General features: G+C 40.7%; 1 protein-coding gene across 1 annotated transcript; it reads left to right on the forward strand.

Moving 5' to 3' along the window:
• Positions 1-36111: 36111 nt before the first annotated feature.
• LOC307032826 (zinc finger BED domain-containing protein 4-like) lies at positions 36112-39608 on the forward strand (the record flags this gene model as incomplete). The annotated part of the gene is made up of 7 exons (XM_079671103.1): positions 36112-36222; positions 36528-36654; positions 36865-37013; positions 37097-38162; positions 38261-38420; positions 38959-39026; positions 39577-39608. Exons 1-7 carry the CDS (start codon positions 36118-36120, stop codon positions 39606-39608), a joined length of 1707 nt encoding a protein of 568 aa, XP_079527229.1. The 5' UTR covers positions 36112-36117.
• Between the last annotated feature and the right edge of the window lie 32481 nt (positions 39609-72089).

A 72089-nucleotide genomic window follows, 5' to 3' on the forward strand; every position in this document is an offset into this window, starting at 1 on the left:
GGGAAGAAAGTAGGGATTTAGGGAAATATAATGGGTTAGTAGATGAGTTGGGGACAAGAGAGAAAGAGAAATTCATGGGGGCTATAGTGAGGAGTAGGGCAAAATATTTAGTCGAGGGAGAGAAGTGTACAGGTTTTTTTTTAGGGTTAGAAAGGAGGAAGCAAGGGAATAGTTATATTAGAGAAATAGAGGGGAAGGAAGGGGAGTTGATAAAGGATTTAGTGGGGGTAGTGGTGAGAGTAGAAGGGTTTTATAGGGAGTTGTTTAAACAGGAGAAGGGGGATAGGGAAAGTGTAGAGGAGGTAGTGGGGGGTTTAGAAAATAGATTGGGTGAGGAAGGTAGGGAATTATGTGAAGGGGAGATTGGAAGTGGGGAGGTGGGTTTAGCAATAGAAGGGATGGGGGTGAACAAAAGTCCTGGGTTAGATGGGTTGACTACAGAATTTTATGTTGTGTTTAAAGATATATTGGTGCCAATTTTAACCGCACTGTATTGCAAGCTTGAGGAGAGGGAGGAACTGCCGGCTGGCCCCTCCACGGGGGTGATTAGTATCTTGTTTAAGAAAGGGAAGAGGGAGAAGCTGGGGAATTATAGGCCACTAACAATGTTGAACACAGATTACAAAATGTTAGCACGGGTGTTAGCTAACAGAATAAAGAGGGTGATAGGAACGGTGGTGGGGAGCACACAGGCATATAGCATACCGGGGAGGGATATAGGTGATACCATAAGTAGTGTGAGGGAGTTGATCAATTATATGAAGGGGGGTGAAGGGGGGGTAGTGGTGAGTTTAGATTTAGAGAAAGCGTTTGACAGGGTGGATCACGGGTATCTATTTAATGTGTTAGAGAAGGTGGGATTTGAGGGTAGGTTAGTGGGGTGGATAAAAAGGATTTATAGGAGTGCGTGGAGTTGTGTTAAGGTGAACGGGGTTGTTTCGAATGTATTTAAGCTTGAGAGGTCAGTCCGGCAGGGGTGCCCTCTCTCAGCGATGTTATATGCACTCTCAGCAGAGCCAATTGCGGCTCTGCTGAGGAACAATGTGAGTGTTAAGGGTGTGGGGTTACCAGGGGGGAGGCAGAGTCTGATATATCAGTATGCGGATGACACTACAGTAACGGTGAGGGACATTGGGAGTGTAAAAGGGGTTTTAGAGAGTGTAGGGTTATATGGTAGGGCTTCAGGGGCAAAGGTAAATATAGGGAAGTCAGAGTATATGGTGTTAGGTAAGGTGAGGGTAGGGGGTGTAGAGATAGGGTTAAAAGAAAATAAAAGGTTTTTTAGGGTACTAGGGGTGAACTTGGGTATAAGTGATATAGAGGGGAGGGATGTACAATATGAGGGGATTATTAATAATAGGAAAAAGGTGTTGGGGTTCTGGAGGGTGAGGAAATTAAAGTTGAGGGGGAAAGTGGTGGTGGTGAATAGTTTGATTATGAGTAAGGTGGTTTATGTAATGAAAGTTTTAGATGTTCCAGACAGAGTAGTTAAGGAAATAAATATTATAGTGAGCGAGTTTTTGTGGGATGGGAAAGGGGTTAGGATAGCGAGGGAGGTATTAGAAAATGAGTATAGGGATGGGGGATTCAAATTAATTAATTTAGAGAAGAAGATAAGGGTGTGCAGGATTAGGACAATGTTAAAATATTTGGGTAATAGGGAAGATCATGTTTGGAAGGTATTTTTGAGGGAGGGTATTAGCAGGTGTGGTGGGTGTGGGGATAGTGGAGTATTTATGAGTTTTACAAAAGGGAGGATGATTGGTTTGAGTGAGTTTCAGAAGGAGGTGATGAATGCATGGGGAGAGTTTGCAGAAAAGGTATGGTATGAATGTGTGAATGTGAAGCAGGTGTGGATGCAACCAATTTTTATGAATAAAATGATTGTGAATGAGGGGAAGGTTTTGTTTAATCTGCCAATGTGGAGGGCGGGGTTTAGGGTGTTGAAAGATTTAGTGTATGAATATGTACCGGGGTTTATGAGGGCACAGGTGATAGTTGATGAGGTTAGAGGGAGAGATTTGGTGATGGGGGTGGTGACAGCGGGGAATATTTTAGATAGTGTAAAGGAGGGTATGCCGAGTGAATGGAGAAGGATGATTGAGAGTGAGAATGTGGAGAGTCGGGAGTGTGATGTAATGATGTATGTGGGTGAGGGGATGTATAGGAAAAATGTACAGGAAATGAGTAATAAAATGATCTTAAAAACGCTACTTAAAGAAAAGGCGTGGGAAAAGGTGGTGGTGGGTATGGATGAGAAAAAGATGTGGATGAATCTGAGAGTGAAAGGGAATAGTGTGGAGTGTGAGAATTTTGATTTCTTTTTTAGGCATAATAGGGTGTTCAATAATTTGGTAATAAGTAAGTTTGATTTAGGGGTGACGAGAGAGTGTGGTGTGTGTGAAACTGAGGTAGAAAGTTGTATGCATGAGTTTTTTGAGTGTGACAAATTAAAAGTGTTTTTAGTGAGGTTGAAAGAGTTAATATACAGATGTTGGAATGAAAGGTTGGTGAGGTGTATGGTGTGGAAGGAGCTGTGTGTCATGTCTCGCAAATTATGTTAGTTAGTTTTTGTCTGGGTCTAGTGATTTTCCCCTTTATTTTTGAATAGTAACCTTCCCTCTCGTTTCAGATACTCTGACCTCCCTTCCTTGTGTGTCTCCCACTCCTGTGATTGTCGACCCCGCCCCTGATTGTTTCCACCTGTTCTCCATTACCTGGTGTATTTATTGTCCTCGTCTCCCTTTGTCCTGTGCCAGTTCGTTTCGTTCCTTGTGACTACCAACAGCATTAGCAATCCAGGATTAACCCCAAGCAGAGCTTTGAGCCACGTCTTGTTTAAGTATTTTTGTCGTTCATGCTCCTAGTGTTTTTCCTCTTTAAGAGTGATTTTGTTTTTGTACCACTATCGTTGAGCTTTGGTTTGAATAAAACCTTTTTTTTGTTAAATTCTGTGAGTTGTGCATTTGAGTTCATACCCGTTTAATCAGTCGTAACAGTACGAACTGGCCCACTGGTGAGCCGTCTTTCCACGGCAGACTTTCCTCCCCGCAAGTTGACCAACATAAAGGTAATCTGCCATGAAAGAAGTAACTCTCAAAAAGTGTTAATTGACTCTGGGGCTGACGAAAGCCTGATGGATTGGGGATTAGCTCATGAACTGAGACTTAATACTGAACTTTTGTCGTCCCCTTTGAAAGCCAGTGCTCTGGATGGCAAACTTCTATTTCATGTCACACACAAGACCGAACCCGTCACTATCATGATTGATGATCATTGTGAACTCATGTCGTTTCACCTGTTTAATTCTGCTCAACATCCTCTCATCCTAGGTTTTCCCTGGCTAACCAAGCATAACCCCTATGTTGATTGGCGGTCAGGTAAAATTAAGGGGTGGGGGCAGGAGTGTTCACAGGATTGTTTTAAGTGTGTGGGAAACATGGCAGTAGGAGGGGTTTCTGGGGAATGTAGTACCGATCGGGTTACTAATACTCAACATAGCCTGGACCGCAAGAATCAAACCCCAGATTTAACTTCTGTTCCCCCCTGTTACGATGACCTGGCCAAGGTATTTTGTAAATTGAGCGCCACCTCCCTTCCTCCTCATAGGCCGTATGATTGTGCCATCAATCTGTTACCTGGGGCTCCAATTCCGAAGGGTAGGTTATACTCCATCTCGGGTCCGGAGAAGGAGGCTATGAAGGAGTACATTGACACCTCTCTTCGTGCAGGTCTGATCCGCCCGTCTTCCTCCCCGGCTGGGGCGGGTTTTTTCTTTGTGGGAAAAAAGGACGGGTCCCTTAGGCCATGCATTGATTATTCTCCTTTAAATGACATTACGGTAAAGAACAGGTATCCTCTCCCCCTCATGGCTACTGCTTTTGAACAACTTCAAGACTCTAACATTTTTACCAAGTTAGACTTGCGTAATGCCTACCATCTGGTGAGAATTCGTGAGGGGGATGAGTGGAAGACTGGTTTTAACACACCCACAGGGCACTATGAGTATCTCGTCATGCCATTTGGTCTCACCAATGCTCCAGGAGTTTTTCAAGCACTCATTAACGATGTTTTAAGGGAGTTTTTAAACCGTTTTGTGTTTGTATATCTTGACGATATTTTAATATACTCACCTGACAAAGACTCTCATGTTCACCATGTACGTCAGGTCCTCCAAAAACTCCTGGAGAACAAACTGTATGTGAAGGCAGAGAAATGTGAGTTTCATGCTAAGACTGTATCCTTCCTAGGCTTTATCATAGCTCCTGGTCTGATCCAGATGGACCCGGCCAAAATCAGTGCGGTGGCTAAGTGGCCTACACCAGACAACCGCAAGGGGGTGCAACGTTTTCTAGGCTTTGCTAACTTTTACAGGCGCTTCATCAGAAGTTTCAGCGCCATTGCTTCTCCCCTTCATGTTCTCACGTCCCCTCAGTTGCCTTTTGTATGGTCTCCTCAGGCCGAGGAGGCTTTCCGCCGTCTCAAGGAGAGGTTCACCTCAGCCCCCATCCTCATCATCCCCGACCCAACTCGTCATTTCGTTGTAGAGGTTGACGCCTCAAATGAAGGGGTGGGGGCTGTCCTGTCGCAGCGGTCCAAGGAAGACAACAAACTTCATCCCTGTGCCTTTCTCTCCAAGAAACTCTCCTCTGCAGAGCGGAACTACGACGTGGGGAACCGTGAGTTGTTGGCGGTAAAGATTGCTCTGGAGGAATGGAGACATTGGTTGGAGGGGGCTCAGCTCCCTTTTATAGTGTGGACCGACCACAAGAATCTCGAGTACATTAGGAAGGCTAAAAGACCAAATTCTCTCCAATCAAGATGGTCTCTATTTTTTAACCGTTTTAACTTCACTCTGTCTTACAGGCCTGGGTCCCAGAACGCCAAGCCGGATGCCCTGTCCCGTTTGTTTGACCCCGAGCCGGTTGCCAAGAAGCCTGAATCCATCCTGCCACTGAACCGTGTGGTAGGGGCGGTCACTTGGCAAATAGAATCTGTGGTGAAGCAAGCTAACGGTGAGAGCCCAGCACCTAGTGGTTGTCCGCCAAACCGTCTGTTTGTACCTGTTACTGTACGTCCACAGGTCGTCCATTGGGCTCACTCATCGCTGCTCACCTGCCATCCTGGCGTCAAGAGGACCATATTCTTTATCAAGCAACGTTTTTGGTGGAGATCCATGGAGCGTGAGGTCCGGGAGTATGTGGAGGCCTGTCCTGTCTGTGCCCGCAACAAGACATCCTCCAGGGCACAGATGGGGCTGCTCCAGCCGCTTCCGGTTCCCAGCCGGCCCTGGTCTGAGATTTCCGTGGATTTCGTCACTGGGCTCCCAATGTCAGAAGGTAACACCACCGTACTCACGGTGGTGGACCGTTTTTCTAAGATGGTTCATTATATTGCCTTACCCAAGCTGCCATCTGCCAAAGAGACGGCAGAGATCATGATGACTCATGTGTTCCGTATCCATGGTTTCCCCAAAGATATTGTCTCAGACCGGGGTCCGCAGTTCATCTCACGCTTCTGGAGGGAGTTCTGCAACCTCATCGGGGCGTCGGTGAGCCTGTCATCCGGGTACCATCCGGAGTCCAATGGCCAGACCGAACGCCTTAATCGGGAATTAGAAACTGGGCTCCGCTGCCTCAGCTTCCAGAACCCTTCCTCCTGGAGCAGGCATCTCACATGGGTAGAGTACGCCCACAACACGCTCCCCACGGCCCCTACTGGGTTGACTCCCTTCCAGGCTGCCTATGGGTATCAACCTCCTACCTTCCCGGACCTCGAGAAGGAAGTCACAGTCCCGTCCGCCCATGCCCTGGTTCGGCGTTGTCACCGGATCTGGTCCGCCACCCGCAGGGCTCTTCTAAGGAGTGGGGAACGCATGAAGGTGGCGGCAGATCGGAAGCGTCGGCCAGCTCCGGAGTACAGGCCCGGCCAGAGGGTCTGGCTCTCTACCAGGGACCTTCCCCTTCATGTGGTGTCACGAAAATTGGCACCTAGGTTCGTAGGCCCATTCCCAGTGGCCAAAGTAATTAACCCTGTCTCTGTTCGCCTTCGTCTCCCCAGGTCTCTGAGGGTTCATCCCAGCTTCCATGTGGGACGACTGAAGCCGGTAAAGGAAAGCCCCATGGTTCCCGCGGCCAAACCCCCTCCACCCCCCCGAATGCTTGACGGCGGCCTGGTCTATACGGTCAAGCGCCTGTTGGCGGTCCGGAACAGAGGCAAAGGGAGACAGTTCCTGGTTGACTGGGAGGGTTATGGACCAGAGGAACGCTCCTGGATCCCATCAAGATTTGTTGAGGATCAAACTCTCATGAATGACTTTTTTCGCCAGCACCCTCAGGTTCCTGGGCCGTCAGGAGTCGTCCCTAGAGGGGGGAGTACTGTCATGTCTCGCAAATTATGTTAGTTAGTTTTTGTCTGGGTCTAGTGATTTTCCCCTTTATTTTTGAATAGTAACCTTCCCTCTCGTTTCAGATACTCTGACCTCCCTTCCTTGTGTGTCTCCCACTCCTGTGATTGTCGACCCCGCCCCTGATTGTTTCCACCTGTTCTCCATTACCTGGTGTATTTATTGTCCTCGTCTCCCTTTGTCCTGTGCCAGTTCGTTTCGTTCCTTGTGACTACCATCAGCATTAGCAATCCAGGATTAACCCCAAGCAGAGCTTTGAGCCACGTCTTGTTTAAGTATTTTTGTTGTTCATGCTCCTAGTGTCTTTCCTCTTTAAGAGTGATTTTGTTTTTGTACCACTATCGTTGAGCTTTGGTTTGAATAAAACCTTTTTTTTGTTAAATTCTGTGAGTTGTGCATTTGAGTTCATACCCGTTTAATCAGTCGTAACACTGTGGTTGTTTGATATGAATGGGAAGGTGGTGGGATGCAATGTGGGGATGTTAAATTTTGTTTTAAGCCATGCACGATTTGCTGTGAAACAGAGGAGAAATGTTGCACAGTATGAGGGGAGAGTGGTTGGGGTGTGGGATATATGGAAAAAAGATGTGAAAAGGGATGTGGGTTTGTTATTTTTACACATGGGGAGGGATGATTTTGTTGAGTGTTTTGTGGGGGGTTGTTTATTTTTTAGGGTAAAAGAGGGAAAGTTGATGTTCCCGGCTTCTACGAGGCCGGGAGAGAGGCGCAGGAGAGAACCCAGAAATGGGCTAGGGAATGCTCCGGTTTTTGGACAAAATTAACATGGGATCACTCCGGTCAATGTACGTACTTTGTTTCACTGGAATATTAATGGCCAGATTGAATACAACATCGACCCAATTTCTCCGGTCAATGACAGGAGAGTTTTGAAAGTGACAAAACACTGTTCCACACATTTAAAAACACGTAATCAATGTTTACCCAGGATCCACGCATCCTGGCTTGTAAAAATGTGGTGATGCGCCCTGGAGGTATCCTACTATTTAAAACATGTATACACTCATGTACACCATTCATAGGGTTCCCTAACACAATGCACATAGTCTGGAGCTCTCACTGGGGTCCTGCATATGCTTTAATCAGGCTTGTCCATTTGGCTATCAGATTGTTAACGAAATGGACAGATCCACAGTTTTCCCCCTAAAAATGATTTTTAATCAGTATCTTTACATTTAAATGATCGATGCTATCATCCACATGGTTCCTTAACACAATGCACATAGTCTGGAGCTCACTGGGGTCCTGCAAAAGCTTTAATCAGGCTTGTCCATTTGTCTATCAGTTTGTTAACGAAACGGACAGATCCACCGTTTTCCCCCTAAAAATGATTTATAATCGTTGTCTTTGCATTTAAATTATGGATGCTATCATCCATATGGTTCCTTAACACAATGCACATAGTCTGGAGCTCACTAGGGTCCTGCACAAGCTTTAATCAGGCTTGTCCATTTGCCTATCAGTTTGTTAACGAAACGGACAGATCCACCGTTTTCCCCCTTAAAATGATTTGTAATCGTTGTCTTTGAATTTAAATGATGGATGCTATCATCCACATGGTTCCTTAACACAATGCACATAGTCTGGAGCAGCAACTCGGCCGTTTTTACCTGCTCGTCCATTTGCCTATCAGTTTGTTAACGAAACGGGCGGATTTCCGTCCATTTGCCTATCAGTTTGTTAACGAAACGGACAGATCCACCGTTTTCCCCCTAAAAATGATTTTTAATCGTTGTCTTTGCATTTAAATGATGGATGCTATCATCCATATGGTTCCTTAACACAATGCACATATTCTGGACCTCACTGGGGTCCTGCATATGCTTTAATCAGGCTTTTTGATGATTTTTAAACCCTTTTATGGGGCTATATAAATCAAATTCCGGGTAATGCGGAGCACAATTGTACCTTTTACTATTTTAATTTATTTGCATTATATATCTTTGGGCTATAAAAGTGACATTTTTGGATGACTTTGTCAGTTTATGGAGCTTATCCCACAAATCCTGGAGGTTCCAGGCCAAATTTGGGAGCTCATAGACGGCCTGTCATAGGCCCCCACCCGTGGAAAGAAAAAAAAATGAAAGAAAACGGTCAATTATATCTTAAAATAATCAAAAATGAAGTTTTTTGAAAATGTTGAATTTGTGCCAACGGAGAAGGGGCTCCAAAAAGCTCAACCGTTCGGCGCTTCGGGCCGAAGCCCCGGAGACTTTTCCACCCCCCCGTTGCAACTTACAACGGAGAGGGGAATCTGGACTTTTTCTGTGTCTGGAGGAATGCAACGGGAGTTGGCAGGGGACTCTACCCGCATTATGAGGCACTATTTTGGGATACATTTTTTCATTTTCACCCCTTTTTTATGGATGTCACAGATCGAATGGCAAACGCGACCCGCCATCGGAGGGCCTCCGCCGGCCCGGCCTCGTGCCGGTGCTCTGGCGATCGGTTCCTCCGAACTGCGGGTTCGACTCTGATGGCCGGGAGGGACGAGGGAACCGTCTGGGGGGTCTGCTGGAGGCTCCTGCTGGAGTCCTGCGTTTCACCGGGACCTGGCTCGAAAAACTCGAAACCCTGACTCCAGTGCGATGTGGCGGCCGTGCGCCTCCGGGTACCTGACTCCCCTGCCACCTCCGTGTGCTGCGTGGGCTGCGTGGGGGTAACCCTGCGTGTCCGTTACCCTGCGTGTCTCTTACCTCCCGGGCCGGCCGATATGAAGCGTTTCCAAGATGAACCGTCTGACTCAGGGATCCCACCACGGGTTCCGCAGCGGGGTGGAAGTTCCACCTCCCCACTTCGCCGCGGAGTGCAAGACAAACACCTGTTTCTCTAATCCTCCACTGTTGCATAGCGGCGTTAGTCGGCTGCGGCATTCAGCAATTGGCCTTGCTCCGGGCACCGGCTCCCTCGGGGACCACGGCTCGATGGCTTCACACGCTGTTGTTTCTACACGGACCACTATTGCGGTAAGCATGTTGTAACTTCCGGTTGTTGTTGTCATCTCCGGGTATCCCGTGTGCCTGTTCTGTTGCTGATAGCTTGTTATCTTAACTTAATCGATCGTTTTAAAACTCTTGATCACGGCAACTGCCTGACGTTGTAATCACACGTTACTACAGCTTAAGCACTCACAAACTCTCCTTCTCTTAGCGACTGTAACTCCACAGTTGCCTACACTCTTTTCGGGTTTGCTAACGGTAGCTACTTTAGCTTGATAGCTAGCCATGGCTCTTTCCCCACCCTCGGGTGCTATTTCCTGCTCTAACTGTCTCATGTTTGGTTACTCCCCTACCTCCTTTACTGGTACCGATACATGTGTTAAATGTAGTATAGTTGTTAGGTTGGAGGCGGGAATCATAGCCATAGAAGCCCGGCTCCGCATCTTAGAAAATAACTCAGCTACAGTAAAGCCCATGTTAGCCGGTGCGGACCGGCAAAAGGTAGCTCCTCTTAGCCGTCCCCCGGCAACTCCCGAGCAGCAGGGAGAATGGGTGACTGTTCAGAAGGGGCATAACGCGAAACCCGCAGGTCCCCACCAACCCGTTCACGTATCTAACAGATATTCCCCACTCAGCGAGACACCCGCTGAGAAGCCAACTCTGGTTATTGGTAGCTCTATTATGAGACACGTGAATTTAGAGACCGAAGCGTCCACAGTCACATGCATTCCGGGGGCCAGAGCGGGCGACGTTGAGGCGCATCTTAGACTGCTGGCTAAAAATAAACGTAAATACAGTAGGATTGTTATTCACGTCGGTGGTAATGATGTTCGTTTACGCCAATCAGAATGCACCAAACTTAATGTGGCGTCGGTGTGTAGTTATGCTAAAACAATGTCGGACACCGTAATCTTCTCTGGTCCCCTCCCCAATCTGATCAATGATGACATGTATAGCCGCATGTCATCATTTCAGCGCTGGTTGTCTTGGTGGTGCCCAGCAAACAATGTGGGCTTCGTGAATAATTGGACAGCCTTCTGGGGAAAACCTGGTCTGATTAAGAGAGACGGCATTCATCCTACTTTGGAAGGTGCAAATCTCATTTCGGCAAACATTTCAGGGCTCTGTGGACTTAATCCATGACAAACTGGAGTTGAGACCAGGAGGCAGAGTCGCAGTCTTACACGCTTCTCTGCGCTCTCTCCTAGGCAGTCATCCATAGGAATCCCGACCCCAATAAAATACCCAATATTAACGGTGTGTGTGTCTGCCCAAGGACAATTTAAGGTAAAACCTAATAGAGGTGTCATACATAATAACTTAATAAAAGTAAATGTAACAACCACTACAGTGCAACAAAACAGGAAGATTAAATGTGGTCTCTTAAACATAAGATCTCTAGCATCTAAAGCAATACTGGTAAATGATTTAATATCAGATTATAATATTGATATATGCTGTCTCACTGAAACTTGGTTGAGACATGAAGAATATGTCAGCATAAATGAGGCCACTCCACCCAGCCATATCAATACTCATATTGCCCGAGGCACGGGCCGAGGAGGTGGAGTTGCAGCAATCTTTGACTCAAGTTTACTTATCAATACTAAACAAAAATTAAATTATACCTCCTTTGAAAGCCTCATTTTCAGTCTTACGCATCCGACCTGGAAAACTTTGCAGCCAATCTTATTTGTTACAGTGTACCGTGCACCAGGTCCTTATTCAGAATTCTTATCAGAATTCTCTGAGTTTTTATCAACTTTGGTACTTAAAACAGATAAAGTAATTTTCGTAGGTGACTTTAATATTCATGTTGACGATGATAAAAATAGCCTTACTGTTGCATTTAACTCTATATTAGATTCTGTTGGTTTCTGTCAGAGTGTAAATAAACCAACCCACTGCTATAATCACACTCTTGACCTTGTTCTGACTTATGGTATTGAAATTGAGCAACTATTAGTCGAACCGCATAAACCTGCTTTATCCGACCATTTCTTAGTAACTTTTGAAGTACTGTTACTAGACTACAAAGCATTAGCCAAAAGCTCCTGCAGCAGAAACCTATCTGTTAGTGCTATAGCCAAATTTAAGGAAGAGATTCCACCAATACTTAACTCGATAGCATGTCTGCATGTAGGGGAGGAAACTTATACAAAATGTACACCACCCCAAATTGATCATGTTGTTGATAGTGCTACAGATGCGCTGCGAATAAAATTAGACTCTGTTGCTCCTTTGAAAAAGAAGAAAATAAAACAACATAGATTAGCTCCATGGCATAATGCCGAAACCCGCAAAATAAAGCAAAAGTCGAGACAACTTGAAAGGATATGGCGTTCCACTAAACTTGAAGAATCTCGTTTAATTTGGCATATTACTCTCAATGAATATAAGAAAGCACTGCGTAAAGCGAGAGCAGCATACTACTCTTCATTAATAGATGAGAATAAGAATAATGCAAGATTTCTTTTCAGCACTGTAGCCAGGCTGACAGAGAGCCACAGCTCGACTGAGCCTTCTATTCCCATAGCACTCAGTAGTAATGATTTGATGTGCTTTTTTAACGATAAAATTGTTACTCTTAGAAACAAAATCAATGACCTCTTGCCTTTGACCAGTATAGTGTTATCAACAGCTCCCGGAAACATAAGTTCTAATAATACACTAGATTGTAAACTAGAATGCTTTTCAGCCATAAACCTTGAACAATTAAATTCAATGATTCTCTCTTCTAAACCATCAACGTGTATCTTAGACCCGATTCCAACTAAGCTGTTAAAAGAAGTTTTTCCATTAATTAGCACTTCTTTATTAAATATTATGAATATGTCTTTATTATCAGGCTATGTTCCAAAATCATTCAAAGTAGCAGTGATAAAACCGCTTCTTAAAAAGCACAACCTCGATCCAGAGGTTTTAGCCAACTATAGACCTATTTCTAATCTTCCGTTCCTCTCAAAAATTCTTGAGAAAGCAGTCGCAAAACAGCTGTGTGATTACTTAAAAAACTATGATTTATTTGAAGATTTTCAGTCTGGCTTTAGAACACAACATAGCACAGAGACAGCTCTGGTTAAAGTCACAAATGACATTCTAATAGCCTCTGACAAGGGACTTGTCTCTATTCTTGTCTTGCTCGATCTTAGTGCTGCATTTGATACTATCGACCATGATATCCTATTGCAAAGACTAGAGCACTTAGTTGGCATACAGGGAACTGCTTTAGGCTGGTTTAGGTCTTATCTATCTGAACGCTCTCAGTTTGTACGTGTCAACGATGAATCTTCCATGCAAACCAAAGTTAGCCATGGAGTGCCACAGGGCTCAGTGCTTGGACCTATTTTGTTCACCCTATATATGCTTCCGTTAGGCAATATTATAAGGAATCATTCTGTAAACTTTCATTGTTATGCGGATGATACTCAACTATATTTATCAATCAAGCCTGATGAAATTAATCATCTAAATAAAATTCAAGACTGCCTCAAGGACTTAAAAACGTGGATGACCTTAAATTTTTTGATGTTAAACACGACCAAAACTGAAGTTATTGTACTTGGCCCGAAGAATCTACGAAACAAATTATCTAAAGATATATTAACTATGGATGGCATTAATTTGGCCTCCAGTGAGACTGTAAGGAATCTTGGTGTTATATTTGATCAGGATTTATCCTTTAACACCCACATAAAATCCATTTCAAGGACCGCCTACTTCCATCTACGTAACATTGCAAAAATCAGGCATATCTTGCCTCAAAACGATGCAGAGAAACTAGTCCATGCATTTGTTACTTCAAGGCTGGATTATTGTAACTCCTTATTATCAGGGTGTACCAAGAAGTCAGTCAAGTCGCTTCAGCTGATTCAAAATGCTGCAGCTCGTGTACTAACCAGAGTTAGGAAAAGGGACCACATTACTCCTGTTCTGGCTGCCTTACACTGGCTCCCTATAGAACACAGGATAGAATTTAAAATTCTTCTTCTCGCCTACAAAGCCCTTAATGGGCAGGCGCCATCTTACCTTAAAGAACTCATTATACCCTATTGTCCTACTAGGGCATTGCGTTCCAAGAATGCAGGGTTGTTGGTTGTTCCTAGAGTCTCTAAAAGTACAATGGGAGCCAGAGCCTTTTCTTATCAAGCTCCACTTTTGTGGAATCAGCTTCCAGTTTGTGTTCGGACGGCAGACACCCTATCCGTTTTTAAGAGTGCGCTTAAGACCTTCCTTTTTGATAAAGCTTATAGTTAGGGCTGATTAGATTCAGCCCCTAGTTTTGCTGATATAGGCTTAGTTTGTCGGGGGACATCTTACTTCTTCCTTCTCTCTGTCTATACCTGTGTACTCTCATGTTCCGATTAACCCAGCTTCCCCAAATTTCTTTCTTTTTGGTGTCTATATACGCCGGGATCCGGAGTCATGGATGATCCTGCGGTCCTGTGTCATGGATTGCGAGTCCTGGATCTTGAGTCGTGGCTGCGGTCCTGGATCATAAGTCCTGGATGGATATCCTCGTGGATTCATCTTCTTATTATACACACATGCATTTCAAAACATTTGGACTACCTATGTTGCAAATGTATTATCTTTTCAATTTACACACGGCATCTATTGCACGTCTGTCCGTCCTGGGAGAGGGATCCCTCCTCTGTTGCTCTCCCTGAGGTTTCTCCCATTTTTCCCTTTAAACTGTGGGGTTTTCTCTGGAAGTTTTTCCTTGTACGATGTGAGGGTCTAAGGACAGAGGGTGTCGTATTGTCATACTGATATTCTGTACAAACTGTGAAGTCCACTGAGACAAATGTAACATTTGTGATATTGGGCTATATAAATAAACATTGATTGATTGACATGATATAGGGTCGACCCTACTTCATCACAGGCTACCTGTTTGATCCTGCGTAACAACCACAAATATGCTTGTCTGCAAAGAGGGAAATGCCTGGTCCCGCCCGGGTGTTCCTCTACGGCTAGTGTCCAGCCAGCTGCGGTATCAGCAAATTTGACCCGCCATCGGAGGGCCTCCTCCCCGGGTCCAGGTTCCGGTGCTTGGCGGTCGGTTCATCCAAACTGCGGGTTCGACTCTGCTCCTCCCGCCCGGGTGTTCATCTACGGCTAGTGTCCAGCCAGCTGCGGTATCAGCAAATTTGACCCGCCATCGGAGGGCCTCCTCCACGGGTCCAGGTTCCGGTGCTTGGTGGTCGGTTCCTCCAAACTGCGGGTTCGATTGTGCTCCTGGAGCGGACAAAGATATGTGTATTTGCCTGAAGGATGGAAATAAACAAAGAATGATATTTTACAGGACATGACGGATATGTGTTTTTTCCAGGCTTTTTGGAAATAAACCAAATGTGATTTTGCAGGGCATTACGTAGCTCATTTACCCATGTGATGTTGTGCAGTACATTACTGAGCTCATTTAACGATATGGTGTACCAGGAGAAATGGGATGCTGCCATGTACCAACTGGTCTCCGGAGGAATATAAGGAGAGTTGACAGGGGACTCTGCCCAGTGTTTATGGACCGAATGAGGGGTGTGTTAGAGGGGAAGGCTCTGGCTGTTTCTGCAGCCTCTGCTTCTACCTTCTCTCCCCACCCCGATACCAGCGCGTGCCTGCTGTAAAAGGCAGGTGCACGGGCTCTCACTGCCACTAACTCTGAGCCTGGTTCCCGAGCAGCACGTTCTCCCCGGCAGTCCGCCAGCAGATGAAAACACCCGCCTCTTCCGAGGGACGAGGGAACCGCGCGGGGGGTCTGCTGGTGCTCCGTACTGCGTTTCATCGGGACCTGGCTCGAAAAACTTGGAACCCTGACTCCAGTGCGGTGTGGCGGCCTCGACCTGGCCGTCAACCGTGCCCTTCCGGGTACCTGACTCCCCTGCCTCCTCCGGGGGCAGTTGCGAGGGGTTCAATGACTCCTCCCCCCGCCGCGGCGAAGGCCGGAGCGGGATGGAGCGCCCGGAGGTACTGTTATCCCCACGTTTTCGTACCCAAAACTTTCTTGTGAGCTCGTGGCAGAACCATGAAACAAAAAACTATCAATGTATCGGACCCATCACCAGCCCCGCGTTTGTGCGGAGGTGGGACCATTTTAACCAGGTGGTAACCCAAGTCCTCCCCTTGGTCCGTGTTCCCTGCATTGAAGCATCGGACCCATGGTTGCAATCACCGGTTAGCTAACGCATATAAACGGAGAAACAGAAAACCATTTAAATACAATTCATTGTGTGTGTTTTAGGAAGGATGTTGTCCGAATGCCCGGTGTGCAGACTCTGCTATCTGGCTTTGAATAAGCACCTTAAGCACAAACATGCAGTGCGGAACCTCGAGGAAAGAGGCATCATTCGTAAAATGGACAGTGGCAGAATAAATGTTCGGACCAAACCCTGTTCCATCACAGGGTGTTCGTATGCTGGGAAGAGACTACACCGTCATGTAACTCGTGACCACCCTGGAAGCCCAGAGTGCCACTGCTGCTCTGCTTGAGGAAGACGAAGAATGTATACGATTTAAGGGCCTAGCAATCTCAAGTACCCCCGGCATGAACACAGTAGCCTCCGGCAGCAATACCCCTCTCAAGACCCTGGTGAAGACTGTGATGCGGTCCCCAGAAGCCTCCGGTAGTGAGAACCCGGTGAAGACTGTCACGCGGTCCGTAGAAGCCTCCGGTAGTGAGACCCCTCTCAAGTCTGTGATGCGGTCCCCAGAAGCCTGCGGAAGCAAGACCCCGGTGAAGACTGTCATGCGGTCCGTAGAAGCCTCCGGTAGTGAGACCCCTCTCAAGTCTGTGATGCGGTCCCCAGAAGCCTCCGGTAGTGAGACCCCTGTATGCCAGAAGACCCGTGCGTCTGTCTCCAATAAGCTGAAAGCTAATCTGGCTAAGGACTGGCCCTCTCCCCGAAATCACTGGTCCATTGGGAAGGGACGGGGGAATATCATGCGTGAAATCACATTGCCTAAAAGCATGGAGACGTACATTCAGACATCATTGTGAGGGTGTCGCACCGACAGTAAAACGGAAAGAGATTTGTATGTCCAATGTCAGCCGGATAAAGAACTTCCTAGTATTCATGGCCCATGGTGTTGACCGGCTGTCAGACTGGCTGTTTCTAAAAGACACAAAGAGGGTCCGTGGCTGGAGCGAGTATATTTCAAAGTCGGGCCGGGCAGTCACAACATCGCTGTTGTTCCTGAAGACTGTGAACCATTTCCTGAGGTACTTGTCTGCGTCAAAGCTCCGGGGGTGCAGGCTCACCCAGTCTGCTATGACCCACATCATCAGAGAGGTGACAGCCAACATGAACGATTTGAAAAAGTCTGTCACTGTCCACCAGTTTAAGGTGAAGAGGGACAAGCTGGATCGTCTGCCGAGCCAGGCGGAGCTTCTCGCCGCCATGGCGGCCGCTGAGAAGCACATCCCTGATCTCCTTGACCTGATGGCTAGCAATCCGACCTCAATCACCCAGTTCCTGCTATATGGCTATCAAACCCTCCATTGGAGCCTCCTGTATGGCCACCGTCCGGGTGTGTACGCAAACATGACCAACACGGAGGTCTTTGAGGCGGACAGAAGGGGCACTGCTGAGGGCTACATCATCCACGTGCAGGATCACAAGACTGCAAAGACATTTGGCGAAGCACAGCTGGTGCTTACAGTAAAGGAGTTTAGCTGGGTCATGCGGTGGATGGGGATAAAAGAGCCCTTGTCGGGTCCTCAGAGTGAATTCTTCCTTTTCACAACGGGGAAGCACGCCTCCAAGAACCTGAATGCTCACTTGAAGAGGGCTTGGGCTGACGCTGGGCTAGAAACAGCCGTTACCTTCACCATCTTGCGCACTGCCCTGGCTGACAATATCAAGCATCACCAAGATCCAGAAAGCAGGTCGATTCTGGCTAGGTTTATGTGTCACGACGTAAGCACTGCAGACCGGTTCTATTCATCCATTATTATTAAAATGCCATTTCCTTTCGCATTGTTTACGGTCATATCATGTCCTGGTCTGGTTAGCTGAATATACATACTTTTGCCATTGTTATGTGTTATGTCACGTGCTACCAAGAGTTTTGTTTTTAGGCAAGATTTTAGCTCCTTTTGTGCGAAGGAGAAAACTCTCCCTTCAACTTGTTGTAGACGAACCTTCTTATATTGCAATACAGATCCGTTAGCGCATATAAGCTAAGCGCTAACCTTTACAGCCATGCTATTGCTAACAACAAGCATTCACCTATACTGCCTATGCCACGGGCCAGCCCTAAAACGTAAAACTGAAATATCGTGGTTACACATGATTTGTAGAAAAATGACAGGATTACCGTAATTTTCGGACTATAAGGCGCACCTGAATATAAGCCGCAGCAGCTAAATTGAATGATGTGTACATATATAAGCCGCACTGGACTACAAGCCGCAGGTGTTTTAATGTTTAATTACCATATGTAAGGGTTCGTGCACAGAGGGGATTGTCGGGAAAGAGATGGCTGTTTGAGGAAGCTCCCATTTATTAACATTTCAACAAACAAGTTGCATATTTGCATAACGTATTCAAGTGTTAGCATTTAGTGCAATAGTAGCTACAGAACATGTACTGTGCTGTGTAAACTGTACTATATCACGTAGCGTTTCAGACACACAAACTTTTCAACTTTCAAACTTAAACGGTGCGCTCCCAGCGCACGTACCGGCAGTGATCTACAGCAGTGGTTTTCAACCAGTGGTACGGGGACAAACTGTCTTGCTCTCGTTCTGTCTCTCGTACCACTCTCGGTTCCACTTTTACTTTTGTGCGCTACCTGTCTCACTATTTTCCAGCCTCCAGCTTTTCCTGCTGGAGCCCGCCGCTTAAAGGTGGGGGGCACGGACCGGCCATAGAGCCCATAGAGCTAAAGGTGGTGGACTGTAACCTGTAAAATCCATAGATTTAGAAGGTCCCCTAGTAGCCGTTAGCTGTAAAAATCCATAGATTAGCCGCACCGTTATATAAGCCGGAGCGTCGAAAAATGGGAAAAAAGAGGCGGCTTATAGTTAGAAAATTACGGTAATTAAAAGTGTAAACAAATCAAATGAAATACAGAAATCAGATTTACCACTTGTACAGCTCTGACGCTCTTTAACAATTATTCTTCATCTTCTTCTTCATCTTCTTAGCTCGTCGCACTTTTATTGATGCGCAAGGCTAAAGTTCACGGGATTACGATCGTGACAAAACGTGACAAAAGGTCGTAATAAACTGCTGCTAGAAATGAATAGGGAGAAAGCTACGTGGCTATGGGTCGTAATATCGTGATCAACACTGCTTAAACAATCGACCTATTTGGTCGTTTTTTGTAGGAGGACAGGCTGTGTTAAAGAGATGGGTCTGGAGGGCCAGGTGACTGGTCCACAGGCATCAAAGAAATGGGACAACCTGAAAACAAAATACAAGGCAAAGCAAATCACATAGCTGGGCACTGTGGTGGGTTAGTGTTTGTAGATATTATGCTACAGACTTAAATTTGCGACCCCAGCCTCTTATATTAAAATGTGAATTTGCTTAGTTGTTTACACTTTTTAACATTTAAGGCGTAAGCAATTACAAATTTAGAATTAGTAACATTTTTCGTTTGCTGTGCATTTAAATACTATCAAAGCACTCGACGGGGGAGAAGCCTCAGCAGCTACCTGGCCATGGTTTGAGGCTATGCATGAGGCAATTGGGGGAAGGCCATCAATTCAGCCTCCCAGCCTAGTTGCCTCATTCCCGTTGTCAAGCCATGGCCAGACTGCTGCTGAGGCCTCCACCTCTGCTGAAGAAGGGCCTTTCCAAGTGTCCCTCAGCAGTGAGGAGGAGCCCGTGCCCTCCACCAGCTCCCAACCACCTACTAAAAGGCCAAGGCGAAGAAGCAGCGTTTTGGCCTTCCTGAAAAAGCAGGCAGAGAAGGATGAGGCCTGTGATGCAGCGCTGTATGAGCAGAATGAGCGACTTGTGAATTTAATTTCAGAGCATTTAAAAAATAAATAAATATTGAAGTTGTTGAAAACACTAAAGTGGAGTTCTTCAGTTGATGATTTGGATAACACTCAGAAACAGTGCTTCAATAAACAAGCACTTTACATAAAAGGGAAAATTGCCCAAAAACACCACATGTCATAGCAGCTTTTTCAAATAAAATACAACAGTTACTTTAGGCCATATTTTAATTCAACATGTTATAAACTTAAGAATGGTGATATCTACAGCAATACATGTGTAGGTCTAACACGGTTTCCATCAATTGTTTTTGTATGTTGCCAGGAGGGTGAGGTGAGTGTGAGCAACAATGATCAATGTGACAATGATTTCCTTTCACTTGACTTATTTGTTTTAATTTAATAGATAGATATATTGAGTCTGTAGTGAAGGAGCGCGCTCCCGCTCACGGGAGACTGCTCGCGCTGTCTTATTTAATGAACAACATATTGTTCGCTGTTGCACACATTCATAAAGCATAAAACAACACAATAACAGCGCTTATTAATGAAGCGCTTATAGTAGTCCGCTTTCGGGAAGTTGTAGTTCAGCAGACGCACATTTGACGTCCGCTGGCGCATCATAAACACGTCGGATAGTGAAAGTGCAGTCGGATTCTCTAAAACAGGGGTCCCCAACCCCCGGTGTTACTGCCAGGCCGCGAAATAGCTGTGAGTTTATCGTAATATTTGCAGAATTATAAATATATACAAATATTTTATCAAACAAATTCAATTTTTATTTTTTATTTTATTTTATACCAGTCATATTATTTCATCCAAAACATAAAAAATAAATCAAAAATGGTTTAGCATAAGGTCTCAGCCTCTCGTGCGCAGAGAAAGTTACAGGTGGTGCGCCAATAGGAAGTGGAGCTCACAGGAGACAACCGTTTAATTGCAGAGTGTTATGTTTATGTGGAGAAATGGCAGTGCATACATTATTTGAGATATATTTCGAACTCTGACTTCATTTTAAGGACATTGCGGCCAGGGGTGTAGAGCTATATTAGGCTATATTATATATTATATTAATATTTGTAAAGCGGTCCTAATTTTTTGTTTTAATTGTATCCTGGTTTTAAACCGTAATATGTTTTGGATGCATATTGGTATTTCTTCAGGCTGTTAAATACAATTAGCCTCTGTTGCCACCTGCTGGTGAGTAAATATTCAAATCAGTTAAAATTGACAACCGGTCCGCACATTTTTTTTAATGTATCTGCCGGTCCTTGGCACAATAAAGGTTGGGGACCCCTGCTCTAAAGTACTGCAGTCTCTTCTCCTAAGTCCTTTTGAATTCTTCTATCAACTATCCCTTAACCCCGTGACGTTTAACTCAGAGGTCAAGGGATAGATGATAGGGTTAGACGTTAGGAGCTGATTTTTGGACTATCCGACCGCAACCTTCGTGCCATCATTCAATTCATCATTCGATTGTAATGGCCTGGCATGGTGGAAGACATCCGCAAGTGGGTGAGTTATTAAATAATGATGTAAATTACACATTATGGTACAAAAGTGGTGCACAAAAAGTGTATGGTGTGTTTTTTTTTCTTTTCCAGATTGCTCAGTGTCCCCAGTGCCAATCCAAGAGGGCAAACATCAAATAAAAGAGAGAGTACACTCCTATTGAGGTACAAGGAAACAATTCCAGCCTGTTTCAGCTTTCGAACATGTGAACTGTGGTTTACTGAAATGCACATTTGTTGTTTTTCTTCTCAGGTAACAGAGCCTCTGCAGCTTGTTGGCATGGACCTAGTGAGTAAACTCTGTGTAACAGATGGTGGCAACCAGCACATATGTGTCATGGTTGATTATTTCACCAAACGGGCAGAGGCATATCCACTTAAAAACAAAACAGCAGATGAGGTGACCAAGTGTATTCTTGATTTATTTTACAAATGTGGTGCACCAAAAAGACTGCTAACAGATCAAGGCGGGGAATTCTTTAATAAGGTATACCCTTGAAGCATTATGACTCCCCATTATGTTACATTTCTGTGCTAACTTTTTAGTGTGAATGCAAAATTCTTACAGCATTTTCTGCAGGAAATGCATTTGATAGTTTCATGTTTGTCCCAATGTTTCCTTCAAGGTGAACTATAGCCTTTGTGAGAGGCTGGGCATAGAAAGAAGCCTGTGTTCCCCGTATCATCCACAGACGAATGGGCTTGTGGAAAAATTGGAAAAAAATTGGAACAATACAGAGGTATGTCAATTAATAGAAATAACATATTATTGTTCCTACATTAAGAGTAATCAGAAATTATACCTAAATAAAACAACAAGAGTAAATAAATGTGTTGCTTTATCATTTATTAGAAACCATTTTGTCTTCTACCTTCTTATGTCTGTACTTTACCTGAATTTAGGTCCCTGAACAAACTGGTGGCGGGTGAGCCCAAACGTTGGGACCAATTCCTTCAGTCCACCATGTTTAGTCTGAGAACAAAGACTCAGCTGACAACAAAGTTCAGTCCCTACTTTTGGATGGGGAGGGAGGCGAGGTACCCATCAGAGGTGCCCAAGGAGTAAAAAATAAGATCCGCTTATTCTCTCATCCTGTACCAAAAAAAAGGTTGGAACAAAGGAAAGGCGGAAAATTAGAGGCGGACATGCTGGGACCGTACAGGGTTGTGAACATTGAGGGGAAAATTGCTGGAATTCTTTCAGAAAAGGTAAAGAAGAGCATGCAATTCAACATTGACCATCACACTATGTCCAGCCAGAGGAGAGGATTCTTGCTACATTGTAAAAATGGTTTGATCCTTCTCCTCTGGCTGGTCCACTGACATCCACACCCTCGACATCCTCCCAAACCCTGGCTCAATCAAGTCAGTGCAAGGCAGAAGGAGCATCTTCTGATGTGGAGACTTGTACGTAAACTATCACAAAGTACACCTCAAAGTATGCATTTCATTAATACCTAACATGCCTTATCTTTTTTATTTTTTACAGTAATCCGAGACATATGTGCAGGGAGGAGGAAGGAGACGCTGTGGGCCAAGTATGGCCCATACAAAGTGTAAAGCAGGGGTGACCATTACGTCGATCGCGATCGACCGGTCGATCGCAAAGGTAGTGTGGGTAGATCGCATGCCATTGAAAACAAAAAAAAGCCCATAATCCTTCCTTACTATGGCATTTGCCACTTGATTGACGTACAGGTAAGCCAGTCTGAGTTGTATTGTGCCATACAGGTTCATGCAGTTATGAAGGGGCCTCACCTCCTCATCTGAAGCGCAAATGTGGCGCCACAGTTAATCCGCCGTTTACCCCACTAGCACCCCCCCCTCGCGCTCGCGATACAGATTGGGCTGGGGCGGCCCTGTAGGTAGATCTTTTGCGCTTGGTCATTTTAAAAGTAGCTCCCAAGCTGAAAAAGTGTGGGCACCCCTGGTGTACAGTGAGCACCTTATGGCTAACATCCGCATCACGCTGTTCAGACGTCTCCCTGACTATTCCCGCGCCACGTTGACACACCCCCCTCTCCGTCGGTGTCATCCCAGGCCACTGTTTCCACGCCTACCGTCTCGCTCTCTGGCGACACCCAACGACCAGATGCCAGTGCAGCGTCCCATTTGTGTTGTGGCCTGCTTACACAGAAGGTGACTCGGACTGAGAACAGAGGATCCAAGGGCATCCGTCTGAATGTATCACATTTTGCAGTGATTCCACGTGCTCCACGGTCTGTCGTTAACAGTCAGAGTGGTGGTATGTCACACTTAAACTGGCTTTATTAAATGTCAGGTCTTTAGCAGGTAAATCATTTTTAATCAATGATTTTATCACCAAGCACGACCTGGATTTTATGTTTTTAACTAAAACTTGGTTAGACCAAAACAACAGCACAGCTGTTCTTATAGAATCAATCCCTCACAACTTGAATTATATGAGTCAGGCAAGACTACATAAGAAAGGGGGTGGAGTAGCTATTTTGTTTAATTATTTATTTCAATGCAAGCAGACTATGTATCGAAACTTTGCTTCTTTTGAATATGCGGCCCTTCAGTTGAAATGCTCCTTTCGAGCTCTTTTCCTAAACATCTACAGACCACCCAAATACTGTGCAAGCTTTTTCGATGATTTTACCGATTTGTTGTCTATAGCAGGGGTTCCCAAACTTTTCAGCCCGCGACCCCCAGAATAACAGTGCCAGAGACTGGCGACCCCCTGTCGGGGGGGGGGGGGGGTGAAAAAAAAGTTGGAGAAACACTGCGCTAGTGGATTGTCAAAGGGGGAGCCTCGTTGCGGGGAAATTATACAGATGGCTAGTCCGCCCCTGAAAATGTCTATGCAAACGTTATTATTAATAATAATTTAAAAATATTATCAATTTCTTTTAATACATTTTTATTTATTTATTTTGTCATTTTTATTTTGTAATCATCTCGCGACCCCCACTTTGGGAAACCCTGGTCTATACAGTGATGCAAACACAGGTATGGTGAAAAAAGAGAGAACTATTCGAAGCAGAAATAAAACAGTGTAATATACCATCTGACAAAGGCCTGTGCTATAATGCTTCAATGAACTGGCTATTCTTTATGATATACTCAGATCATTAGGAGACAGAGATGTTAAGTTATAAATCAAGGGTTTTTATTATTATTTACAGCAGGGGTGGGGAACCTTTTTCCTTTAAATTTTTACAACAACCTCCGAGGGCCGTACAAATTATTGAACTCAACCTCTGCTTAAAAAAATAAAATCACAGCCCATTCATTTCGCCTTTCTTTCATGTTGTGCAAAGAAAAAGTAACCTCTGAATCCAGATATCTCAACATGACTCGCGCATGCATGCACGAGCACGGTTGTGGCATGACCACCAAAACAGAAAGATATGGACACAAGATGTGTGTAAATGTATTTAGTATCCTATCCATGTGAACATGATTTAAGTGGGGGGTGAAGGATTATTTGAATTATTTGAAATATTAAAGTAACGTGTTATGGCAGGAAAGTTACATCTGGTATATTCATTTCAATGTCACCTTATATATATTCATGTATGTTAAATTTGAAGGGACAAAGTATATTTTCCCTCCCCAATATATTGAGGTGAAGTCTTTGTGTTTAGAGAGGGATGGGAGCAGGGGACATCCTAATTTGGGGATAGCTCCAAGACTCTGGAATGTTTCCCTCATAAAAGAAGAGAGTGCGTTACACATGCTTAGGGCAAATGTGTGTGTTTTCATTGCAGTAAATATATGTGCTGCGTGATTACTGTTCAACTATACCTCTGTTTTTATTCTTTCATGTGCGGGTACTAAATGGCTACAAACATTGTGGAGAAATTAGCTTAAACATGTTTTATTACTCTATATGAAATGGAAGCAGCTTTTATGACAGGGACGAGAGAGCTGGGGGAGGGGACATTCTTCCTAAGATTTTCAGCATGTCAATTATCAGGGAAATCTACTTGTTTTCAATAGATGTGTGTGGTTAATTACTTTGTATTAATAATAACAGTATGTGTAAAGGAAGCTGGAAATATACAATGTGAAACCTTTTATTTGAAGTAAAGATGTGAACAATAGCTCAAACAAATGGAGGGGCTATAGGACAAATGAGTGTGTTCTCTATATTAGGCCTGTGTGAAGTTTGACTATTTGAAAAGCATCTCTAATACTGCTTAAGAGCATAGGTAATGTGTTCCTCATTATTATTGATATGAAAGTAATTTACATGTATTACGTATATTTAGCCAACTATAACAACTATATCTTAAAACATACTTTTAACTTGTGTGTGGTAACCTGAAGGGGGGAAGATGGACTCAGGGACAAAGGGCCATAAAAGGGGATGTGTGTGTGCTGGCTGCAAGATGTGAAATAAGATAAGGAAACTTGTTGTTTAGAGCAGGTTCGTACCAGACACCAAAAGGTGTCTGGTTTTCGTCAAACTGAAAGAGACTTTTGGTTTCCGGGTTTCTTCTGCTGTGTCGCACTGATTGGGTGCGACAGGCCATGTGTTGGTCTCTCCCAATAAGATGACCTCTGGGGGAAAGCACGCACACACCTCCTCCTGTGTTTTAGTATGAAAGCCTGTGTTTTCCTTTGGTTCGCGCTCTTGTTTTTGACCGGCCGTTCCTGAGACCTGTCTCACACGTGGTAGAACCTGAGCCCGGAGTACTCTGCAGAGTTCTTCGTGATTCCTTTGTATTTGTATTGTTACCTTGTATCATTAAAACAAGATTATTGTTTCACTTGCATTCTGGTGTTTCTTAATCCCTTCCTTTTTACGAATTTACCCAGTTTATGAAACGACACGCGGAGACGAGGTTGGTTTTAAACATCCTCCAAATCTCCAACAGGGGGGGGGGCACCTAACCTCCTCTAGGGGGGGTCCGGGGGGCATGCTCCCCCCGGGAATATTTTACAAATCACTCCCCTTTTAAACTGTATTCTTGTTTATTAATAACAACTTTGTTTTACTGTCATATAGTATTTTATACCTGTTTTTCATTTAGTCTCTAATGTCTCATTAATAATGATAATGATCATATCAAGGTGTGCCTTAACCTCACTGAGCTGAGGTTATTTGAGCCTCTCAGGAGAGAGCTCTCTTCCACCTGGTTGTAGAAAAGCTCTTTAAATGTGTTAGCATAGCTAGCTAACCAGATGCTATTAACAACAGATCGCCACTGTGCTTTCAACTAAAGACACAGCCACGCAAACACTGTGGCATGTGTACGGCTTCTTATGGGTACTCCCGGGACTGTAATATTTGAAGAGCTGGAGCGGCGTTCCGGTGCTCTCCGTCAGCACTCCTTTCAGACGAGACATATACCACGTGAAGACATGTTACGCTCGTGTTGTGTTCAAGGAACCTGTCCTCGGCCAGGAAAAACAGTCACTCGCTTGTTTAATTATTTTACGATCTAGATTTCTTCTTCTTTTTTGTAGTGAGAAGTTGTCCGTCCGTCAGTCGGATGGACAACCCCCCCCCCCCCCCCCCCCCCAAAACGAAAACTCTTCGGTTCTCCACGAATTACACAAGTCACCCAAATCAGCGTTAAAAAAGCGGGAGGCGCCGAAAAGCGACTAATTTGCATCACTGCTATAGTGTGTATTAGGGGTTTCACCAACTAGTCGACTAGTCGACTACCTTTACCACTAGTCGGCGCTGTAGGCCCTAGTCGACTAGTCGTGGAAAAAATGGAGGTAAACGAGGTGCTGCAAAATGCTTCAAAACACGTCCGACATTCTTATGTATGGCAGTACTTCAACGAAGATGTAACCAACTCCACAGTGAAGTGTCAGTTGTGTACAGCTGTACTGAAGTACAATACAAATGCATCTGCTATGCGCAACCATCTGAAGATGAAACACCCGCTGCCGACAGCTAGCACTAGCAGTAATGCTACCACCAGTGAGCAACGGACCGGCGTCAGCACTGAACAGAGGCAACAGTGATGCGGATGATGAGCTACGGGATTACTGCCAGCGGACACCGCATATCCCCACAATGGATAATCCACTGGAGTGGTGGGCAGAAAACGTGCACCGCTTCCCCCGCTTTCGAGGAGCTACCTGGCTATTCCAGCCACAAGCACCCCGAATGAGAGGGTTTTTTCCCTGGCAGGCAACACTGTCACCCGAAAGCGATCAAGCCTCCTTCCCTCACATGTCGATGCGTTGGTGTTCAAACCAAAAATATGGAAAGGTGGACGTTATCGTGGAGGACAGCGAATAAAGTGTTGCGCAATGCGCTGTTGCGCACTGGATTTACGTGGCATTTATGTAAACAAGAGTTTTTTGCTGTCGATTTTGGTGAGTCCAGTGTTTGTTATTTACTCAGCCATGTAACACATATTAAAATGCAGTGTTTAATGTTACTGTATGAGTTCCAATAGAAAATACAGTTGTAAACCTCTCTTTGTGTGTCTCTATTATGACGTAACGACTAGTCGACTACTATTTTGAAAAACTAGTCGACTAGTAAATATTGGTAGTTGTGAAACCCCTAGTGTGTATTGACTTTGACCGTCTATAGCAGGGGTCGGCAACCTTTTTGATATGAAGTGCCATTTAAAAAAAAAATGTTATCAGCGTGCCAACGATCGAGAATTATCAACGGGGGGGGAGGGGGTTGAGGAGCTTGATGCCCGGAAGTAAGTTAGCATTTTTAGCACTTCCGGTTCCTTCCTCAAAAAGCAATGCATTTTTTCCATAGGGTTTTGGAAAATAGCTCGAAATAAGGTCTGTGGTTGACACAAATTTAAGAGGTAAATCATGTTTTGTTCTACGACATTAAATACATCAGCAGTGCACTGGGGATTTTTGAAGAGTTTACGTGTCTGAAAAACGATGGTTGTTACCGAATGGCTGAATAGGACTACAGAAATTGTCGAGGCCATTGTACGTCATTACACCGAGCACGTAAACACTCCCGCTAAATTTGTTTTCCCCTGTGTTCTGCTTGAAAGCAAGTACCTGCCTATCTTTAGTATCTGTATATCTATATCTGACCATTAGAATCTGTATTTTTGAAACTGTCGTTTTTAACATCGTAGTTTTACAAATTATAGAATAATTAATTAGCAGTGTTTTCCAATTTTACTCGGCAGTTCGTTTCGTTGGCTAACGTTAGCTAAAGCTAGCGCTACTAGTTAGCTACGCAATGGTTTGTTGCTTTGCTCCGGGTTGCAGCCACAGGTCTTCGCATGAAACGTGCTTGTTCTATCGTTTCCCGGCCAATGTTTTCCAAAGGAGAGTCTGGATTCGTGCCATGAGGTAAGCTGACGTTACATTTTTGTCCATGTCACAGTGAAATGTAAATAATGGGTAGTGACTGTATCGCCGTTATAGAGATGGCGCTGCTGAAAAGACCGCAACATAAGTAAAGATAATGAATACATCCTATTAAAACCTGTGTGGCTTATATGATAAGTCTTATTAGTACAAGCAGCATAACGTTTCACCATGTAACTAAAGATTGTAGTCAGGGAAATCAGTTTGACATATAGTTCTTCTCTTGGACGTAAAATCACATGTACATTTTACATTTATATTCAATTTAATATTCCATCCCTCAAATACTTTTGTATATATAATAACTTATATTTTGTTTTTCTTGTTATGCTGCTGCAACACAAACATTTCCCAAATTGGGATCAATACAGTAATATCTTATCTTAATTAATTAAGAAATATAACTATTATAATTAGTGAAGCAGCTGACACCTATTTTCAATATGGATTCATCAACCATTTATTTCTTTAGTTCAATTTTCATCTATAAAAATGTCAAAATAGTGAAAATGTTCACGAGACTTATCAAAGTGCAAGGTTATATCTTTAGATGTTTTTTTTTAGCCTATGTACTGTATGTCTTAATGCTCTTACAGTATATGTGACGGTGTGACTTCCATGAAACTATATTTTATATCTTCCCAACAGACGAGCTGACAGGAAACCTAACACTCTAACAACCACAACATTGCAAAGGCGAGTAAATGTAAATTAAAAACAATTCACAATTTTTTTCACCTCAGGACAGCTCCAAAGTTGCTGGCAGTCAACCTTCCTTTCCTGAACAAATGCCAGTTTGGGTTGGTTTGCTGACCAGTGGTAGCCACCTGAATTGCCCTCTGTTGCTCTTCAGACAATGCCATGCTTGCCAGAATTGCCTCAGGTCCCTGATGCCCAACAGATTTGATCATTTCAGGAACAGTAAGTGTTTCTAAGCTGTAGTGTTCCTCTTCTGGCTCGGGGGAGAAAAGCCAAGAAATTCCTGAGAACCTGCCCCCGAGTCTGTCCCTCAGCCAGTCACGATCTTCGGAGGTGGGCTCTCTTGTCAGCGGGTTAAATTAGTTATTGGTTTCAACAGTCACATTAAAACAGTTACTAAATCAGCTTACTATCACCTAAAGAACATATCTAGGATTAAAAGAATAATGTCACAGCAGGATTTGGAAAAACGTGTCCATGCTTTTATCTTCAGTAGACTGGACTACTGCAATGGTGTCTTCACAGGTCTCACTAACACATCTATTAGAAAGCTGCAGCTGATTCAGAACACCGCTGCTCGAGTCCTTACCAACACTAAGAAAGTGGATCACATCGCTCCAGTTCTGAAGTCTTTACACTGGCTTCCTGTGTGTCAAAGAATAGATTTCAAAATACTGCTGCTGTTTATAAAGCACTGAATGGTTTAGGACCAAAATGCATTTCTGACCTCCTGCTAAATGATGAACCATCCAGATTTCTCAGGTCTTCAGGGACTGGTCAGCTTTCCTTGGTCTCGTGTCATCCATGTTTCACGGAAAACTCATGGATGACCATGGTCATCCATGGACATCCGTGGATCTGTCCATGGTGGGTGTCCATGGTATGTTTGTCCGTGGTTTGTCCATGGTCATGAAACATGGACAGAACACGTACTACCCGCCTGGCCGTGAACTGACCATGATTGTCCATGGTCATGAAACATGGAAAAACATGTTCACTTGTCTGGCAATGAATTGACCATGATTTTCCATGGTCATGAAACATGCACAAACATGGACAAATCCTATATTATTTCCATCCATGAAATATCCATGATTTTCCATGGTCATGCAACACGGTGAAACATGGACAATCACTGATATTTTTATCCATGAAATATTCATGCTTTTCTGTGGTCATGAAACATGGTAAAACATGGATAAAATTCTGATATTTCTAACCATGAAATGATCATGTTCTTCTGTGGTCTCAATGTTGAATGCAGATCAAAGATATTGGTGCCAATCTTTTTGTCTCAGTTCCGACTCTTTTTGTTTGTCCTGGAGTAGTGAGTTACACAGGGCTGAACTGGGGATTTATGAAAAATTGGAAATATGAAGGCACAACATACAGTATTTATAATAGACACATTTAATTTATTTCAGAATGTACAGATAAATGTAATGTCTGATCAAATAACATTAAATATGTGACCTACATGTTCGTCAGCAGAAATAACAAATTGTTTGCAAATATGACATTAGCAATACCCCTGCCAACATGGCCAATAGGGTTTGGCACGCACTACATATTTTGGATTTTTTTTTGGACATGTGCTCTATTTACCTGGTAGACTGACATTGAAAATGTAAACAACAGTGCCAATTTCATATGAATACAATAAGAATCTCAGAGAACAGACAGTGGTACAAAACTTAATTCACACAATTACATGAAAGGTTACAATTTTGTCAATACATGGAAACATATTACAATATTGGACTCCCAAGTAGAATCCTTGTCTGCTTTACCAAAAACAAGACAGAACCAGTTCCCTTACTTCAATATGAACAAATATAATTAAGTGTGCCAGATATATCTTCACCATAACAACATAAACATACTACATTGTCTTAAAATCAATTAATTCCACAATCATCAATCATAATTCCACTCAGCTATAAATACATCAATTCCAGGGACATCAATACCAATTTTCAAGCTGAATGAATACCAGGCTATGCAAAAACAAAAAAAATAGAAGGATGACATATCTAGTCATTAGTTGCAAACATGTTTCATTTGTGATTGGTTGATCAATGTTTTAGGCCACTTTTTTGCAATTTATGCTAATCTGGGCCGAGTGCCCTCTAATGTGAGATGCTGGTGGTGGTATCATTTGAAGTGCTATATACCAATATATATGCAATGTTGTACATTATTGAAGAGCAGAAATATAATATGATACTATTTATAAATTATTACCTTGGACTTCATAGAATTTGTACTTACATTTTTTTTTTTCTCGGAAATGGGGAATGCTAATTCACATTTTCTGTCAAGTACCGGTATCAATTCCAATGGCATCTACCGGTATTCTATTCAAGAATTTGTGCAAATAACCTACTTAACAATGCTCCTGCCATAAAGGTTTGGTAACCGCACAACATATTTGGGGCAATTTGGGTGGGACATATACACCACCTTCTCTACAAGTTCATCAACCGGCACCACCAACAAATCATTTGTTTCCTCGACTACTCTGAGGTGACAACCACCAAACCTAATTTCCCTGACATTTCTTTCCTCCAGTTTGTAGCCAACTGCAAACACTTTATTAGCTTCCAAAACAAAGGCAAAACTTTCAATGGACAATAAGCTTCCATTGTTCAGTAGAACAACATAGCAAATGCGTCTTTTCATTCGAGGATATGCTTTGGAGTAATACTTCTGAGTGCCTTGCTGAACCCGTGCGACTAGCCGCACTTCCTCCAGACTTTGAATTCCCAATTGTTCACAAAGAAATTGCTCCGCTGCTTCATCGGTGAAAGAAAATGCTTTCAAACCACCTGCAATCTTGCAATTGTCAGTGGATTTCAACCCTTTCCAAGATGTTTTAAGGTGGCTGCGGTCACAAGTTACATTGCACAAGAATGAATGCTTGACCTCATCAGAAACACGTGACCTTGACAACACAGAGTGAATATTTGCTTGGGCATACTTGAATTTCAAAATCTGTGAGGTGACATCTCCTGTTCCATGAACCGATGTCAGGATGTCTGCATTCGCATCCTCAAATCCAAAACAACTCCAGCAGAATATAGGGCCCCACAACCTCACATACATAACAAGATGCCTACACGTGTTGTGGACATTCAACCCACATGATCCCTGGCCATACAGGACAGCAAAATCGCGATAAAACATATCCAGCATCTTTTCAGCCCGATCCAATTCTGATTCGCTGATATTTTCACCCAACAAAAGGTAAATTCCTTCAGACAACAAGGCAAAATGGTTTAGATACTTTTCCTTTAGGACACCCGTGAGGCATGGTAAACCATAGTAGATTAGCCAAGCCTGGAGATCATTGGCTTTGAAGTGGCTGTACTGCTTCTCCAGGTCCCTTGGTAATCTGTCCAAATAATCTGGGGGCTTTATGTCGGCCAACAGGCGTGAAATATGTTTTAGTTTATTTCCAACAAAATACTCTTCTTTTGAATTTGTTGGACTGAACCACTTGTACATGAGATTTTTTGTTACTCCCATGAGTACCCCATGCATGTAATCAGGCACCATGCTCAATACTAGATCAAAACCTGTTTGATGCAGCTCTTCCAAACCAGACTTCCCACAAAACCCCTTAACCCTCCTCGACCTCGTTGCCTCCACTACAAATTTGTCCAAAATTTCCTCCGACTGTCTGAGAGATCTGTGCTCTACTGGGGGACGATAAGGATAACACCTGCTGTGACCCTTGCCTTGACGGACCACTTCCCCCACCTCTTCACAGGTTATACACCCATACTCACCAGTGTGCTGGGTCATGTTAGTACAATAAGCTTTAGCCTGCAGATCAACAGTCCCTAGCAACACAGCAACCTTAACACATACCGGCATAATTTCAGAGGTGTTTTCTTCACCTGTAGGGACAGGAGGGCACATTTCAAATCCATTGATATATAAAATCTACCATTTTCTTTGAAAAGGCAGCCATATAAGTCTCGAAAGGTTGAGAACCTTTTCCTGGCCATATACCAACAAGTACAGTGTTTTCTCTGGCAAACCTCTGTTCTACTGGAATTTCATTTATGCACAAAAATATTGGCCACAATTTTTCCCCAGTTGAACTGTACAGGGGGATTCCATCCGTGTTGAATATCGCACTGAAATGGTTTTCCTCAGCCAGAAACCCTCCAGGTTCACGCAACTTCCTGCACATCAGGCCATCACATACGTCCTGCAATCCACCATTTGAATTGTTCTCCTTCTTTAGGTTTTCCCATATAGTCTTTTTCCCAAACAATGCTCTCAGCTGCTTTTCAATATCAGCAATGACAAAGCGTTTTCTGGCCTTTCTCTCTTTTTTTATTTGACAATCTGTCCCCAGAGTCAGAACTAAACATGGTAAAGCAGCGTTCAGTTATTATGCTCCAAATATCTGGAACAAACTCCCAGAAACCTGCAGGTCCGCTGCAACTCTAACTACTTTTTAAATCCAGGCTGAAGACTTTTCTTTTTGTCGCTGCTTTTAATTGAACTATTCATATCTTAGACTGCACTGTAACTTTTATCAATGTATTTTTTCTTTTAATGTTTATTTTATTAGCTTTTCTTTTTAATGACTGATTTTAAATGCCATTTTCTTAATGTCTTTCATTTTTTGTAAAACACTTTGAATTGCCTTGTGTTGAAAAGTGCAATATAAATAAACTTGCCTTGCCTTGCCAAATAAAGATTTCATGTGACACATACAATTGATTTGTTTATGGGAATTAATGTGAATAAATTAACTCGAGGTTAACGGTACTCTTGCTATCACGACTACTCACCGACACTATAAACCTTGTCCCTCATGCTAGCCCTGACAACACCGGTAAGCAGACCTTCATCTAGGCTGCACTGTAACGTGTCCTGATTGTAGTGGTTCTCTCCTCTATCTACATTCTTCTTGTCATCTTTGTAAAACGATATCAGACTGGTAATTGACACAGCCATGACTTCTAGTTAAATTCAGTGTGGCTAAAATGAAAAGCTTTGTTAAAATATGCAAGCACGCGAAAGTCAAATTCAGCTTTATTGTCAAAAATTCTACATGTGTTATACATCCAGAAATATCGAAATATCGTTTCCCACAGTGTGACATGTATACATAAAACAAAAAGGGTCTAGATAAACGTGGTACACATGAAACAAAACGGGCCTAGATAACCGGGGAATACAGTTTAAAATGTTAATATATTTAAAGTGTTCAAAGTGCAGTTTCAGTGCAAGTCAGTTGAAACGATCTTAAATTGGCGTGACGTTGAAGTCGTGCGACCCTGCTGCTGTACTGGCTTGTAGTTCGTCTATAGCATAACGTTAGCATTTCGCTTTTGGCGACTAGATTTATGATTCAAAAATTATAAAAGTAGGGTTGACATGTGGAGATTATCCAGCTGAACAAAACGTGGTGCCTCTCTTAAATGTGTGTCAACCACAGACCTTATTTCGAGCTATTTTCCAAAATCCTATGGGGAATTTGCATTGGTTTTTCGCGAAGGAACCGGAAGAAGTTTAGTTCCGGGTTTTACGACGCGTCACTGCGGTTCTCTATTAGGGTCATGCAGAGTGAGATGAGATCGCTGTCCCTTTTAAGAGAGAGAGAGAGAGAGAGAGAGAGGGGTGTGGCTTGTGCATTTGTGGATGGTAGAGCGACAGTGAGGGAACGTGTGTGTATGTTTCTGGAAGTGAAACGAGGAAGCAGAAAAACAGAGGTCTGTGATGTATTTTGTGAAACAGAAGAACAGCTAAATAAATGCAACGGCCTCCCAAGAAGAGCTCGCCTCTCTCCAGTCATTTAAGCTAAAGTGGGTTATTGAACCTGAAGCTTGTTGCTTCTGCCCTCCTCGACTACGGTCAGGGAGCCGACAGGAAAGTTCAACACACAGATGGCCAGATCGCCCCTTTGTAGCATATTATTTCGATGAGCAGATCGCCACCGGGCTTTCAACTAAATACACAGCAATGCAAAAACTGCGGCATTTGTACAGCTCCTTATGGGTAGGCCTACTGCAATTTGTGAAATGCTTTCCTCCGTGGTGAAACGATCAGATCAACGATCAAGAGGTAACCACTAGACGTCACTTAACTGAAAATGCAGAGGAAATGTTTGCCCAGATTTTTATTCCCTCACTTGCCCATGCTAACTTCTCAGTAAATGAGCTAGTTGATCATTTTAATTCTAAAATAACAAATGTCATGGATACCATCGCTCCCATTAAAATAAAGGAAGTATCTGGCAAGAAAATATCTCCATGGAGAAAAGCCATGACTGTGAGAACAGCACAAACTGAGTGCAGAAAAGTTGAACGCAGGTGGAGAAAAACAAATCTCCAGGTTCACTTGGAAATATATAAAGAGAAACTCTGCGTCTATAATCGGGAAATAAAAAAGCCACGAAAGTCTTTCTTCTCTGACATCATTACCAAAAATAAAAACAACTCACGTGTCTTGTTTGCTACCGTCAACAGACTAACAAACCCCCCAGTGTCGATAGCCTCAGAATTTCTATCCACCAGGGCCTGCAATGATTTTGCCTCCTTCTTCACTGACAAAATCATGAAAATTAGACAGGCAGTCAGTGCCTCTGCATCGGGTACAGCAAATGTACTGTCCCTGTGTTCACCTAAAGCCATTTCAGACACCATGTCACAATTCCGTCTGATAAATGCTAAAGACCTGGAAGACATTATCCAACACCTGAAATCCTCCTCCTGTAGCCTCGACATCACGATTTTCCTTAGCTGTTTTTCATTGCTTGGCCTCAGATATACTTCACATAGTAAAGAAGTCTCTTCAATCAGGTGTATTTCCACAGGCCCTGAAAACTGCAATAATTAAACCGCTCCTAAAAAAGCATAACTTAGACGCAACCGTAATGAATAATTAAAACTGCGGTCACAGAAGTGATAAAAAAAGATTGTATGTCCAAAACATCTTTTATCTGTTCCCTGGTCTTCAAGAAAAACCCAGCTGTTGGGAAATGGGCATGCGAGAGCCTGGATCATCCCAAACAGAAGGACACGACATCACGCGGTGTGTTCATTTACAAGGTAACATTTATGAATGTGTATTGTCATGGCCAAAATATATAAGGAAATATATGGTGTGGTAGTGATGGGACGAGCAACACTGGTGCGTCAGCACTGTGCCGAGAGCCCAAGAGTGAAACCCCGTATTGGTGCGTGTATTGCTTTAAGAACTAATCACGTGACCGATACAGGAAGTGTATCGGTTGAATTTGTTGCGCCAAAGTGTGTTTATAAGGTATAAAACTGCATCAACATGTCGTGGGTTTGTTGGATGGAGTTTTGCTGTTGCGTTATAATGGATCGTTCAAGGAAGTTTTCCCCAGTGTGGAATAATTTTGATCTTCTGACGCCAAACAAGGTAAATCTTTTTCTCCTTTGAGTACTGTTTACAGTTAGTTTTTCCATAATATACCATATGTTTTTTGGGTGGCGCATTGCATTCACTTTGTCGTCACAACATCACCTGTGATACATATAGTCAGTGAAATAGCCTTACAGTTGCTTTATTCATATTATCTTGTTATTACGAGATCCTGATAGATACCCTATGTCATTGTCATTTTTCTTTGACAAGTGAATGCAGTGCGCCACCTTAGTTTTTACTCTGTTCTGGTAAGTGGTTTGAATAGTTTTCTGATAAATTAAATTTTTATGTCATTGTAGGTGAAGTGTCGGCTCTGTTCTACGGAGCTATCTTACATCAATAAGAGCACTTCATTAATGCTGAGGCATTATAGAGCTCGGCATGGTGGCGATGAAGAATCAGCAGATACCCGTGAGAATACCCCAGGTATGTTGACATGTTCTCCTTATTCACTTTACAGCCCTGGTGGTCTAGTGGGTAAGATTCAGAGCTCACTCCCCAGTGACCTCGGTTCAATTCCCGATCAGGGAAGTTTTCCTCTATTGCATTTCTCTGCTAGATTAACATTTTTTGTAAAAAAAAAATAATACAGACCTTAAATAAGCTTTTAACGAAATATTTCCTTTTGGCTTGCAGTTCCTAAGCAAGCAGTGGATGAGGCAGTGGATGAGGCAGTGGTCAACATGATCATCAAAGACTGTCAGCCACTCAGCTTGGTTGAAAATGAGGGATTCAGGGAGCTCTTGAAGCTCATCATACCCTCGTATGTTCTACCAAGCAGGAAGGTATGTTTAAGAAAGGTTATTATTATGTTTTTGTACTATATAACTATATTTTGGTATAAGAATATTTGTATGGTTATTTTCAGACCATCAAGGATTTGGTGAGCCAGAGGTATGAGAAGGAAAAGGAGAAAACAAAAAAGGACCTCCAGAGCGCCGTTGCTGTTAGTTTAACAGCTGATATGTGGACATCCATGAATATGGAGGCATATCTAGCGGTTACTTGCCACTATGTGGACAAAGAAAGCCATGAACTCCATACGTCAGTCTTGGGAGTGCAGCATTTTCCTGAAAAACACACTGCTGAAAACATGGCCACAGTTAAAAAGAGCCTCATGGAGGAGTGGGGCACAGCTGCAAAGGTCAGGTGTCTTGTCACTGATGCAGCAGCAAACATGATTTCATGTGCTCGGATGCTGCAAATACGCCATACCATTTGTATAGCCCATACCATGAATTTAATGGTGAGGAAATCATGTGATCAGGTCGAAACACTTACAGAAATACGCAACAAAACACGACAAATAGTGACGTACTTTCGATCGAGCACTACTGCCAAAGAGAAGCTCACTCAAATACAGCAGCAGCTGGGAACACCGGTCCATAAATTAATCAATGAGGTGCCAACAAGATGGAACAGCACCTACCACATGTTTGAAAAAATGGCTGAGCAGAAGGAGGCAGTCTGGGTGTCACTGGCCTCATTAAAAAGGGACATCACTCCACTGACTACGGAAGACTGTGAAACCATTGAAGAGATGCTCAGGTTGCTTGCTCCTTTTGACCAAGCAACAACTGAACTGTCTGAGGAAAAAAGAGTCTCTGGGTCAAAGGTTATTCCCATGCTGAAAATGGTCCACGTTGAGCTTCACCGTCAAGCGTCAACGGTGAGAAAAACAGCTGCTAAACAGCTTGCAGAAAATCTGAGAAAGCGGCTAACAGAATGCATCTCTAGCATGGAATCACTCAGTGTGATGACACTGGCAACACTTTTGGATCCTAGGTTCAAAACAATTGGATTCGTCAGCTCACTGAAGGCAACTGAAGCTGTCAAAAGACTGAAGTTGGAGTGTGCTGACCAAATGAGGAGCCAAGAGCCTGACCCAGCAGAAGAAGGGCCTAGCTCTTCACATGGATCAGAACCCAGTTCAGGTATGAAAACACATTTCTTTCTGTTTATTTGTATATTTATGTGGCACTTTGTCATGTGATAATATACTTGTGATTATTATTATTATATTTTTTTTTAGGGCACAATCTCTGGGAAACATTTGACATGGAGGTTGAGGAGAACAAGAGGACCTCTAATGCCACAGCTGATTCGATACTAGAAGTCCAACGCTACCTGGCAGAAAGCAACTTACCCAGAAAAAAAGACCCATTGCAATATTGGAAGAGCAACAAAAGAGCGTATCCACACCTTCATGAACTTGCACTGAAATGTCTCTGCTCACCATGTTCATCTGTGCGGTGTGAGAGAGTATTTTCTAAGGCGGGGGAACTGGTATCAAAGAGGAGAAATCGCCTTGGAGCAAAGACACTACAAAAGCTGTTGCTCCTCAATAAAAATGCATAAACAAATCACTTCTTTTCTCAAGTATTTTATTTCATATGATTGAACAGTTAAGTTAACAAAATTGTGTACATAAGTCACAAATTGTAACTCTGAATTGTAACTCAAATTTGCTAAATGTTACATACCAACTCAGTTTAGCATTTACACAAACAAGGAATTTCTTTACCTGCAATGATTTTCTAACAACTGCAGGGGGCACTATTGGGTGACCGGCGCAGTATCAATACAGTGCCGACACAGTTTGTATAGTGTGTCAATACACTCCTTGAGGTATCATTATCCCATCACTATGGTGTGGTGCAAGGTGTATGAATGCCAAACTAAGATGAAGGAAAACAAAAGCATAAATCCGGTAGCTGCTCTCCAAAACAGATCCTCCAGCAGAGAGCGCGAACGAGACTCTGGCTCGGGCCTTTCAGTCCTCAGGTACCGGCAGCCAGGTGCCCTCAATCAGTGCTGATAGGGAGGAAGGGAGATCATTAAAGGGCCATACACACACAACAGGAGAGAGTAAAGCAGGGGTCGTCACATATATATATATATATATATTAGGGCCGGGACTCGATTAAAAAAATTAATCTAATTAATTAGAGGCTTTGTAATTAATTAATCGAAATGAATCGCATTTTTAATCACATATAAATATTTGACCTGAGAACAGTGAGAAGCAATTTTTTTCACATGGATTTTAGTATACCATTGAATAATGACTGAATACATAAGCTTAAAGAGCCTGTGACACGAACCCAACAACTGTTGTGCAATGAAATAGTGGGCTACTAGTAATCTCGAACCGTCAGTTTAAAAAAGAAAAAGCGATACCGTTCCGATAAATATCAATAATTTTGAACACCGCGGGAAAATTCCTTCGACTCATTTTGAGGTTTTGGGGGAAGCCGGAAGTGACGTCAATGCGGGAACGCTTCAGTGTGCGGCGAGAGAGCCAAACACTCAATAATGTACAGCCTGATGCTGTGTCTGTCTCCACAGACCCCTACTGGCAGGAACCAGCAGACAAGTGAACCTTGTTCCACACAAACAGCTTCATCACCATGGATTCACTGTAACAAACGGAAATAGAAGCTAAATGAAATAAAAAGGCAGATTTTAATATCATGACATGCATGTAAGTACTGTGCTGTCATATGTTTTATTGATGCAACCTGTTTACGGTATTTTTCCCCTTAGTTATTCGTGTTGCTTTTTTCTTATTACTGGTTTCCATGATTAATTGATTTCAATCAGTGATTTATCAAGTGTGTCAGTTACAAAAGCCCATATTTTCTTTAAAGGTAAATATTCAAATCATGCATATATGTATAATGTTTTAAATGAGTCATGCAACATTTAGATTAAAATGATTCTTCTCTCTGTCGCTCGCAGCTCCAAGCCTCCCCAAGACATTCATTTATTTAAAAGTTCCAACTTTTTTTTTTTTGCCCTCACAAAGGGACTTATAAACACAAATTATATAGACAATAATACAAAAAGAAAAAATATAGGGAATCCCTTTCCCATGCCACCCCGTCCCTCCCCCTTCCCACCCATCTTGCCATTTCACAGAAAATCCTACCTGATGTTTGTTAGCAATAGTCTGAGTTCATCTATTATTTATATTATAGCATAACAATTTATCCTCGTCAAATACATTCATACCTTTTTTTCCACATAACATTTAATCTGTTTAAACTGAATTGAGATTGACTCCTAATAATCTACATTGTTTTATAATTGCACCAAGGTGTGCGTATATGTACAATCATCATTTACATCAGGGGTGTCAAACTCAATTTCATCACGGGCAACATCAGCATTATGGTCGCACTCAAAGGGCCGGTTGTAACTTTAAGACTATATAAAATAATGTATTATATTACATTATTGCCTCTGCATTGGATTATTATCGGATAGAGTAATACACTTGTTAATTAACTACGTCTGAAAGCAGAAGTCTAGGGCAAATAATTGCAAGTGTCTTCAGTGAGAATGTCACAATATGATTTTAAAAGAAAAGCCACATTCTGAAAAAAAAGAAAAAGAGAAGTGACTTGTTATAAAAAAAAAGTAACATTTTGAATAAAAAAAATTCAAATTCTGAGAAAAAGTCAAATTTGAGATGCATTGTGGGACATGTAGTTTATGGGCAACGTGCTTCTGTAAAGTAGCATGTAACCGTATAATAAACATATAATATTTTTTGCAAGCTCTTGTGGGGCCACAGAAAAGGAAGTCGCGGGCCGGATTTGGCCCCCGGGCCTTGAGTTTGACACCCCTGATTTACATGAATGATATTACCAGACCAGCAGCTCTTTGAATAGCCTCTAATGTTTCCCCCTTAGCCTTATTAGCAGAAGCGATTGACAGCTCTGAGATGAGTAGGTCATGGAAGGATGATATCCATTGCTTAATAAATAAATGTGGGGGTTTCCATCGTATTACAATTATTTGTTTGGTTGCTGTTAGACCAGCGAAAAGTACCCTTTTCTGATGGTTCTGGGTCAAGAGAAGAATCATCATTCAACAATACAATACTTGGGAGACAGGGTATGTGAACTCCAATAATCACAGATACAATGTCAAAAATCAGTTTCCAGAACGTTCTTACTGCAGTACATTCATAAACCATGTGTACATATGTGCCAATAGTCTTTTGGTTACAGAGAAGGCATATGGGGCTTGGAGTCATCCTTAATTGACAGCATTTTGGATTGCTTTTTTTCCAATATGTAGTAACAGGTTATGAAGAATTGGTATGTTACTATGCCAATCTACAGACGAATTGCACAATTTCTCTACATGTTTCCACACTTTCACAGCCAATAATTGGTCCAAATGTTTGCATACAGCCATATGGCGACATGGTAGAAAATAAGACATCACCAAGTTTAAGGGGATAGACTATACTTCTTTCAATTTTAATCCAAGGTACATTGGTGCTTTCATCAATCCAGTTTTTCAAGGCTCGAAGCGTAAAGGAATAACAATAAAGCTCCAAATTTGGAACATTAAGGCCTGCACTGTTTTTGTCATATTGTAGAACTTTGTATCTGATTCTTGGGTATTGGTTTTTCCAAATATATTTTTGAAATTCTGAAGTTTCTCCAAAAAACCGTCTGGTGGAGATAAAAGTAACATACTAGCTAAGAAATTGACTCTTGGTGGAATATTCATCTTTATGTTTGAAATTCGTCCTGCTAAAGAAATTGTTATATTAATCCACTTTTTTAGGTGATCTTTAATTGTTGTATACATTCTTTTGTAGTTCTTTACTACTATTGTGTCTAATGAGGCATATCTATCGATTCCCAAATACTTAAAGTGTTGGACGATCTGCAATTCTGTATTTAGGTTTAGTTCAACCAAGGCACTATTGAGGGGTAAAAGACATGATTTATTCAAATTGATCTTGTAACCAGATATTGAACTAAATTGGGTAAAGATATTTAACAGCTTAGGAAGCGTAGTTGGTACCTCGTCCAAGTACAGCAGTAGATCATCCGCATATAACGAAATGTTGTGGTCTGTCTCTTTTACAACGTTTGCTCCTGTAATTCAATGCAATCCCTCCCCGTCGAGGCAAGCACTGTAATTCTCTCCGGTAGTCCACCAGCAGATGACAAACACCCACCTCTCCGCCTCTTCCAAGGAACGAGGGGACCGTGCGGCAGTTTCAGTTTTTTTTTCACCGATCAACATGTCCGTTAAAGTTTAAATCTTCCGGACAAAATTAGAAATGTGCCGGTCAAAGTTCTTCTTAGTTATTTATTGAGCTTTAAAACAAATGAATAATGACTCCATATAATCATATATAAGAATAAAGCCCGGAGGATGGAGATCTCTTTTTCTCCCCCTCTTCTGACAGGGGCGCCTTTCATAACACCAAAGGACACCTTACAGAGCATAGGGGCAATATAGGGAACAATTAAAACAGCGCTAAACGCTTTCAGTATTCAGGATTCTTCATCATAATTCTTCTTCATCATATAGCTGTGCCTTCGTGCTTTCAGCATTCAGGAGGATATCAGAGATGAGTGAGCAGGAGAGATGAGTAAGCAGGAGAGATGCCTTCGCTGCCATGCATCAGGACTGAGTGAGCCGAAAAGGGCTTTTGCACTCATGTATATATAGGTGTGGGAGGAGTTTATTTGTCTGAGTTTGTGAAGCTACCGTATGTTCCCGTAAGCAGGTAAATTGCCATGTATTTTCTTAATCCTATGTTGGACCTTTGTAACTCCAATAAAATGTTAATTCCAAATTGTTATGTTGTCTCCTTATTTATTTACAATTCACGTGTTCTCTGAATTCATTTTAAGTGGGCTGCCATTTTAGTTTTAATGCATGAGGAGGAGTAAGCACGTGGGCGTCCATTTTAGGTTACGACCTGGAAAGGGTTTGACGATTAGGATTCTAATTATAGTGAGGGGGAGAGAGTATCAGGCAGTGAATTATAAGGGAACACCAGAGAGAGAGAACCTGCCGCAGAAATGAGAACATGGGGCACTCGCTGAGTCAGGGAAGAAAGGGTTTGAATCCTGCTGCCAAGACGGCTACAGGACTGAATGCACTGGCCATCCTTGCTCTCCACCGAGGCAGATCCAACTCCCACCTTAGACCCCAAGAAAATTGAAATGAAGTTGAGTGATAGCCATCATAGTAGTGTTTTTACTATCACTCACATATAACAATTCTGATACACATCTTCAGTAGTAATCCCAGGAGTCTAAATGTTTCGGCTTATTATAACTAAACAATCTCCCCCCAGGATAGCCCTGCAAGGTGATCAAATCCAAGCAGTGTGTATTTTAGGAACATGTAGCTGTGTGTGAGTTTTCAGCATTCAGGAGGATATGCAGCTATACGCCTGAGCAAGAGCGATGCATTCGCTGCGCTGCATCAGGAGAGAGTGAGCCAGGAAGGGCTTCCACACGATGTTTATATAGAGGTGTAGGAGGGGCTTATTTCCCATGTAACTTTCGTGAAACCTCCGTATGTCACGGTGAGCAGGTGAGTATCCATCGATTTTCTTAATCCTGTTTTTGACCTTTGTGACCCCAATAAAATGTTCATTCCAAATTGTTATGTTGTCTCTGTATTTATTTACAATTCACGTGTTCTCTAAAGTGGGCCTCCATTCATTGCCAAGGATGAAGAAGTGACACGATTTGTGGACTATATCCACAGGACAACCAAACATGTAAAATGACAGACTATAATAATTATAATCATAAATATATATGGGAGAGTGGGGTCATTTGTGCCAAGGGGCAAGTATTGCCACCCCTGTTATCTAGAAAACCAGAGAAGAAGTTGGTCATGTGACCACATATTTTTGAAGAGGCATCCATTTCAATCATCCTACAAAGAAGGGAGACACATGGCTTGAGAGGTAAGCACATTTAAGTAAAAAAAAAAAATGTTTGCCCTCCAAAGTAACATTTCTATTATCAAGGTTTTTTGATTGCTGTGTTTGAACAATTTTACTGAGAACTTATGGCAAAAAATGATTTTATCTCTCATCAAAGATGGCAGAAAACATGCATTATTGTACTCTGCATGGGAGTTTGACAGGCTATTACTCAAAAAGTACACGATAAAAGTACTTGATTGTACTTGTGGTGGTAGTTCAAATAGTACTGAGTCCAACAGTACATCTTTCACTGAGAACTTATGGCAAAAAATGATTTTATCTCTCATCAAAGATGGCAGAAAAATGCATTATTGTACTCTGCATGGGAGTTTGACAGGGTATTACTCAAAAAGTACACGATAAAAGTACTTGACTGTACTTATGGTGGTAGTCCTAGTAGCACACTATCCAGCAGTACCACTTTCACTGAGAACTTATGGCAAACAATTATTTTATCTCTCATCAAAGATGGCAGAAAACATGCACTCTGCATGGGAGTTTGACAGGGTATTACTCAAAAAGTACACGATAAAAGTACTTGATTATACTTGTGGTGGTAGTTCAAATAGTACTGAGTCCAACAGTACATCTTTCACTGAGAACTTATGGCAAAAAATGATTTTATATCTCATCAAAGATGGCAGAAAACATGCATTATTGTACTCTGGAGGGGAGTTTGACAGGGTATTACTCAAAAAGTACACGATAAAAGTATTTGATTGTACTTGTGGTGGTAGTTCTAGAAGCACTCTATCCAGCAGTACCACTTTCACTGAGAACTTATGGCAAAAAAGTATTTTATCTCTCATCAAAGATGGCAGAAAACATGCACTCTGCATGGGAGTTTGACAGGGTATTACTCAAAAGGTACACAATAAAAGTACTTGATTGTACTTGTGGTAGTAGTTCTAGAAGCACTCTATCCAGCAGTACCACTTTCACTGAGAACCTATGGCAAAAAATGATTTTTATCTCTCATCAAAGATGGCAGAAAACATGCATTATTGTACTCTGGAGGGGAGTTTGACAGGGTATTACTCAAAAAGTACACGATAAAAGGACTTGATTGTACTTGTGGTGGTAGTTCAAATAGTACTGAGTCCAACAGTACATCTTTCACTGAGAACTTATGGCAAAAAATGATTTTTTCTCTCATCAAAGATGGCAGAAAAAATGCACTCTGCATGGGAGTTTGACAGGGTATTACTCAAAAAGTACACGATAAAAGGACTTGATTGTACTTGTGGTGGTAGTTCAAATAGTACTGAGTCCAACAGTACATCTTTCACTGAGAACTTATGGCAAAAAATGATTTTATCTCTCATCAAAGATGGCAGAAAACATGCATTATTGTACTCTGGAGGGGAGTTTGACAGGGGATTACTCAAAAAGTACACGATAAAAGTATTCGATTGTACTTGTGGTTGTAGTTCTAGAAGCACTCTATCCAGCAGTACCACTTTCACTGAGAACTTATGGCAAGCAATTATTTTATCTCTCATCAAAGTTGGCAGAAAACATGCATTATTGTACTCTGGAGGGGAGTTTGACAGGGTATTACTCAAAAAGTACACGATAAAAGGACTTGATTGTACTTGTGGTGGTAGTTCAAATAGTACTGAGTACAACAGTACATCTTTCACTGAGAACTTATGGCAAAAAATGATTTTATCTCTCATCAAAGATGGCAGAAAACATGCATTATTGTACTCTGGAGGGGAGTTTGACAGGGTATTACTCAAAAAGTACACGATAAAAGTATTTGATTGTACTTGTGGTGGTAGTTCTAGAAGCACTCTATCCAGCAGTACCACTTTCACTGAGAACTTATGGCAAAAAAGTATTTTATCTCTCATCAAAGATGGCAGAAAACATGCACTCTGCATGGGAGTTTGACAGGGTATTACTCAAAAGGTACACAATAAAAGTACTTGATTGTACTTGTGGTAGTAGTTCTAGAAGCACTCTATCCAGCAGTACCACTTTCACTGAGAACCTATGGCAAAAAATGATTTTTATCTCTCATCAAAGATGGCAGAAAACATGCATTATTGTACTCTGGAGGGGAGTTTGACAGGGGATTACTCAAAAAGTACACGATAAAAGGACTTGATTGTACTTGTGGTGGTAGTTCAAATAGTACTGAGTCCAACAGTACATCTTTCACTGAGAACTTATGGCAAAAAATGATTTTATCTCTCATCAAAGATGGCAGAAAAAATGCACTCTGCATGGGAGTTTGACAGGGTATTACTCAAAAAGTACACGATAAAAGGACTTGATTGTACTTGTGGTGGTAGTTCAAATAGTACTGAGTCCAACAGTACATCTTTCACTGAGAACTTATGGCAAAAAATGATTTTATCTCTCATCAAAGATGGCAGAAAACATGCATTATTGTACTCTGGAGGGGAGTTTGACAGGGTATTACTCAAAAAGTACACGATAAAAGGACTTGATTGTACTTGTGGTGGTAGTTCAAATAGTACTGAGTACAACAGTACATCTTTCACTGAGAACTTATGGCAAAAAATGATTTTATCTCTCATCAAAGATGGCAGAAAACATGCATTATTGTACTCTGGAGGGGAGTTTGACAGGGTATTACTCAAAAAGTACACGATAAAAGTACTTGATTATACTTGTGGTGGTAGTTCAAATAGTACTGAGTCCAACAGTACATCTTTCACTGAGAACTTATGGCAAAAAATGATTTTATATCTCATCAAAGATGGCAGAAAACATGCATTATTGTACTCTGGAGGGGAGTTTGACAGGGGATTACTCAAAAAGTACAAGATAAAAGTACTTGATTGTACTTGTGGTGGTAGTTCTAGAAGCACTCTATCCAGCAGTACCACTTTCACTGAGAACTTATGGCAAAAAAGTATTTTATCTCTCATCAAAGATGGCAGAAAACATGCATTATTGTACTCTGGAGGGGAGTTTGACAGGGTATTACTCAAAAAGTACACGATAAAAAGGACTTGATTGTACTTGTGGTGGTAGTTCAAATAGTACTGAGTCCAACAGTACATCTTTCACTGAGAACTTATGGCAAAAAATGATTTTATCTCTCATCAAAGATGGCAGAAAACATGCACTCTGCATGGGAGTTTGACAGGGAATTACTCAAAAAGTACACGATAAAAGTACTTGATTGTACTTGTGGTTGTAGTTCTAGAAGCACTCTATCCAGCAGTACCACTTTCACTGAGAACTTATGGCAAAAAATGATTTTATCTCTCATCAAAGATGGCAGAAAACATGCATTATTGTACTCTGGAGGGGAGTTTGACAGGGGATTACTCAAAAAGTACACGATAAAAGTATTTGATTGTACTTGTGGTGGTAGTTCTAGAAGCACTCTATCCAGCAGTACCACTTTCACTGAGAACTTATGGCAAACAATTATTTTATCTCTCATCAAAGATGGCAGAAAACATGCATTATTGTACTCTGGAGGGGAGTTTGACAGGGTATTACTCAAAAAGTACACGATAAAAGGACTTGATTGTACTTGTGGTGGTAGTTCAAATAGTACTGAGTACAACAGTACATCTTTCACTGAGAACTTTTGGCAAAAACTGATTTTATCTCTCATCAAAGATGGCAGAAAACATGCATTATTGTACTCTGGAGGGGAGTTTGACAGGGTATTACTCAAAAAGTACACGATAAAAGTATTTGATTGTACTTGTGGTGGTAGTTCTAGAAGCACTCTATCCAGCAGTACCACTTTCACTGAGAACTTATGGCAAAAAAGTATTTTATCTCTCATCAAAGATGGCAGAAAACATGCACTCTGCATGGGAGTTTGACAGGGTATTACTCAAAAGGTACACGATAAAAGGACTTGATTGTACTTGTGGTGGTAGTTCTAGAAGCACTCTATCCAGCAGTACCACTTTCACTGAGAACTTATGTCAAAAAATGATTTTTATCTCTCATCAAAGATGGCAGAAAACATGCATTATTGTACTCTGGAGGGGAGTTTGACAGGGTATTACTCAAAAAGTACACGATAAAAGGACTTGATTGTACTTGTGGTGGTAGTTCTAGAAGCACTCTATCCAGCAGTACCACTTTCACTGAGAACTTATGGCAAAAAATGATTTTTATCTCTCATCAAAGATGGCAGAAAACATGCATTATTGTACTCTGGAGGGGAGTTTGACAGGGGATTACTCAAAAAGTACACGATAAAAGTATTCGATTGTACTTGTGGTTGTAGTTCTAGAAGCACTCTATCCAGCAGTACCACTTTCACTGAGAACTTATGGCAAGCAATTATTTTATCTCTCATCAAAGTTGGCAGAAAACATGCATTATTGTACTCTGGAGGGGAGTTTGACAGGGGATTACTCAAAAAGTACACGATAAAAGGACTTGATTGTACTTGTGGTGGTAGTTCAAATAGTACTGAGTCCAACAGTACATCTTTCACTGAGAACTTATGGCAAAAAATGATTTTATCTCTCATCAAAGATGGCAGAAAACATGCACTCTGCATGGGAGTTTGACAGGGTATTACTCAAAAAGTACACAATAAAAGGACTTGATTGTACTTGTGGTGGTAGTTCAAATAGTACTGAGTCCAACAGTACATCTTTCACTGAGAACTTATGGCAAAAAATGATTTTATCTCTCATCAAAGATGGCATAAAACATGCATTATTGTACTCTGGAGGGGAGTTTGACAGGGGATTACTCAAAAAGTACACGATAAAAATACTTGATTGTACTTGTGGTGGTAGTCCTAGTAGCACTCTATCCAGCAGTACCACTTTCACTGAGAACTTATGGCAAAAAATGATTTTATCTCTCATCAAAGATGGCAGAAAACATGCACTTTGCATGGGAGTTTGACAGGGAATTACTCAAAAAGTACACGATAAAAGTACTTGATTGTACTTGTGGTTGTAGTTCTAGAAGCACTCTATCCAGCAGTACCACTTTCACTGAGAACTTATGGCAAAAAATGATTTTATCTCTCATCAAAGATGGCAGAAAACATGCATTATTGTACTCTGGAGGGGAGTTTGACAGGGGATTACTCAAAAAGTACACGATAAAAGTATTTGATTGTACTTGTGGTGGTAGTTCTAGAAGCACTCTATCCAGCAGTACCACTTTCACTGAGAACTTATGGCAAACAATTATTTTATCTCTCATCAAAGATGGCAGAAAACATGCATTATTGTACTCTGGAGGGGAGTTTGACAGGGTATTACTCAAAAAGTACACGATAAAAGGACTTGATTGTACTTGTGGTGGTAGTTCAAATAGTACTGATTACAACAGTACATCTTTCACTGAGAACTTATGGCAAAAAATGATTTTATCTCTCATCAAAGATGGCAGAAAACATGCATTATTGTACTCTGGAGGGGAGTTTGACAGGGTATTACTCAAAAAGTACAAGATAAAAGTATTTGATTGTACTTGTGGTGGTAGTTCTAGAAGCACTCTATCCAGCAGTACCACTTTCACTGAGAACTTATGGCAAACAATTATTTTATCTCTCATCAAAGATGGCAGAAAACATGCATTATTGTACTCTGGAGGGGAGTTTGACAGGGTATTACTCAAAAAGTACACGATAAAAGGACTTGATTGTACTTGTGGTGGTAGTTCAAATAGTACTGAGTACAACAGTACATCTTTCACTGAGAACTTATGGCAAAAAATGATTTTATCTCTCATCAAAGATGGCAGAAAACATGCATTATTGTACTCTGGAGGGGAGTTTGACAGGGTATTACTCAAAAAGTACACGATAAAAGTATTTGATTGTACTTGTGGTGGTAGTTCTAGAAGCACTCTATCCAGCAGTACCACTTTCACTGAGAACTTATGGCAAGCAATTATTTTATCTCTCATCAAAGTTGGCAGAAAACATGCATTATTGTACTCTGGAGGGGAGTTTGACAGGGTATTATTCAAAAAGTACACGATAAAAGGACTTGATTGTACTTGTGGTGGTAGTTCTAGAAGCACTCTATCCAGCAGTACCACTTTCACTGAGAACTTATGGTAAACAATTATTTTATCTCTCATCAAAGATGGCAGAAAACATGCACTCTGCATGGGAGTTTGACAGGGTATTACTCAAAAGGTACACAATAAAAGTACTTGATTGTACTTGTGGTAGTAGTTCTAGAAGCACTCTATCCAGCAGTACCACTTTCACTGAGAACCTATGGCAAAAAATGATTTTTATCTCTCATCAAAGATGGCAGAAAACATGCATTATTGTACTCTGGAGGGGAGTTTGACAGGGTATTACTCAAAAAGTACACGATAAAAGGACTTGATTGTACTTGTGGTGGTAGTTCAAATAGTACTGAGTACAACAGTACATCTTTCACTGAGAACTTATGGCAAAAAATGATTTTATCTCTCATCAAAGATGGCAGAAAACATGCATTATTGTACTCTGGAGGGGAGTTTGACAGGGTATTACTCAAAAAGTACACGATAAAAGTATTTGATTGTACTTGTGGTGGTAGTTCTAGAAGCACTCTATCCAGCAGTACCACTTTCACTGAGAACTTATGGCAAAAAAGTATTTTATCTCTCATCAAAGATGGCAGAAAACATGCACTCTGCATGGGAGTTTGACAGGGTATTACTCAAAAGGTACACAATAAAAGTACTTGATTGTACTTGTGGTAGTAGTTCTAGAAGCACTCTATCCAGCAGTACCACTTTCACTGAGAACCTATGGCAAAAAATGATTTTTATCTCTCATCAAAGATGGCAGAAAACATGCATTATTGTACTCTGGAGGGGAGTTTGACAGGGTATTACTCAAAAAGTACACGATAAAAGGACTTGATTGTACTTGTGGTGGTAGTTCAAATAGTACTGAGTCCAACAGTACATCTTTCACTGAGAACTTATGGCAAAAAATGATTTTATCTCTCATCAAAGATGGCAGAAAAAATGCACTCTGCATGGGAGTTTGACAGGGTATTACTCAAAAAGTACACGATAAAAGGACTTGATTGTACTTGTGGTGGTAGTTCAAATAGTACTGAGTACAACAGTACATCTTTCACTGAGAACTTATGGCAAAAAATGATTTTATCTCTCATCAAAGATGGCAGAAAACATGCATTATTGTACTCTGGAGGGGAGTTTGACAGGGTATTACTCAAAAAGTACACGATAAAAGTACTTGATTATACTTGTGGTGGTAGTTCAAATAGTACTGAGTCCAACAGTACATCTTTCACTGAGAACTTATGGCAAAAAATGATTTTATATCTCATCAAAGATGGCAGAAAACATGCATTATTGTACTCTGGAGGGGAGTTTGACAGGGTATTACTCAAAAAGTACACGATAAAAGTACTTGATTATACTTGTGGTGGTAGTTCAAATAGTACTGAGTCCAACAGTACATCTTTCACTGAGAACTTATGGCAAAAAATGATTTTATATCTCATCAAAGATGGCAGAAAACATGCATTATTGTACTCTGGAGGGGAGTTTGACAGGGGATTACTCAAAAAGTACAAGATAAAAGTACTTGATTGTACTTGTGGTGGTAGTTCTAGAAGCACTCTATCCAGCAGTACCACTTTCACTGAGAACTTATGGCAAAAAAGTATTTTATCTCTCATCAAAGATGGCAGAAAACATGCATTATTGTACTCTGGAGGGGAGTTTGACAGGGTATTACTCAAAAAGTACACGATAAAAGGACTTGATTGTACTTGTGGTGGTAGTTCAAATAGTACTGAGTCCAACAGTACATCTTTCACTGAGAACTTATGGCAAAAAATGATTTTATCTCTCATCAAAGATGGCAGAAAACATGCACTCTGCATGGGAGTTTGACAGGGTATTACTCAAAAAGTACACGATAAAAGGACTTGATTGTACTTGTGGTGGTAGTTCAAATAGTACTGAGTCCAACAGTACATCTTTCACTGAGAACTTATGGCAAAAAATGATTTTATCTCTCATCAAAGATGGCATAAAACATGCATTATTGTACTCTGGAGGGGAGTTTGACAGGGGATTACTCAAAAAGTACACGATAAAAATACTTGATTGTACTTGTGGTGGTAGTCCTAGTAGCACTCTATCCAGCAGTACCACTTTCACTGAGAACTTATGGCAAAAAATGATTTTATCTCTCATCAAAGATGGCAGAAAACATGCACTCTGCATGGGAGTTTGACAGGGAATTACTCAAAAAGTACACGATAAAAGTACTTGATTGTACTTGTGGTTGTAGTTCTAGAAGCACTCTATCCAGCAGTACCACTTTCACTGAGAACTTATGGCAAAAAATGATTTTATCTCTCATCAAAGATGGCAGAAAACATGCATTATTGTACTCTGGAGGGGAGTTTGACAGGGGATTACTCAAAAAGTACACGATAAAAGTATTTGATTGTACTTGTGGTGGTAGTTCTAGAAGCACTCTATCCAGCAGTACCACTTTCACTGAGAACTTATGGCAAAAAAGTATTTTATCTCTCATCAAAGATGGCAGAAAACATGCACTCTGCATGGGAGTTTGACAGGGTATTACTCAAAAAGTACACGATAAAAGGACTTGATTGTACTTGTGGTGGTAGTTCAAATAGTACTGAGTCCAACAGTACATCTTTCACTGAGAACTTATGTCAAAAAATGATTTTATCTCTCATCAAAGATGGCAGAAAACATGCATTATTGTACTCTGGAGGGGAGTTTGACAGGGTATTACTCAAAAAGTACACGATAAAAGGACTTGATTGTACTTGTGGTGGTAGTTCTAGAAGCACTCTATCCAGCAGTACCACTTTCACTGAGAACTTATGGCAAAAAATGATTTTTATCTCTCATCAAAGATGGCAGAAAACATGCATTATTGTACTCTGGAGGGGAGTTTGACAGGGGATTACTCAAAAAGTACACGATAAAAGTATTCGATTGTACTTGTGGTTGTAGTTCTAGAAGCACTCTATCCAGCAGTACCACTTTCACTGAGAACTTATGGCAAGCAATTATTTTATCTCTCATCAAAGTTGGCAGAAAACATGCATTATTGTACTCTGGAGGGGAGTTTGACAGGGTATTACTCAAAAAGTACACGATAAAAGGACTTGATTGTACTTGTGGTGGTAGTTCAAATAGTACTGAGTCCAACAGTACATCTTTCACTGAGAACTTATGGCAAAAAATGATTTTATCTCTCATCAAAGATGGCAGAAAACATGCACTCTGCATGGGAGTTTGACAGGGTATTACTCAAAAAGTACACAATAAAAGGACTTGATTGTACTTGTGGTGGTAGTTCAAATAGTACTGAGTCCAACAGTACATCTTTCACTGAGAACTTATGGCAAAAAATGATTTTATCTCTCATCAAAGATGGCATAAAACATGCATTATTGTACTCTGGAGGGGAGTTTGACAGGGGATTACTCAAAAAGTACACGATAAAAATACTTGATTGTACTTGTGGTGGTAGTCCTAGTAGCACTCTATCCAGCAGTACCACTTTCACTGAGAACTTATGGCAAAAAATGATTTTATCTCTCATCAAAGATGGCAGAAAACATGCACTCTGCATGGGAGTTTGACAGGGAATTACTCAAAAAGTACACGATAAAAGTACTTGATTGTACTTGTGGTTGTAGTTCTAGAAGCACTCTATCCAGCAGTACCACTTTCACTGAGAACTTATGGCAAAAAATGATTTTATCTCTCATCAAAGATGGCAGAAAACATGCATTATTGTACTCTGGAGGGGAGTTTGACAGGGGATTACTCAAAAAGTACACGATAAAAGTATTTGATTGTACTTGTGGTGGTAGTTCTAGAAGCACTCTATCCAGCAGTACCACTTTCACTGAGAACTTATGGCAAACAATTATTTTATCTCTCATCAAAGATGGCAGAAAACATGCATTATTGTACTCTGGAGGGGAGTTTGACAGGGTATTACTCAAAAAGTACACGATAAAAGGACTTGATTGTACTTGTGGTGGTAGTTCAAATAGTACTGATTACAACAGTACATCTTTCACTGAGAACTTATGGCAAAAAATGATTTTATCTCTCATCAAAGATGGCAGAAAACATGCATTATTGTACTCTGGAGGGGAGTTTGACAGGGTATTACTCAAAAAGTACAAGATAAAAGTATTTGATTGTACTTGTGGTGGTAGTTCTAGAAGCACTCTATCCAGCAGTACCACTTTCACTGAGAACTTATGGTAAACAATTATTTTATCTCTCATCAAAGATGGCAGAAAACATGCATTATTGTACTCTGGAGGGGAGTTTGACAGGGTATTACTCAAAAAGTACACGATAAAAGGACTTGATTGTACTTGTGGTGGTAGTTCAAATAGTACTGAGTACAACAGTACATCTTTCACTGAGAACTTATGGCAAAAAATGATTTTATCTCTCATCAAAGATGGCAGAAAACATGCATTATTGTACTCTGGAGGGGAGTTTGACAGGGTATTACTCAAAAAGTACACGATAAAAGTATTTGATTGTACTTGTGGTGGTAGTTCTAGAAGCACTCTATCCAGCAGTACCACTTTCACTGAGAACTTATGGCAAGCAATTATTTTATCTCTCATCAAAGTTGGCAGAAAACATGCATTATTGTACTCTGGAGGGGAGTTTGACAGGGTATTACTCAAAAAGTACACGATAAAAGGACTTGATTGTACTTGTGGTGGTAGTTCTAGAAGCACTCTATCCAGCAGTACCACTTTCACTGAGAACTTATGGCAAAAAAGTATTTTATCTCTCATCAAAGATGGCAGAAAACATGCACTCTGCATGGGAGTTTGACAGGGTATTCCTCAAAAAGTACACGATAAAAGGACTTGATTGTACTTGTGGTGGTAGTTCAAATAGTACTGAGTCCAACAGTACATCTTTCACTGAGAACTTATGGCAAAAAATGATTTTATCTCTCATCAAAGATGGCAGAAAACATGCATTATTGTACTCTGGAGGGGAGTTTGACAGGGGATTACTCAAAAAGTACACGATAAAAGTACTTGATTATACTTGTGGTGGTAGTTCAAATAGTACTGAGTCCAACAGTACATCTTTCACTGAGAACTTATGGCAAAAAAATATTTTATATCTCATCAAAGATGGCAGAAAACATGCATTATTGTACTCTGGAGGGGAGTTTGACAGGGTATTACTCAAAAAGTACACGATAAAAGTATTTGATTGTACTTGTGGTGGTAGTTCTAGAAGCACTCTATCCAGCAGTACCACTTTCACTGAGAACTTATGGCAAGCAATTATTTTATCTCTCATCAAAGTTGGCAGAAAACATGCATTATTGTACTCTGGAGGGGAGTTTGACAGGGTATTACTCAAAAAGTACACGATAAAAGGACTTGATTGTACTTGTGGTGGTAGTTCAAATAGTACTGAGTACAACAGTACATCTTTCACTGAGAACTTATGGCAAAAAATGATTTTATCTCTCATCAAAGATGGCAGAAAACATGCATTATTGTACTCTGGAGGGGAGTTTGACAGGGTATTACTCAAAAAGTACAAGATAAAAGTATTTGATTGTACTTGTGGTGGTAGTTCTAGAAGCACTCTATCCAGCAGTACCACTTTCACTGAGAACTTATGGCAAAAAAGTATTTTATCTCTCATCAAAGATGGCAGAAAACATGCACTCTGCATGGGAGTTTGACAGGGTATTCCTCAAAAAGTACACGATAAAAGGACTTGATTGTACTTGTGTTGGTAGTTCAAATAGTACTGAGTCCAACAGTACATCTTTCACTGAGAACTTATGGCAAAAAATTATTTTATATCTCATCAAAGATGGCAGAAAACATGCATTATTGTACTCTGGAGGGGAGTTTGACAGGGTATTACTCAAAAAGTACACGATAAAAGTATTTGATTGTACTTGTGGTGGTAGTTCTAGAAGCACTCTATCCAGCAGTACCACTTTCACTGAGAACTTATGGCAAAAAATGATTTTATCTCTCATCAAAGATGGCAGAAAACATGCATTATTGTACTCTGGAGGGGAGTTTGACAAGGGATTACTCAAAAAGTACACGATAAAAGTACTTGATTATACTTGTGGTGGTAGTTCAAATAGTACTTAGTCCAACAGTACATCTTTCACTGAGAACTTATGGCAAAAAAATTATTTTATATCTCATCAAAGATGGCAGAAAACATGCATTATTGTACTCTGGAGGGGAGTTTGACAGGGTATTACTCAAAAAGTACACGATAAAAGTATTTGATTGTACTTGTGGTGGTAGTTCTAGAAGCACTCTATCCAGCAGTACCACTTTCACTGAGAACCTATGGCAAAAAATGATTTTTATCTCTCATCAAAGATGGCAGAAAACATGCATTATTGTACTCTGGAGGGGAGTTTGACAGGGTATTACTCAAAAAGTACACGATAAAAGGACTTGATTGTACTTGTGGTGGTAGTTCAAATAGTACTGAGTCCAACAGTACATCTTTCACTGAGAACTTATGGCAAAAAATGATTTTATCTCTCATCAAAGATGGCAGAAAAAATGCACTCTGCAAGGGAGTTTGACAGGGTATTACTCAAAAAGTACACGATAAAAGGACTTGATTGTACTTGTGGTGGTAGTTCAAATAGTACTGAGTCCAACAGTACATCTTTCACTGAGAACTTATGGCAAAAAATGATTTTATCTCTCATCAAAGATGGCAGAAAACATGCATTATTGTACTCTGGAGGGGAGTTTGACAGGGTATTACTCAAAAAGTACACGATAAAAGTATTTGATTGTACTTGTGGTGGTAGTTCTAGAAGCACTCTATCCAGCAGTACCACTTTCACTGAGAACTTATGGCAAAAAAGTATTTTATCTCTCATCAAAGATGGCAGAAAACATGCACTCTGCATGGGAGTTTGACAGGGTATTCCTCAAAAAGTACACGATAAAAGGACTTGATTGTACTTGTGTTGGTAGTTCAAATAGTACTGAGTCCAACAGTACATCTTTCACTGAGAACTTATGGCAAAAAATTATTTTATATCTCATCAAAGATGGCAGAAAACATGCATTATTGTACTCTGGAGGGGAGTTTGACAGGGTATTACTCAAAAAGTACACGATAAAAGTATTTGATTGTACTTGTGGTGGTAGTTCTAGAAGCACTCTATCCAGCAGTACCACTTTCACTGAGAACTTATGGCAAAAAATGATTTTATCTCTCATCAAAGATGGCAGAAAACATGCATTATTGTACTCTGGAGGGGAGTTTGACAAGGGATTACTCAAAAAGTACACGATAAAAGTACTTGATTATACTTGTGGTGGTAGTTCAAATAGTACTGAGTCCAACAGTACATCTTTCACTGAGAACCTATGGCAAAAAAATTATTTTATATCTCATCAAAGATGGCAGAAAACATGCATTATTGTACTCTGGAGGGGAGTTTGACAGGGGATTACTCAAAAAGTACACGATAAAAGTACTTGATTGTACTTGTGGTGGTAGTTCTAGAAGCACTCTATCCAGCAGTACCACTTTCACTGAGAACTTATGGCAAAAAATGATTTTTATCTCTCATCAAAGATGGCAGAAAACATGCATTATTGTACTCTGGAGGGGAGTTTGACAGGGGATTACTCAAAAAGTACACGATAAAAGGACTTGATTGTACTTGTGGTGGTAGTTCAAATAGTACTGAGTACAACAGTACATCTTTCACTGAGAACTTATGGCAAAAAATGATTTTATCTCTCATCAAAGATGGCAGAAAACATGCATTATTGTACTCTGGAGGGGAGTTTGACAGGGTATTACTAAAAAAGTACACGATAAAAGTATTTGATTGTACTTGTGGTGGTAGTTCTAGAAGCACTCTATCCAGCAGTACCACTTTCACTGAGAACTTATGGCAAAAAAGTATTTTATCTCTCATCAAAGATGGCAGAAAACATGCACTCTGCATGGGAGTTTGACAGGGTATTACTCAAAAGGTACACAATAAAAGTACTTGATTGTACTTGTGGTAGTAGTTCTAGAAGCACTCTATCCAGCAGTACCACTTTCACTGAGAACCTATGGCAAAAAATGATTTTTATCTCTCATCAAAGATGGCAGAAAACATGCATTATTGTACTCTGGAGGGGAGTTTGACAGGGTATTACTCAAAAAGTACACGATAAAAGGACTTGATTGTACTTGTGGTGGTAGTTCAAATAGTACTGAGTCCAACAGTACATCTTTCACTGAGAACTTATGGCAAAAAATGATTTTATATCTCATCAAAGATGGCAGAAAACATGCATTATTGTACTCTGGAGGGGAGTTTGACAGGGTATTACTCAAAAAGTACACGATAAAAGTATTTGATTGTACTTGTGGTGGTAGTTCTAGAAGCACTCTATCCAGCAGTACCACTTTCACTGAGAACTTATGTCAAAAAATGATTTTATCTCTCATCAAAGACGGCAGAAAACATGCATTATTGTACTCTGGAGGGGAGTTTGACAGGGGATTACTCAAAAAGTACAAGATAAAAGTACTTGATTGTACTTGTGGTGGTAGTTCTAGAAGCACTCTATCCAGCAGTACCACTTTCACTGAGAACTTATGGCAAAAAAGTATTTTATCTCTCATCAAAGATGGCAGAAAACATGCATTATTGTACTCTGGAGGGGAGTTTGACAGGGTATTACTCAAAAAGTACACGATAAAAGGACTTGATTGTACTTGTGGTGGTAGTTCAAATAGTACTGAGTACAACAGTACATCTTTCACTGAGAACTTATGGCAAAAAATGATTTTATCTCTCATCAAAGATGGCAGAAAACATGCATTATTGTACTCTGGAGGGGAGTTTGACAGGGTATTACTCAAAAAGTACACGATAAAAGGACTTGATTGTACTTGTGGTGGTAGTTCTAGAAGCACTCTATCCAGCAGTACCACTTTCACTGAGAACTTATGGCAAAAAATGATTTTTATCTCTCATCAAAGATGGCAGAAAACATGCATTATTGTACTCTGGAGGGGAGTTTGACAGGGGATTACTCAAAAAGTACACGATAAAAGTATTCGATTGTACTTGTGGTTGTAGTTCTAGAAGCACTCTATCCAGCAGTACCACTTTCACTGAGAACTTATGGCAAGCAATTATTTTATCTCTCATCAAAGTTGGCAGAAAACATGCATTATTGTACTCTGGAGGGGAGTTTGACAGGGGATTACTCAAAAAGTACACGATAAAAATACTTGATTGTACTTGTGGTGGTAGTCCTAGTAGCACTCTATCCAGCAGTACCACTTTCACTGAGAACTTATGGCAAAAAATGATTTTATCTCTCATCAAAGATGGCAGAAAACATGCACTCTGCATGGGAGTTTGACAGGGAATTACTCAAAAAGTACACGATAAAAGTACTTGATTGTACTTGTGGTTGTAGTTCTAGAAGCACTCTATCCAGCAGTACCACTTTCACTGAGAACTTATGGCAAAAAATGATTTTATCTCTCATCAAAGATGGCAGAAAACATGCATTATTGTACTCTGGAGGGGAGTTTGACAGGGGATTACTCAAAAAGTACACGATAAAAGTATTTGATTGTACTTGTGGTGGTAGTTCTAGAAGCACTCTATCCAGCAGTACCACTTTCACTGAGAACTTATGGCAAACAATTATTTTATCTCTCATCAAAGATGGCAGAAAACATGCATTATTGTACTCTGGAGGGGAGTTTGACAGGGTATTACTCAAAAAGTACACGATAAAAGGACTTGATTGTACTTGTGGTGGTAGTTCAAATAGTACTGATTACAACAGTACATCTTTCACTGAGAACTTATGGCAAAAAATGATTTTATCTCTCATCAAAGATGGCAGAAAACATGCATTATTGTACTCTGGAGGGGAGTTTGACAGGGTATTACTCAAAAAGTACAAGATAAAAGTATTTGATTGTACTTGTGGTGGTAGTTCTAGAAGCACTCTATCCAGCAGTACCACTTTCACTGAGAACTTATGGTAAACAATTATTTTATCTCTCATCAAAGATGGCAGAAAACATGCATTATTGTACTCTGGAGGGGAGTTTGACAGGGTATTACTCAAAAAGTACACGATAAAAGGACTTGATTGTACTTGTGGTGGTAGTTCAAATAGTACTGAGTACAACAGTACATCTTTCACTGAGAACTTATGGCAAAAAATGATTTTATCTCTCATCAAAGATGGCAGAAAACATGCATTATTGTACTCTGGAGGGGAGTTTGACAGGGTATTACTCAAAATGTACACGATAAAAGTATTTGATTGTACTTGTGGTGGTAGTTCTAGAAGCACTCTATCCAGCAGTACCACTTTCACTGAGAACTTATGGCAAGCAATTATTTTATCTCTCATCAAAGTTGGCAGAAAACATGCATTATTGTACTCTGGAGGGGAGTTTGACAGGGTATTACTCAAAAAGTACACGATAAAAGGACTTGATTGTACTTGTGGTGGTAGTTCTAGAAGCACTCTATCCAGCAGTACCACTTTCACTGAGAACTTATGGCAAAAAAGTATTTTATCTCTCATCAAAGATGGCAGAAAACATGCACTCTGCATGGGAGTTTGACAGGGTATTCCTCAAAAAGTACACGATAAAAGGACTTGATTGTACTTGTGTTGGTAGTTCAAATAGTACTGAGTCCAACAGTACATCTTTCACTGAGAACTTATGGCAAAAAATGATTTTATCTCTCATCAAAGATGGCAGAAAACATGCATTATTGTACTCTGGAGGGGAGTTTGACAGGGGATTACTCAAAAAGTACACGATAAAAGTACTTGATTATACTTGTGGTGGTAGTTCAAATAGTACTGAGTCCAACAGTACATCTTTCACTGAGAACTTATGGCAAAAAAATATTTTATATCTCATCAAAGATGGCAGAAAACATGCATTATTGTACTCTGGAGGGGAGTTTGACAGGGTATTACTCAAAAAGTACACGATAAAAGTATTTGATTGTACTTGTGGTGGTAGTTCTAGAAGCACTCTATCCAGCAGTACCACTTTCACTGAGAACTTATGGCAAAAAATGATTTTTATCTCTCATCAAAGATGGCAGAAAACATGCATTATTGTACTCTGGAGGGGAGTTTGACAGGGGATTACTCAAAAAGTACACGATAAAAGTATTCGATTGTACTTGTGGTTGTAGTTCTAGAAGCACTCTATCCAGCAGTACCACTTTCACTGAGAACTTATGGCAAGCAATTATTTTATCTCTCATCAAAGTTGGCAGAAAACATGCATTATTGTACTCTGGAGGGGAGTTTGACAGGGTATTACTCAAAAAGTACACGATAAAAGGACTTGATTGTACTTGTGGTGGTAGTTCAAATAGTACTGAGTACAACAGTACATCTTTCACTGAGAACTTATGGCAAAAAATGATTTTATCTCTCATCAAAGATGGCAGAAAACATGCATTATTGTACTCTGGAGGGGAGTTTGACAGGGTATTACTCAAAAAGTACAAGATAAAAGTATTTGATTGTACTTGTGGTGGTAGTTCTAGAAGCACTCTATCCAGCAGTACCACTTTCACTGAGAACTTATGGCAAAAAAGTATTTTATCTCTCATCAAAGATGGCAGAAAACATGCACTCTGCATGGGAGTTTGACAGGGTATTCCTCAAAAAGTACACGATAAAAGGACTTGATTGTACTTGTGTTGGTAGTTCAAATAGTACTGAGTCCAACAGTACATCTTTCACTGAGAACTTATGGCAAAAAATTATTTTATATCTCATCAAAGATGGCAGAAAACATGCATTATTGTACTCTGGAGGGGAGTTTGACAGGGTATTACTCAAAAAGTACACGATAAAAGTATTTGATTGTACTTGTGGTGGTAGTTCTAGAAGCACTCTATCCAGCAGTACCACTTTCACTGAGAACTTATGGCAAAAAATGATTTTATCTCTCATCAAAGATGGCAGAAAACATGCATTATTGTACTCTGGAGGGGAGTTTGACAAGGGATTACTCAAAAAGTACACGATAAAAGTACTTGATTATACTTGTGGTGGTAGTTCAAATAGTACTTAGTCCAACAGTACATCTTTCACTGAGAACTTATGGCAAAAAAAATATTTTATATCTCATCAAAGATGGCAGAAAACATGCATTATTGTACTCTGGAGGGGAGTTTGACAGGGGATTACTCAAAAAGTACACGATAAAAGTACTTGATTGTACTTGTGGTGGTAGTTCTAGAAGCACTCTATCCAGCAGTACCACTTTCACTGAGAACTTATGGCAAAAAATGATTTTTATCTCTCATCAAAGATGGCAGAAAACATGCATTATTGTACTCTGGAGGGGAGTTTGACAGGGGATTACTCAAAAAGTACACGATAAAAGGACTTGATTGTACTTGTGGTGGTAGTTCAAATATTACTGAGTACAACAGTACATCTTTCACTGAGAACTTATGGCAAAAAATGATTTTATCTCTCATCAAAGATGGCAGAAAACATGCATTATTGTACTCTGGAGGGGAGTTTGACAGGGTATTACTCAAAAAGTACACGATAAAAGTATTTGATTGTACTTGTGGTGGTAGTTCTAGAAGCACTCTATCCAGCAGTACCACTTTCACTGAGAACCTATGGCAAAAAATGATTTTTATCTCTCATCAAAGATGGCAGAAAACATGCATTATTGTACTCTGGAGGGGAGTTTGACAGGGTATTACTCAAAAAGTACACGATAAAAGGACTTGATTGTACTTGTGGTGGTAGTTCAAATAGTACTGAGTCCAACAGTACATCTTTCACTGAGAACTTATGGCAAAAAATGATTTTATCTCTCATCAAAGATGGCAGAAAAAATGCACTCTGCATGGGAGTTTGACAGGGTATTACTCAAAAAGTACACGATAAAAGGACTTGATTGTACTTGTGGTGGTAGTTCAAATAGTACTGAGTCCAACAGTACATCTTTCACTGAGAACTTATGGCAAAAAATGATTTTATCTCTCATCAAAGATGGCAGAAAACATGCATTATTGTACTCTGGAGGGGAGTTTGACAGGGTATTACTCAAAAAGTACACGATAAAAGTATTTGATTGTACTTGTGGTGGTAGTTCTAGAAGCACTCTATCCAGCAGTACCACTTTCACTGAGAACTTATGGCAAAAAAGTATTTTATCTCTCATCAAAGATGGCAGAAAACATGCACTCTGCATGGGAGTTTGACAGGGTATTCCTCAAAAAGTACACGATAAAAGGACTTGATTGTACTTGTGTTGGTAGTTCAAATAGTACTGAGTCCAACAGTACATCTTTCACTGAGAACTTATGGCAAAAAATTATTTTATATCTCATCAAAGATGGCAGAAAACATGCATTATTGTACTCTGGAGGGGAGTTTGACAGGGTATTACTCAAAAAGTACACGATAAAAGTATTTGATTGTACTTGTGGTGGTAGTTCTAGAAGCACTCTATCCAGCAGTACCACTTTCACTGAGAACTTATGGCAAAAAATGATTTTATCTCTCATCAAAGATGGCAGAAAACATGCATTATTGTACTCTGGAGGGGAGTTTGACAAGGGATTACTCAAAAAGTACACGATAAAAGTACTTGATTATACTTGTGGTGGTAGTTCAAATAGTACTGAGTCCAACAGTACATCTTTCACTGAGAACCTATGGCAAAAAAATTATTTTATATCTCATCAAAGATGGCAGAAAACATGCATTATTGTACTCTGGAGGGGAGTTTGACAGGGGATTACTCAAAAAGTACACGATAAAAGTACTTGATTGTACTTGTGGTGGTAGTTCTAGAAGCACTCTATCCAGCAGTACCACTTTCACTGAGAACTTATGGCAAAAAATGATTTTTATCTCTCATCAAAGATGGCAGAAAACATGCATTATTGTACTCTGGAGGGGAGTTTGACAGGGGATTACTCAAAAAGTACACGATAAAAGTATTCGATTGTACTTGTGGTTGTAGTTCTAGAAGCACTCTATCCAGCAGTACCACTTTCACTGAGAACTTATGGCAAGCAATTATTTTATCTCTCATCAAAGTTGGCAGAAAACATGCATTATTGTACTCTGGAGGGGAGTTTGACAGGGTATTACTCAAAAAGTACACGATAAAAGGACTTGATTGTACTTGTGGTGGTAGTTCAAATAGTACTGAGTACAACAGTACATCTTTCACTGAGAACTTATGGCAAAAAATGATTTTATCTCTCATCAAAGATGGCAGAAAACATGCATTATTGTACTCTGGAGGGGAGTTTGACAGGGTATTACTAAAAAAGTACACGATAAAAGTATTTGATTGTACTTGTGGTGGTAGTTCTAGAAGCACTCTATCCAGCAGTACCACTTTCACTGAGAACTTATGGCAAAAAAGTATTTTATCTCTCATCAAAGATGGCAGAAAACATGCACTCTGCATGGGAGTTTGACAGGGTATTACTCAAAAGGTACACAATAAAAGTACTTGATTGTACTTGTGGTAGTAGTTCTAGAAGCACTCTATCCAGCAGTACATCTTTCACTGAGAACCTATGGCAAAAAATGATTTTTATCTCTCATCAAAGATGGCAGAAAACATGCATTATTGTACTCTGGAGGGGAGTTTGACAGGGTATTACTCAAAAAGTACACGATAAAAGGACTTGATTGTACTTGTGGTGGTAGTTCAAATAGTACTGAGTCCAACAGTACATCTTTCACTGAGAACTTATGGCAAAAAATGATTTTATATCTCATCAAAGATGGCAGAAAACATGCATTATTGTACTCTGGAGGGGAGTTTGACAGGGTATTACTCAAAAAGTACACGATAAAAGTATTTGATTGTACTTGTGGTGGTAGTTCTAGAAGCACTCTATCCAGCAGTACCACTTTCACTGAGAACTTATGTCAAAAAATGATTTTATCTCTCATCAAAGACGGCAGAAAACATGCATTATTGTACTCTGGAGGGGAGTTTGACAGGGGATTACTCAAAAAGTACAAGATAAAAGTACTTGATTGTACTTGTGGTGGTAGTTCTAGAAGCACTCTATCCAGCAGTACCACTTTCACTGAGAACTTATGGCAAAAAAGTATTTTATCTCTCATCAAAGATGGCAGAAAACATGCATTATTGTACTCTGGAGGGGAGTTTGACAGGGTATTACTCAAAAAGTACACGATAAAAGGACTTGATTATACTTGTGGTGGTAGTTCAAATAGTACTGAGTACAACAGTACATCTTTCACTGAGAACTTATGGCAAAAAATGATTTTATCTCTCATCAAAGATGGCAGAAAACATGCATTATTGTACTCTGGAGGGGAGTTTGACAGGGTATTACTCAAAAAGTACACGATAAAAGTATTTGATTGTACTTGTGGTGGTAGTTCTAGAAGCACTCTATCCAGCAGTACCACTTTCACTGAGAACTTATGGCAAAAAAGTATTTTATCTCTCATCAAAGATGGCAGAAAAAATGCACTCTGCATGGGAGTTTGACAGGGTATTACTCAAAAAGTACACGATAAAAGGACTTGATTGTACTTGTGGTGGTAGTTCAAATAGTACTGAGTCCAACAGTACATCTTTCACTGAGAACTTATGGCAAAAAATGATTTTATCTCTCATCAAAGATGGCAGAAAACATGCATTATTGTACTCTGGAGGGGAGTTTGACAGGGGATTACTCAAAAAGTACACGATAAAAGGACTTGATTGTACTTGTGGTGGTAGTTCCAGAAGCACTCTATCCAGCAGTACCACTTTCACTGAGAACTTATGGCAAAAAATGATTTTTATCTCTCATCAAAGATGGCAGAAAACATGCATTATTGTACTCTGGAGGGGAGTTTGACAGGGGATTACTCAAAAAGTACACGATAAAAGTATTCGATTGTACTTGTGGTTGTAGTTCTAGAAGCACTCTATCCAGCAGTACCACTTTCACTGAGAACTTATGGCAAGCAATTATTTTATCTCTCATCAAAGTTGGCAGAAAACATGCATTATTGTACTCTGGAGGGGAGTTTGACAGGGTATTACTCAAAAAGTACACGATAAAAGGACTTGATTGTACTTGTGGTGGTAGTTCAAATAGTACTGAGTACAACAGTACATCTTTCACTGAGAACTTATGGCAAAAAATGATTTTATCTCTCATCAAAGATGGCAGAAAACATGCATTATTGTACTCTGGAGGGGAGTTTGACAGGGTATTACTCAAAAAGTACAAGATAAAAGTATTTGATTGTACTTGTGGTGGTAGTTCTAGAAGCACTCTATCCAGCAGTACCACTTTCACTGAGAACTTATGGCAAAAAAGTATTTTATCTCTCATCAAAGATGGCAGAAAACATGCACTCTGCATGGGAGTTTGACAGGGTATTCCTCAAAAAGTACACGATAAAAGGACTTGATTGTACTTGTGGTGGTAGTTCTAGAAGCACTCTATCCAGCAGTACCACTTTCACTGAGAACTTATGGCAAAAAAGTATTTTATCTCTCATCAAAGATGGCAGAAAACATGCATTATTGTACTCTGGAGGGGAGTTTGACAGGGTATTACTCAAAAAGTACACGATAAAAGGACTTGATTGTACTTGTGGTGGTAGTTCAAATAGTACTGAGTCCAACAGTACATCTTTCACTGAGAACTTATGGCAAAAAATGATTTTATCTCTCATCAAAGATGGCAGAAAACATGCACTCTGCATGGGAGTTTGACAGGGTATTACTCAAAAAGTACACGATAAAAGGACTTGATTGTACTTGTGGTGGTAGTTCAAATAGTACTGAGTCCAACAGTACATCTTTCACTGAGAACTTATGGCAAAAAATGATTTTATCTCTCATCAAAGATGGCATAAAACATGCATTATTGTACTCTGGAGGGGAGTTTGACAGGGGATTACTCAAAAAGTACTCGATAAAAATACTTGATTGTACTTGTGGTGGTAGTCCTAGTAGCACTCTATCCAGCAGTACCACTTTCACTGAGAACTTATGGCAAAAAATGATTTTATCTCTCATCAAAGATGGCAGAAAACATGCACTCTGCATGGGAGTTTGACAGGGGATTACTCAAAAAGTACACGATAAAAGTACTTGATTGTACTTGTGGTTGTAGTTCTAGAAGCACTCTATCCAGCAGTACCACTTTCACTGAGAACTTATGGCAAAAAATGATTTTATCTCTCATCAAAGATGGCAGAAAACATGCATTATTGTACTCTGGAGGGGAGTTTGACAGGGGATTACTCAAAAAGTACACGATAAAAGTATTTGATTGTACTTGTGGTGGTAGTTCTAGAAGCACTCTATCCAGCAGTACCACTTTCACTGAGAACTTATGGCAAACAATTATTTTATCTCTCATCAAAGATGGCAGAAAACATGCATTATTGTACTCTGGAGGGGAGTTTGACAGGGTATTACTCAAAAAGTACACGATAAAAGGACTTGATTGTACTTGTGGTGGTAGTTCAAATAGTACTGAGTACAACAGTACATCTTTCACTGAGAACTTATGGCAAAAAATGATTTTATCTCTCATCAAAGATGGCAGAAAACATGCATTATTGTACTCTGGAGGGGAGTTTGACAGGGTATTACTCAAAAAGTACACGATAAAAGTATTTGATTGTACTTGTGGTGGTAGTTCTAGAAGCACTCTATCCAGCAGTACCACTTTCACTGAGAACTTATGGCAAACAATTATTTTATCTCTCATCAAAGATGGCAGAAAACATGCATTATTGTACTCTGGAGGGGAGTTTGACAGGGTATTACTCAAAAAGTACACGATAAAAGGACTTGATTGTACTTGTGGTGGTAGTTCAAATAGTACTGAGTCCAACAGTACATCTTTCACTGAGAACTTATGGCAAAAAATGATTTTATCTCTCATCAAAGATGGCAGAAAACATGCATTATTGTACTCTGGAGGGGAGTTTGACAGGGTATTACTCAAAAAGTACACGATAAAAGGACTTGATTGTACTTGTGGTGGTAGTTCTAGAAGCACTCTATCCAGCAGTACCACTTTCACTGAGAACTTATGGCAAAAAAGTATTTTATCTCTCATCAAAGATGGCAGAAAACATGCATTATTGTACTCTGGAGGGGAGTTTGACAGGGTATTACTCAAAAAGTACACGATAAAAGGACTTGATTGTACTTGTGGTGGTAGTTCAAATAGTACTGAGTACAACAGTACATCTTTCACTGAGAACTTATGGCAAAAAATGATTTTATCTCTCATCAAAGATGGCAGAAAACATGCATTATTGTACTCTGGAGGGGAGTTTGACAGGGTATTACTCAAAAAGTACACGATAAAAGTATTTGATTGTACTTGTGGTGGTAGTTCTAGAAGCACTCTATCCAGCAGTACCACTTTCACTGAGAACTTATGGCAAAAAAGTATTTTATCTCTCATCAAAGATGGCAGAAAAAATGCACTCTGCATGGGAGTTTGACAGGGTATTACTCAAAAAGTACACGATAAAAGGACTTGATTGTACTTGTGGTGGTAGTTCAAATAGTACTGAGTCCAACAGTACATCTTTCACTGAGAACTTATGGCAAAAAATGATTTTATCTCTCATCAAAGATGGCAGAAAACATGCATTATTGTACTCTGGAGGGGAGTTTGACAGGGGATTACTCAAAAAGTACACGATAAAAGGACTTGATTGTACTTGTGGTGGTAGTTCCAGAAGCACTCTATCCAGCAGTACCACTTTCACTGAGAACTTATGGCAAAAAATGATTTTTATCTCTCATCAAAGATGGCAGAAAACATGCATTATTGTACTCTGGAGGGGAGTTTGACAGGGGATTACTCAAAAAGTACACGATAAAAGTATTCGATTGTACTTGTGGTTGTAGTTCTAGAAGCACTCTATCCAGCAGTACCACTTTCACTGAGAACTTATGGCAAGCAATTATTTTATCTCTCATCAAAGTTGGCAGAAAACATGCATTATTGTACTCTGGAGGGGAGTTTGACAGGGTATTACTCAAAAAGTACACGATAAAAGGACTTGATTGTACTTGTGGTGGTAGTTCAAATAGTACTGAGTACAACAGTACATCTTTCACTGAGAACTTATGGCAAAAAAGTATTTTATCTCTCATCAAAGATGGCAGAAAACATGCATTATTGTACTCTGGAGGGGAGTTTGACAGGGTATTACTCAAAAAGTACACGATAAAAGGACTTGATTGTACTTGTGGTGGTAGTTCAAATAGTACTGAGTCCAACAGTACATCTTTCACTGAGAACTTATGGCAAAAAATGATTTTATCTCTCATCAAAGATGGCAGAAAACATGCACTCTGCATGGGAGTTTGACAGGGTATTACTCAAAAAGTACACGATAAAAGGACTTGATTGTACTTGTGGTGGTAGTTCAAATAGTACTGAGTCCAACAGTACATCTTTCACTGAGAACTTATGGCAAAAAATGATTTTATCTCTCATCAAAGATGGCATAAAACATGCATTATTGTACTCTGGAGGGGAGTTTGACAGGGGATTACTCAAAAAGTACTCGATAAAAATACTTGATTGTACTTGTGGTGGTAGTCCTAGTAGCACTCTATCCAGCAGTACCACTTTCACTGAGAACTTATGGCAAAAAATGATTTTATCTCTCATCAAAGATGGCAGAAAACATGCACTCTGCATGGGAGTTTGACAGGGGATTACTCAAAAAGTACACGATAAAAGTACTTGATTGTACTTGTGGTTGTAGTTCTAGAAGCACTCTATCCAGCAGTACCACTTTCACTGAGAACTTATGGCAAAAAATGATTTTATCTCTCATCAAAGATGGCAGAAAACATGCATTATTGTACTCTGGAGGGGAGTTTGACAGGGGATTACTCAAAAAGTACACGATAAAAGTATTTGATTGTACTTGTGGTGGTAGTTCTAGAAGCACTCTATCCAGCAGTACCACTTTCACTGAGAACTTATGGCAAACAATTATTTTATCTCTCATCAAAGATGGCAGAAAACATGCATTATTGTACTCTGGAGGGGAGTTTGACAGGGTATTACTCAAAAAGTACACGATAAAAGGACTTGATTGTACTTGTGGTGGTAGTTCAAATAGTACTGAGTACAACAGTACATCTTTCACTGAGAACTTATGGCAAAAAATGATTTTATCTCTCATCAAAGATGGCAGAAAACATGCATTATTGTACTCTGGAGGGGAGTTTGACAGGGTATTACTCAAAAAGTACACGATAAAAGTATTTGATTGTACTTGTGGTGGTAGTTCTAGAAGCACTCTATCCAGCAGTACCACTTTCACTGAGAACTTATGGCAAACAATTATTTTATCTCTCATCAAAGATGGCAGAAAACATGCATTATTGTACTCTGGAGGGGAGTTTGACAGGGTATTACTCAAAAAGTACACGATAAAAGGACTTGATTGTACTTGTGGTGGTAGTTCAAATAGTACTGAGTCCAACAGTACATCTTTCACTGAGAACTTATGGCAAAAAATGATTTTATCTCTCATCAAAGATGGCAGAAAACATGCATTATTGTACTCTGGAGGGGAGTTTGACAGGGTATTACTCAAAAAGTACACGATAAAAGGACTTGATTGTACTTGTGGTGGTAGTTCTAGAAGCACTCTATCCAGCAGTACCACTTTCACTGAGAACTTATGGCAAAAAATGATTTTTATCTCTCATCAAAGATGGCAGAAAACATGCATTATTGTACTCTGGAGGGGAGTTTGACAGGGGATTACTCAAAAAGTACACGATAAAAGTATTCGATTGTACTTGTGGTTGTAGTTCTAGAAGCACTCTATCCAGCAGTACCACTTTCACTGAGAACTTATGGCAAGCAATTATTTTATCTCTCATCAAAGTTGGCAGAAAACATGCATTATTGTACTCTGGAGGGGAGTTTGACAGGGTATTACTCAAAAAGTACACGATAAAAGGACTTGATTGTACTTGTGGTGGTAGTTCAAATAGTACTGAGTACAACAGTACATCTTTCACTGAGAACTTATGGCAAAAAATGATTTTATCTCTCATCAAAGATGGCAGAAAACATGCATTATTGTACTCTGGAGGGGAGTTTGACAGGGTATTACTCAAAAAGTACAAGATAAAAGTATTTGATTGTACTTGTGGTGGTAGTTCTAGAAGCACTCTATCCAGCAGTACCACTTTCACTGAGAACTTATGGCAAAAAAGTATTTTATCTCTCATCAAAGATGGCAGAAAACATGCACTCTGCATGGGAGTTTGACAGGGTATTACTCAAAAAGTACACGATAAAAGGACTTGATTGTACTTGTGGTGGTAGTTCAAATAGTACTGAGTCCAACAGTACATCTTTCACTGAGAACTTATGGCAAAAAATGATTTTATCTCTCATCAAAGATGGCAGAAAACATGCACTCTGCATGGGAGTTTGACAGGGTATTACTCAAAAAGTACACGATAAAAGGACTTGATTGTACTTGTGGTGGTAGTTCAAATAGTACTGAGTCCAACAGTACATCTTTCACTGAGAACTTATGGCAAAAAATGATTTTATCTCTCATCAAAGATGGCATAAAACATGCATTATTGTACTCTGGAGGGGAGTTTGACAGGGGATTACTCAAAAAGTACACGATAAAAATACTTGATTGTACTTGTGGTGGTAGTCCTAGTAGCACTCTATCCAGCAGTACCACTTTCACTGAGAACTTATGGCAAAAAATGATTTTATCTCTCATCAAAGATGGCAGAAAACATGCACTCTGCATGGGAGTTTGACAGGGGATTACTCAAAAAGTACACGATAAAAGTACTTGATTGTACTTGTGGTTGTAGTTCTAGAAGCACTCTATCCAGCAGTACCACTTTCACTGAGAACTTATGGCAAAAAATGATTTTATCTCTCATCAAAGATGGCAGAAAACATGCATTATTGTACTCTGGAGGGGAGTTTGACAGGGTATTACTCAAAAAGTACACGATAAAAGGACTTGATTGTACTTGTGGTGGTAGTTCAAATAGTACTGAGTAC

The sequence above is a fragment of the Notothenia rossii genome (assembly GCF_949606895.1).
Source record: "Notothenia rossii genome assembly, chromosome: 3".
NCBI classification, from domain to species: domain Eukaryota; kingdom Metazoa; phylum Chordata; class Actinopteri; order Perciformes; family Nototheniidae; genus Notothenia; species Notothenia rossii.